At 36.1% G+C, this 72,089-nt stretch overlaps 1 protein-coding gene and 1 pseudogene across 3 annotated transcripts; both read left to right on the top strand.

Moving 5' to 3' along the window:
* The first annotated feature begins 15,617 nt into the window (after nucleotides 1-15,617).
* Nucleotides 15,618-29,802, top strand: LOC138711614 (acireductone dioxygenase-like; annotated as a pseudogene).
* A 1,206-nt stretch (nucleotides 29,803-31,008) lies between these two features.
* LOC138713123 (uncharacterized) lies at nucleotides 31,009-47,067 on the top strand. Of its 3 annotated transcripts, XM_069844914.1 has the most exons (4): nucleotides 31,494-34,517; nucleotides 35,363-35,635; nucleotides 35,940-36,002; nucleotides 40,240-47,067. In XM_069844914.1, exons 1-4 carry the CDS (start codon nucleotides 34,464-34,466, stop codon nucleotides 40,645-40,647), a joined length of 798 nt encoding a protein of 265 aa, XP_069701015.1. In that variant the 5' UTR covers nucleotides 31,494-34,463; the 3' UTR covers nucleotides 40,648-47,067. The 3 variants fall into 3 exon arrangements, 2 of the variants coding, with proteins under 2 accessions (XP_069701015.1, XP_069701024.1); XM_069844923.1 differs by lacking the exon at nucleotides 35,940-36,002; XR_011335792.1 differs by lacking the exons at nucleotides 31,494-34,517; nucleotides 35,940-36,002; nucleotides 40,240-47,067 and adding an exon at nucleotides 31,009-31,487 and having other exon boundaries at nucleotides 35,363-35,499.
* The last annotated feature ends 25,022 nt before the right edge of the window (nucleotides 47,068-72,089 follow it).

Here is a 72,089-nt window from a genome sequence, read left to right as displayed (position 1 = left end):
CTTCATCAAGTCAGACTTTGTAAAGTAAAGCTTATAAAATAAGCACGACTTATAATAAGTACGACTTATTTGGACCGAAATCTGCAATTGAGACGAGATTTAAGTTCGACTTATATATAAGTATGACTTATCTCGACTATGAATACCGGCCTTAGAGCACTATCATACCACCTAAAATGAAACATTACGGTTCCTCTTGAGCAGGAATTTTCTTAACTTGATGAAATCGTGTAAATTCTCTAACTTCTCACTTACTGAATGACATAATTTTCTTAACTTTATCAAATCGTGTAAATTCTGTGACTCCTCATTCACTTGCACACATTTAGTAACCACTTTCATTAACCGCTATTAGAATAATTTGATTTTCTAATAATTTTATGTTAATATCGAACTGGTTCAAAAGATGGACTTTTATGGATATTATTGTGTGGACATTTTGTCACAAGGAAATTGGACATATTTTTAGTACATTTTTGTCTCTGGACCTGTATTTAGTGTGGACATTTTTGTCACTGGACCTAATAATGACTGGACATTAATGTAATGGACATTCTACGATGGACATTATGACCTGCAAGCAACAAATACAATACACAACCTTCATAAAGTTTTAGGATCTTCCAGGATTCAGTCAGATGTGATACTAAATTCTGTACAGATAACGATATTCCTCATTCCATTATGACTTTTATTTCCGCACAGTCAGTAATGTTAACACAAACTGCAGCAAATCACAGTAAATCATCAGAATTTTTCAAAGAATTGTGCGATGTTCTAGAGTCATTGGATATTCCTCTCTGGAAACTAAATAACACAAAACTGACGGTAATTGTGCAATGCAACACCGGACAATCAATTCTTAGTAATTCACATATCATCTTCATCATCCATAACACAGACTGGTTGTTCATGGTACAGCGTGCTGTACTTGTACAAGAGCACAGCAACTCGGTTACCCAATCATTCACAGAATAGAAGTGATAACCACAATAAACCTGAGGCTACAGTGTAAAAGAGAGAGAGAGAGAGAGAAAACAGACAATGACTTATGAAGAAATTATAATCTGCAATGCTGTGAATGCAACACAGAATGAGACAGCAAATTGAAATACAGTGTAATTTTATGTCATTTTCTATTTAGTATGTGTTTGTAAAATATATGTTTTATCTGAGAATACTGGCAACTTACATTAGCCAACTATAAAATATCGGCAGGCGCCATTTGCTAAATCTACGTTGTTTTCCATGGCGTTATATAGAATTCGGTCTTTTTTAACATTTGAAAGTTACACGTAATAAGTTACAATTTTTTTTTTTTTTTTTGCTTCATTGGCTTCTGTTAGATGTATATAGCGACAAACACGTGGTTTTAGTTTGCAGCCATAAATACGTTCATTATAAAAATAGTTCGAAACTTACCGGTATATTCTAACGCATTGTTCTAGGTTCCCCCTCCTATTTTTTTTACAAATGTAACAATCAAGAGGTCCAGGATACAACAATACGAAAAATTACCACTTTCCTAGTAATTCGTCCTGGACCGCTCGCATATTGTATTGGTAACTATGATAAGCGAGGGAGAGCGCTAAAACAATGCATTACAACAGGATACAAATAAGGAAATAGGCCTAAGTAAGAAACTAATTTTATGTTGAAAGTAGGGCCTAGTCTATTTTTGGCTGCAAACTAAAACCACGTGTTTATAAGTATATAAACAGCTCACAAAAGTTAATGAAAGAAAGAAATGTGCCTTCTTTGATGTAGCTTAGGATTTTTTTTTATTATTTTTTTTTTGAGGAACCAAAGCAGAAATATTTATTCAGAGACAGTTTCCCATTTACCCATTGGCGCAGCCACGGAGAGGGGCGGAGGATTAATGAAGCTTGTTTTTCAATTTATGGCTATTATTCATGGTATTATACAACCAGTGATAAAGGATGCAATTTATAGGTTAAATCATTTCGCATGAATGATTGGAAATTATGAACTATTGAACAGTTCCTGGCTTTTGTTGTATGTATTAGCAATATCCTGTCATGGAAATCAAACAGGCCTAAGGAAGATTCATTCACAGTATAGGCTGTAAACGGCCGTGACTTAAGCAGTTTCATGATCTTGCAAGCATGTCTCTCATTTTAGCACCCTTTCCTCTGTCTCTGATTAAAATCTTGGCTGTGCCACTGCCTTTAACGTTACAATGCAAGTAATTGCTAAATATTATTTCGTACACTTCAATCTTATAATCCACGAAATATTTTGTCTGAAAACGGCAACAATCGTTCATATTAAGATCGACCAAATACTTACTTGGAAGGTTAGGAAGACACGAAGTACAGTAACTATTAAAACAAAACGGTTTAACAAATTATTTCTACGATCTCACAACAATCCACGTATTATTGGAAAATACAGGCGACTAATAAAATGTCACACACTAATTCTATTTGAGAACGACTAACATATGCTTCTAATTCACTAAAATTGCCACGTACACAGAAAACTTAGATACAATGCTGCCAACGCTAATAATGTAAAGGAATTTCTATAAAGATAAAATGGAAGAAAACTAGTTGAATAAACTCCAGAACATGGATTGCACCCTTTCCCTCTTACTTCAAAATTCCAACCTTGTGCACACAAAATAAATTACTGGCACTGAAAAGTGCCTTTTCATAAATATAATGATACGCATTCGACAAACGCAGACAAATGTGCTCTTTTTAGTATTTTTAAGACATAATTTGGTAGGTGCAATCCATGTTCTAAAATTTTCGTTAAGTGGACTGAAACGCGATTATTTTTCATTAGTCAAAAGTGTATGGCATTAAAAAGTTACAGGAGACGCTATTAGTGATAATATTTTAGATCTATTATTCACTGGCCTTATATTGGCAATGCACATCGGCTTTTTTTCTTCCACGAGATGGCGAACTCAACACCACATCGTTTTTGTACTAGATGGCAGGACACTTCCTTCAATCAGAGACATCTGCTGCCAAAGTGGCTAGATACTCCAGATTCACAAAAATATCGGTTTTCTACCGGTCTCTAAGAGATAATAGGATAAAAACAAAAAACTAAAAAACGAAATAAAAAAATAATAGGACAAAAATAAAATATTAAAAAAGGAAATAAAATAATTCAAGAGAAAATAATAAAAAAACTAAATACAGTAATAAAAACCAAACTGAAATAATAAAGACCGACAGAAAATAGTAGAAACCCAAATAAAATGAAGATCGTAATTAAAGACTAAATGTAATATTAAAAAAGATAATATAATACAAACGTAATATAATAATAAATTACGAAATTGAAATAATAAGGAAAGAAATACAATGATGAAAAAACGAAAGAAAATAATAAAAAAAAACCTAATAAAATAATGAACCAAAATTTAAAAACAAAATTAAATATTAAAAAAAGAAATGAAATAATGAAACGAAATAAAATGATAAAAATCGGAAAAAAATAATACAACACGAAATTAAATATAACTGGAAAGATATAATAAAAAACTATTACAAAAGGTTGTATAAAAGCTTATATTCTTACAGTCTTACTAATAAATCGTGTATAGTTTTTATACGAGACTTATGCAGAGTTGAGACAGAAAACGTTACTAATAAACCGTGAATAAGCTATGGACGTATAAACAGGCTGTAACTATACAATGGGAATTGCTTTGCAGTAGTTATATACACGAAACTCCTTGTTTAAGCATTGTATATAGAGAAAAAAATGGCAGCCCCTCTAACAGCTGTTCGTATCGACTGTCATTTTATGATGATGTTTACCTTGTAACCACAGAAGAACAAACCAAAGATCATAGAATTATTAGAATAATATTGCTGTAGCTTGTACTCTTTGACCAAATTGTAGTGTGGTAATCGATTAGAGCCAATTATACTATCGATATTTAACACGCCACACTAGAGCGCTCTACCGGATGCAGTAGAGAACCTCAGATATTCTATTACCTTTCGTAACGAAGTAATGACGAAACTATGACGTAGCTGTGTAACAGTTATACTGTTATACACGACGTATGTAGTGATTATTAGTAAGGAATTTACACACGACTTATAAACGAGGTACTCACTGTATAAATATAAGATAGTTAAACGTCTGTATATAGTTTTTATTAGTAAGACCGTTAAAGAAAAGGGAGATTAAAATATTTTGTCTGATAAAATCCTTCTGCATAACAAATGGATTACAATATAGAAATAATATTAATGGAATTCCATTGCATCCTTATTTTACAAAAATTGAATAGCCGCCCTGAACAAGGTTGTAACCAGCAAATGCGAAATTCTTCAAAAATGAGGAAAGGCACATAGTACTGTATATACTTTTAATTTTTCAGAGCAAGGCTGACAATCAGACATGTGTGCTGATTTTAATAAGAGCACAAGCATTACACATAGCGCATCATTAACAACTTATTCACGAAGAAGTCAACTTATGAGAAATTAAATATGTTATGGTTTATTTAACAACGCTTGCAACTGCAGAGATTACATCAGCAATGTCGGTATGCAGGAATTTTTATTCCGCAGGAGTTCCTTTACATGCCAGTAAATCTACTGACATGAGCCTGTCGCATTTAGACACACTTAAATGTCATCGACCTCAGCCGGGATCGAACCCGCAACCTCGAGCATAGAAGGCCAGCGCTATATCAACTGCACTACCGAAGGCGACATGAGAAATGAGGGTTAAATCCTTCTTCTAGACTGCTATTCAATCAAAGACATTGTATGATTCATTATTTCAACTTGAAATCGTCAATCCTGACAGAACACACTGGGTTCATATACAGCGTGGACTTCATTTCGCCACAATCATTATCTTGAGTTTTTTCCAGATCATCTTACTCTGTTACAAATTTCGATCTTTCATAATCTTGTCATAAAACCTTTACACACTCCATGTCACAATTTTGTCTCACAATTAACATTGGCTAGCTCTAATTATTTCAACGCCGCTTGATAGGAATTTCTCTTTTGATCATTTTATCATATTCATAAAAGAAAATATTCATTCGCACAGATGTCTTTCTTCCTGACAGAGAGAGAATAAACTCTTTTACAATACAAAAATCCTGAAAATTCAGGCATTTTCATTCATTAAACAAATGCGTACCAATCCACAGATAAAGCAACAATGAATTTAGGTTATAATTGACCAATATTTAAGCATATTTAACCTTGGATTAGAACCGTGACTTAGTAAAATAACGGTACAGTCTAGTTCGAAACGGTCTATACAACCATAAAAAATCTAATTCGGATTGTTCAAAATGGTATTTGAAAATTCATGTCATGTAACGTGAAATTACCTGAAATCTTAAAGTAATTATGTGTTTTAATGTACAGTTTTCTCCTCTTTAGATTAAACATATGTGAAACGGATCGTCTTCATTTGCATTATGTTTGATCTTTCGGTAAGCCCGTTAGGCATTATAAAATGTGCCAACATTGTTGATTTTCTGTTAACTTCTTATTGCACCCCTGTCGTCCGCCAAGCACTACACAGGGCAAGCAATCACAAACCTGACAGCTGCAATTCTTCATATTCACCAGTTTTGATACCTGGTGAGTTCATCAGCATTAATTCAGGGCTGGGCACCGGGAGCGAATCCAAACTCTAAACGGGGTCGCTTATTACTCATCTGTCACGGCATGAACACTGCACGGTGTTCAGCGGGGAAGAAGGAGGTTGAAGAGGAGCCATATGGCTCCGTGAGAGAGTAGAATTCGCTCTTGGTGCCCAGCTTTGGATTAACTGAAAGAAGAGTTGTTGTAAGCACTGATGAAATCAGCTACAGTTTACAATGACTCGAAGGAAGTTGGATGTCATTGACAAGCTCTTATATGAATTAAAAATTATGTCCACTTCAATAAATTTAATAGATTTTAACACACCGACTTTTTATGCAGAATAGTTCTTAAAAGAAAATTTAGTTAATAAAAACTACCACTAGGAGGAGCATAAATAAACTTCAACAATAGTTTGTTAATAAATAATTGGAATGTCTACATATCACTAGTCGAGAATTTCAATTTGCTCTATGTACCGTGTAATAATAATAATAATAATAATAATAATAATAATAATAATAATAATAATAATAATAATCTATACTAATAATAAATCTGTAGCCGAAATTTTTCTGGTAATTTTCGATTTTCCAAAAATAATTGGTCCTAACATATATAATCAACCACCCTGAAACCGAAAATCGCTTTTTTGAAATTTTTGTTTGTATGTCTGTCTGGATGTTTGTTACCTTTTCACGCGATAATGGCTGAACCGATTTATATGAATATTGGAATATAAATTAAGTTCGTTGTAACTTAGATTTTAGGCTATATGGCATTCAAAATACTTTATTTAAAAGAGGGGGTTATAAGGAGGACTGAATTAAATAAATCGAAATATCTCGCTTATTACTGATTTTTGTGAAAAATGTTACATAACAAAAGTTTCTTTAAAAATGATTTCCGATAAGTTTTATTCTTTACAAAATTTTGATAGGACTGATATTTAATGAGATAGATGAGTTTTAAAATTAAAATAACGCCATCTAAGACAGTGCAATGAATTAAGAACAAATGACCTCGTCTGTAAGGGGCTTGGACAACAACAATCGAAACAGGGGCCTTGGACATCAACAATCGAAAGCTATTAAACATAGCCTACAGAGAATGTTTCTGTGTTTGTATGAAGTAATATCAGAAGCTAAATTAACCGATTTGTATAATTAATTATTATTTCACCATTGGAAAGTGTAGTTTCTCTAGATGGACATAATGCTATAATGTTATTACAGTAACGTCTGAGTAAATCGAGGACAGGTAAGATTAAAATAGCTTCTTATGTACAGAAAATTTAATAGGCTATTTTGTACATTCGTTTTCTGTTTTTCTTAAAATAATATTTATGTACACTCATTTTAATCTCAGAGAATTAATGAACAACAAGAGTGTATTGATTTAGTATGCAGTAATAGTACGTTAGCTTTGCAATCCATTATTTTATAATACATAAATAATACATAAAATATATATGCAATAAATGCAATGCAAAAAAATTTGGTAATGAGCGAAGCAGATTATCTTGCGCTGTTGTAAAAGTTGTTCCCTGGATCAAACGTCCTATTTTAATTATGTAATTACTTTATATTTATTTCTAACAGGTGCAGCGGAGCGCACGGGTATGGCTAGTAATAATAATAATAATAGTCTAAATGCTCGTATTATGTCTAATATATTAAATGCCTTACTCCAAGAAGAACCAGGCAACAACTGCGACAAAATCAGCAAAATGCAGTCGACTGTCTTTTAGTGAAAGAATTATGATACAAGAAAATTAAAATCCATTATTGAAATGCAAACACTATTATATATCTGCAAATTAGAAAAATAACTACAAAATAATTAATATAGTGGAACTATAACTATTATGACATGAAATCTACAGACTACGTCTAATTTTGTTTGATCACACTTAGTCCATGTATTAGGTTTAGAATTATATTTGTATATTAAAGAAAATCCTCACAGTAGCTTGAAATACGACTTCAGCACTGATATTTATACTTACTCTGCAAGGAAACGTGGAGAGTTACAAGACTGGAAAGAAGTGCGCAGGGGAATGCTGAAGCTGCCAAGGCACGAAACTGACGAATCCAGAAAACTAGAACCAGAATTCACTGCATCACACACACACAGCTTTTACGGGAACTTGTACACAAGCAATTTACATGTAGCTACGCTATACTTAAACTGAACAATTTACAAGTGAACTGAGGTGTGTTACTAATTACATTTGATAGAGATACAGTATATTTCATGTACAAATCCAGACTGTTTCCTCTTCTGTGTTACTGAAAGCGTGCAACGGTCTCCCGACAAATTACTGATAGCATTGGTTGATCGTTGATTGAAAGAATATGAATCTCAGAGAAAAAATAAAGTAAGTGTGCTATCTTTAATGAACACAAAAAAACCTTTAAATATGATCTGAAATGAGAAAACTACCAAATTTTGAATGATTAGGCTACGTCTAGACCTAATCATGAAACTGAGGAAATGAGGCAGATTTGTGGCGTTTGACTGAGCACTCAACAGACCTGGTTTGTAACACGTCACTGTGGTAAAGAGATATGGTAGCTATACGAAATGTAAGTAAGAAGGATAATAAAGTTTGCCTTGGAACTATTGTTTCAGTAAGGGAATCCATAGGATTGTTGCAGGGTACATAACTTACCAATATCAACCTCACTTACTATGAAACAATAAGATGCGTTACAAATAATGGATAGCAAAGAAGCTAGCAAATACTTCAGAAGGCAAGCCCACAATGCAGGAAACATCTACGGGATTCCAAAGCACAGCCCCCAACGCAAGGTCACGTGGTTGCTCAAGCAGGCTTTGGAGCATGATCAATAAATAAGCCATTAAGTCTGTGAAGCAACTGAATTCCTGTCTGGGATGAACAGTGAAACTTGTCACGGAGGAAGACAGAAACAGAAATAAATGTGAAGGAAAGAAGAAAATAAGTGCTAACGGATGTTGATGTAGACTGTGAGTTACGACTATGTATCAGTGGATGTGCAGTGACGATGCGTTTCATTTTCATTCGGGATTCCACGAATTATTTGGCTGAAAATGGACAATCGTTAATGTTAAGATCAATGTTACTTACTTGGAAGGTTAAGATAAACACAGTAGCCTACTAAAACAACACAATTTCACAACTTATTTCTGCGATCTGACAATCCGTGTATAATTAGAAAACACTAACGACTAATAAATGCCACAATTATATGAATTGAAACGCTATTCTATTTCAAAATGGATGATAAATGTAGGCCTATATTAATATTAATTGCTAGCACAAACACCATACAAAGAAGTTAATGTTTACGCATAACCTATGACGCAAGCAACGGTTCAAGGATAATTTAGTTACAACAATGCCGCCAACTCTAGTGATGTGCGTAAAAGACTTTCGAGAAAGATAAAATGAAAAACTAGAAAAGCGGAAAGACATACACGTGATGATTTTTAATAATAAAAGGTAAATTACAAAAAAGTTACAGAATACGACACTATCTGTATTTTATATTTATTATTATCTCACCTTAAACTAGCAATATACATCTCGCCATAAATTGGCAATATACATCGATTCTTCTTTCCACGAGATGGCGAACAAGTTCACAACCGATACTATCGTCAAATCAATGTTAAATTACATTAAAATATTTCACTACTGTCATTAAGTCAATTTTTTCCTTAATTAATTGAAATGAAAAATAAAAGAGTTATTTGAAATAAACACAAATTGTGGTGGATTATGTTACAACCCGAAAGCTAACAGGTAGGCGCCATAAGGAACAATGTCGCAAGTCTACTCTAGCAATTTTGTCGCTAAGCCTGGTGACTTTTAACTTTTTCGGCGGCAAGTTCTTTCATCTTCTATATTACTTAAATAGGGACTTAGCGTCTTTTGAATGACCCTCCAGAGACAAAAACAAAACTTTCTCTTATTGACAGTAAGGAATCTAGCGATTGGCGATTTTTCATATACTTTAGTTGGCGACACTGATTAATACATGTCCAATGTAGTGTGGTTAGTTCTACCACAGTCTAATAGATACAGTCACGCAACTCATACGTATAAAATATGCCAACATTTGACAGCTGGCGCGACAGTAGCCCTCTAGCGGCAGGCAAGTTAAAAGTGTGCACACGACTTATGATAATACATCAGAAAACAGGTTTTGCGTAGTTTATTTTATATTTTTATGCTATACAATAAGTGTATATGGTTCTTATTAATTCTACTTTAGAATCCTGGAAGAATTTCACACGCAGCTAATCTACAAGTTTCAGAAGCTGGGAATAAAAGTAATTCTTTCTGCTCCTTACAACTGAATCATGGCTCTGATCACGTATCATGGTTTGAAATAATATAATTGTTCGTGCGTGGTCGGTTAATTCATTCATTCCTAAATATATTTATGAATCATTGGAACTTTGTATTTCCTGTGAGAAGAGTAAAAATTAGTAGCTTCAGAATTGTAGGGCATATCTCGTAGGGTACATCGCGTGGTGAACTCCTCTCCCTATTTCCTGAGAAATTAACGATTTTGCATACCGCAAATTGGGGTAAACTTGAAAATAAAGAAAAGGGGAGGATTTAAACATTAATATGAAGTTCATTATTTTTCCATTTCTTTAGAACCTGTATTTCCTTTATTATTTTGAGTCACAAATAGCGCTGATGTTATGGTTTAAATTTTTATGGCAAGTTTACCGCATTTTACATTACATTTCCAGTTTTCACACATAATGCCTAAGTTTAACTTATCCTACCTATATAATACGTAATTTACATGCACTTACTGTTAATATGACGTAGGTGAGAACAAATAAATGAACACACAATTTTGTTAAAAAAAATTGTAACTTCAATTAACTCAGAAAATGTAGGCCTAATTTTATTTTCAGAGCAGAAGTGATGTAAGTCAAAAATGGGTAATTAGGGGTTAAAGTAAACATACTGTAAAATACAGCGCAAAGTGGCAGTTAATATTGAATGTATTTAAACTATTAATAGTCGGTGAATAGAACGAAGGATATATTAATTGCTACTTTGCGCTGTATTTTACAGAATTCTTACTTTAAACCTCATTACCTGCTTTTGACTTACACCACTTCTGCACTGAACGGCTCAAATAATCACTGGGAATGTAAAATCAACTCCAATAACAGTCATGCAAATTATTACAGAAAAGATTGCTTTTTATATTATTTCTTGAGAACTTAATACGTCTGCCACATGAATCTGCACTAACACATCAGAAATTTATCGACACAGTCTGGATTTATTCAGGAAGTGAATATTTTGCAAAAGGATTACTATACTCCATGAATTCTTGCAAAATTAATACCATGATACCTACTTGAATGTTATACAACATTCAACTTTTTAAAAATATAAAGAAAAAAAACACGAATACAAAAATTATGGAATTACTTGCATTAAAAACTGTAGATATATTATCCAAAATCGGACTGGTTACACATTTACACATATGATCTCTGCAAAAAAATAATATACTGTAACAGGTATTTACTTTGTTTTTATTTAAACTGTTCTTCCTGACATACAAATAGGTAACCGATAACTAATAAATGTTTTATAGAACACAATACGTAGGCTATCTACAACGTGGATTATTGGTTATGACTGAGTTATGATTTTCTCTTGGTCTTTAGGGAATCTGAAGAACGACAAATTCAGAGATTTAAACTTGTTGTTACTGCAATTTTCGTCATTGCACACATTGCCTTTATTCCGACGCATGATTAAAACGTTATTATAACATCTCGCATCCCTTTAAATCACGTTCTGGCTGTATCAACCCTATGACCAGTGCCTTGCCTGCCGCTTGAGCGCTAGTGTCGCGAATGTTGGCAAAAAAAGTGTTGAAGTTGCGCGACTGTATGTATAAGACTGTGGTTCTACACAGCCGTGTAATTTAATTTGGGGATTGCAATTATTTATTGTAATTCACAATTCTATAGATGAAAATCAGTAATTGATATCTACAAGTTTATGAAAAGAAAAGGTCATGTTATAGTTTCTACTAGTTTTAGTTTTCTTTCGGATGATATGCTTTACATGTAATCGTAAACATAACGGGTTTACTTCATTATACGATATCGTTATTGTTTTTATGAGAATTTATGTTGGCTAGATTGGAGAATGGAGTGATGTGATATTCCACTGCCATCGTGATCTAGACCAGGCCGTAATGCAGGTTGTGTGACGTCACTCGATGAGTCGGGCTTTTCTATTTGAGTATACGGAGCTGAGTGAAATATATTACTTTAATACGTGTCGGCGCTCAATTTTATTTAGTGTAATGTGTGTATAAGATACGTTCACTTCTTATTGCATAATATGTTGCAGAAATAATTACAAAACTGTGTTATTTTAATATGAACGGAGTTTTACATGGTAACATAACCTGGTTGCATCAACATTTTAAGTTTGGAATGGAAGCTATTTAGAGATTTAATAAAGAAGAATTATTTTTATTGTGATTTTAATTTAGCACATCTACCTTCCTTACTTGTAGGTACAAAATTTACCACAGTCCCTCCAATGAAAATAGTGTATGTACAGTTGTGTGTTAATCTGGTAGGTTAGATCAATATAATTCATTACAACCCAGCATAGTAGGGAACAAATAAATAATACAATTAAATTTTTATCCAATGTAATATGTGCATAAGTTCCATTTATGTGTTGCATAATGTGGCAGGAACAATAAATAAAACTGTGTTATTTTTAGAGAATTTACCATGTTAACATAACCTATCTGCGTCAACATTTTAGGCGTAAGTTGAGAACGAAAACGGTTTTGAGATTTAATAAAGAAGAATATATTTTTAGGATAAACTTCAGAACACGGTTACCGTCCTTACTTATAGGTAGAAAATTCACCACAGTCCCTCCTATGAAATGTACATACGTTATATTACTTAGTAGCGCTGAGGTATAGTTCCGGTAATTTCTGAACTGAAAACAGTTGAATTTATTTTTTGTGGAGATGCATTTGATCCTATAAGCAAGGCATATTAAAATCCTGAACGAACCGAACTAATTTGTATATGCAAGATGTATGAATACGAAGGGAACTACCTCAGCGCTAGTTTAGCCCTAGTAACATATTAAACTAATCAGACTTCAGACTGGAGTACCGTATGAAACGAATAAATACAATTGAAGTGTAGACAAATTGCATTTATGAGTTATACGTAGCGTTATGCTTAATTATAATGCATAATTGCGAATATGGAAATAAGGCAAGTACTGATAGAATAAACATAACCTATAACTTCAACACATTAAAATATGCGTGCGATGCAACTGAAAATTGTTGAAACGTGCATAAATGAATGTGCAAGAATTTCGTAATGAAGCATGAGTGCTTTATTTCAACCAATTACAATTCCAGATACTGTAACAGTAATGGAAACTATAGGGTATAATTTTTTTCTAATATACTATATGTATCTGGAATAACTCTTCTCGGGTTCTCAGCCAGGTGAGTTCGTCCCTGAAGAAGATGGCAGAGCTAGCCGTCGAAAGCTTGGAAGCTAATCTCCAACTCACCTGGCTGAGAACCCGAGAAGAGTTATTCTACATCAAACGCCGGGAAAGCCTCAAGTCATATATGTATCTCGTTTTTAGTTCAAATTGTGTATATTATCAAACGTCGTATTATTTACTCGTATAATGTAGGTTATTCACAAATAAAAAGGGCGCAATAATTTAAATTTAATAAGACAAATACGGTAAACTAAAAATAATGGATTAGACAAGAGTAACATCGGTAACGCTGCACTTAGGCCTAATCACAACTTACTTTACATGCCAGTCAATGTTTCACTTTCACGTATATATTATTACACATATTTAGCCTACTGTTTATAAGACCAAAATTTCACTTAACCACATAAGGGCGCAATATTTAATCGAAATAAAGGCAGGTATTACACATACGAACTTTGCCTGCAACAACGAAATTTTCACACCAAAAATAATATTATACCTTAAATTGCAAGTAAATTGTGTCTCAAGCGTCTCACAATCACTGTTTAAAATTTTACTGACGCAATTACACTGCATTTCAGAGAAATATATGTTATTCTTCATGCACTGCAACTAATTCATATGGTTGAAAGACCGCCTTTCGCGATCAGCTGTTAAGCGAGTCACGTGGTCTGTCTTACGGCCTGTATTAGATCACGATGGCAGTGGATATTCACTTGTTGACGTAAGTTTTTGGATGGTAGTGGTAAGTTTGGTAGATATGTGGATTTTTTTTTCGTGGTTGGTATTCATGAGGTTTGAATGGCGTACCGGTTAAGGATGTGTTTGGATCGGAGCAACGATTTGGATGGTGAGTAGATGATTTTATTTATTGTTCAATTCCTGAAATGGTGTTTCTAAATATGTGTTATTTGTGAGAGTTTTTGAGTTTGGTTAATTGTTGTGGAATGGAGTCTGTTGCTGAGGGGTTTGATTTCTAATGAGTATATCTGTCCCAAATGTCATAGGGGAATGGTTGAGCGTTGTGTTTCTGAGCGCCGAACCAAGGACCGTTTTATGTGGTACTGTCGAAAGGATAATGTTTGGCGGTCCATAAGAAAGGGTTCTTGGTTCAGCAAGAGTAAGCTGTCTCTTTTGAATATAATGTGTTTGACTTTTATGAGAGCATGGAAGCAACGGATAGATTTTGTAGTGAATGAATTGTGTGTGAATGCGAAAACTGTGATTAGTTTTGTATGTCCCTGATAATGAGGATGTGTGAGTTTTGTTATATTTAGGAGTCATTTTTATTTTGTTTTTGTTCTAATTAATTTTTGTTTTCAACCATATTGTTTTGAAGAGATTATTTTTTATTTCGCTAGGGAGAGCGTTTTATTTTTTTTTTATAATGATGAGTTTTTGTAGAAATATGTTTTTATAATTTTGTTGGTTTTTGTATATATATATATATATATATATATATATATATATATATATATATATATATATATATATATATATATATATATGTGTGTGTGTGTATCTGTTCGTTGTTTTTTTTAATGTTTTTCTTTGGGGTTGAAATTTGTGAGAGCACTGCGGTAGGAAGTTTTTTTTGGAAATGTTTGAAGGTTAGTTTATTTAAATTCGAATATTTTATTATGTTGTTGTGTTGTATTTGTATTCTTTTTCTTAAAGCTGTGGTGTGTGAGAAGGTTAGTGGGCTCTTTGAGGTTATATTTTATTGTTATGAGATGTTCCAGTATGTGATATAGTGTATTGTTTTTGTGATACCTATCGTATTTTGGATCAGAGCGGTTGGGTTATGTTCCAGAATGGGATATCGTGTATTGTTTTGGTGATATCGTATTTTGGATAAGAGTGGTTGGGTTATATTCCATAATGGGATATCGTGAATTGTTTTGTCGATATCGTATTTTGGATAATAGCGGATGGGTTATATTGTAGAATGGAATATCGTTAATTTTTTTTAATTTTTTAGATAGTTTTATTGGTTTGCTGATATCGTATTTTGGATAAGAGCGGATGGGCTGTGTTGCAATATGGGATATCGTGAATTGTTTTGGTGATATCGTATTTTGGATAAGAGCGGTTGGGTTATATTGTAGAATGCGATATCATCAATTTGTTTTTTAAATTCTTTTAGATAGTTTTATTTATTTATTGTTTTGGTTTACGTCGGCCATATTGTGACGTTACTGCGTTGTGACGTCACTGCCGCCATATTGTGACGTCATAGTTTGTGCAACTTGACGAAAATTAAGCGATATCGTATACTACATGAATCCCGCTTATTTAAAACTATTATTTTTATTTCTCAAACTTATGTCTCTTTTAGAATGTTGGAGTTCACTGAGTGTAGTCCAACAGTAAGTGAAATTGTATATAGAGCCAGTTTGTCTAACCCAGTATGGCAGAGCTAGGAATACCCCAGAGCTATTTACAGAATAAAATAATTACAGTGGTATTATTAAACAATTCTATGAATACTAGATAATTTTATTAAGTTTTATTGTATATTGTGTAATTTACCTTTGCTGTAAATGTACAGAAATTCTTGCCGTTTCAGAATCAGCACTAACAAAAATGGTTCGTGCATGGTACATGGATTCTTCGCAAGAGGACCAAAGATTGGAACATCATCGAGAGCCTCCGTGCTATGTAGATCTTGATAAATTATATAAATTAACAGGTGTTGAATATTTTAAAGTAAGTATCGCTATGACTATAATATTACTATACTATGCTTATTATAGTGAAGCAGTTAACCGTTTTCGTCTAAATTTAAACAAAACACAAAATATATTGTTGTCATTAAGGTATAGGCCTACTACCATTGACGACACTCGAACAAAAGTAAGATTATTAGGGATTACAATGCGCACCAAATTGACATGGGAGCCCTATATAATTTCGTTATGTGTTGCACTCCCAAGAGTCATTTGTTTATTAAGACATAAGGTGTACATCGATTCTTAGGATAAAAATACACACATTCTTTCCTTAATGTCTTTCAAACTTTGGTGACATGATTCTTGGGAGTAATCTAAGCAATTTATATAATCCAAACTTGAAAATCTAATTTGGGGGCCGAAATAATTTTTTTTTTAATTAATAAAATTTTGGACAGACCTAACTCCATTAGAAATTGACCTAGGGTAAAGCTTCTTTCGCCAAAATAATACCCTATTTGGAGGATTTAGTGAAGAATTGTTTTTAGAACATGGGAGGAGTGATAGTAGGAGGAAGGAGAATAAAATACATAAGATTTGCTGATATGGCGTTGTTAGCAGAAGAGGAAATGATACTAAAGGATATGTTACTGGAGCTAAATGACAGCTGTGAGCAGTGTGGGATGAAGGTAAATGCAAATAAAACGAACAACATGGTCATAGGAAGAAAAATACAGAAGATAAACTTGCGAATTCTAAATGAGGCAGTAGAGCAAGTGGACAGCTTCAAATACTTGGGGTGTACTATAAGCAATAACATGAGCTGCTGCCAGGAAGTCAAAAGGAGGATAGCAATGGCCAAGGAAGCTTTTAATAGAAAAAGTAGCATCTTCTGTCCACACCTTTGGAAAAAGAACTAAGGAAGAGAGTAGTGAAGTGCTTTATATGGAGTGTGGAATTGTATTGGGCGGAAACATGGACATTACGACGAAGTGAAGAGAAGCGAATAGAAGCATTTGAAATGTGGATATGGAGAAGAATGGAGCGTGTGAAATGGACAGACAGAATAAGAAATATAGCTATGTTGGAAAGAGTGGGTGAAGAAAGACTGATGCTGAAACTGATCAAGAAGAGGAAAAGAAATTGGTTGGGTTACTGGCTGAGAAGAAGCTGCCTACTGAAGGATGCATTAGAAGGAATGGTGAATGGGAGAAGAGTTCGGGGTAGAAGAAGATATCAGATGATAGACGACATTAAGAGATATGGATCATATGAGGAAACAAAGAGGAAGGCAGAAAATAGGAAAGATTGGAGAAAGCTGGGTTTGCTGTGAAAGACCTGCCCTTGGGCAGAACACTAGATGAATGAATATAAAGAATGTTTCATACCAAAATTATTTTTCTTGAACCATTCAAAAGATATGCCACATTATATAAGCCGTTTAGAAAAAGAAATATAAGTATATTTGTATATTTTTGGGATAAAATAATTATAATCAGTTGAGATGTTTATTAATTATTATATTTCTGTGCCTCCATGGCAAAATGTGATATGTTATTTCTTGCAGCTTTTCAGGCACGAGCATTTAAAGTTTGAATGACAGTATAAAATCATAATAATCATCTTTTATTGCAACGGGTTAGAGAGAAAAATATCAGAGATATTCATGTGATCATTTGCTACAATAAATAAACCTTCAGGATGCATAACATATTGGAAAATCTCTTTTTCGTAAAAAATTGGTACTTCGCCTTTTGCCTTGGAACCACAGAATTGTTTGGAATCTTACTGTTTTATCTTTTGTTTTTCTTTAATTAGCTGAATTCTGATGACCCACTGACAGATGAAAAACTGGAGAAAATAAAACTTGAGAGGAATTACACTTTTGAAGACCAGATAACATTCTCAAAGGAATGTTTGCCAAATTATGAAGAGAAGGTATGTACTGCTTGATGATACTCAGAAGATTTGTAATAAACATTCGTGTTATTTTATGGTATCTTCTGATCAGAGTGCTGCTTTGGAATTAAATCGCTCGCTTGAACTCAGTCGAGTGTCGCATCTCACTCGTGGGTAATCGGTCATGATACGCTCGTAATAAATAGAAGCACAGTACAAGGTCATCTCACCGACATGTCTTATCTTGTATGGAAGGCGACAGATAAGATACACATATGTTTTGCTCACACGGTAAAAATAAGGCTTTATTTTCTGCGTTTATGACAAACGTCTAATGGAACAGTCTAATGGAATGTGCCAAAACAGGATCATGAAGTTATAAATAAAATAGTATGAAAAACTTCGATATACAGTTATTATTGCTAATTAATAATTATTCAGTATTTGATATTTGATTTACCACATATATATAATATGATAGATCCATACATAGTGTTCCACCTATATACTGCGACAATGTAGAAACATTTTACAAAATATTATTGATATAGCAGTAGATTAATAAAAATATTAGTGCAGAGATAATGTCACCGAAAACATAATCATGCGGGACAACTGTTACAGATGCAAAGATTGATACTCTATTTATAGAGATTATTATTATTATTATAATTATTACTAGAAAACTTGATACAGTTCTTGCATTATCATGATTGTGTTCTCCATTTATAATAATTACATTTACATCCAATAACATCTATCAGATGTGGCAAAAACAAAATCACTCCTGTGTGGGGAAAAAAAAACAACATTTACCTACAACATTTATATTACATTTTAAAGCAAGTTTTTTAGTTGTACTATGGAGAGGTTAGTTAAACACTGCAAAGTTTTGAAATGATAAACATCTATGATGTTACTACACAGTTCATCACTGTAACAAGAACGAATGTCTAATGCCCGGCTTATATCGTTCGAGGATTTATCGCTCACGACAATTTTACCCATCATGCATTTTCGCTACCTATTGGATTATGCTGTGAACTACTTGGCGCTCGAGCGAAAACGTCCGATGCAGACCTCTGGTTCTGATAGATCCGTTGCCTGAATTGTTCAATTTCTGTAGACATTTTTGCCTTGAATTATAGATCATTTTCCATTACCCAGGATGCACAGCAAATGCCACAAATTTTGATGCTGAAATAGCTTTCTCAAGGGCTGAACACAGGATAGATCCATACACTTTGACTTGCTTTGGCTGATTCTGCGCCCTATATACAGGGTGAGTCAGTAGGAAACGTACATGGATTGAGGGTTGACAATATTGGTGATTCTGAACGAAAAAGTCTATATGAACATATGTCCTGTTCTTAACGGTTTCGGAGAAAACTAATGGAAACGATGAGGAATGGAAAAAGTGCAGGTGGGGTAAATTAAAACATTGTTACCTTATGCTCTGTTTAATTGCGTACTTTTCTTACAGAACATGTTCAAAAAGTCCACCGTCAACTTCAATGCACTTTGCAGCTCTTGTATACAGCTGCTTTGTTGCTGATCTGAGCTGATTCGGACATTCCTTTACTTGAGCACAAGCATGTAAAATGCGAGCGAGAAGTTTCCACTTTGCGCTTGTAGACTCGCTGTTAAGCCAACCCCAAACACAGTAATCCAGTGGAGTAAAGTCGGGTGACTTCGGTGGCCAAGAAATGGCTTCACTATAACCGATCCAATGCCCAGGATATTTGCATTGATCCTGTTACAACCTAATGTCATTTTGTTTGCATCTGCATGTGAGTGCTGATGAAGAACGTAAGACTGACGCTCGTGATTTTCAAATACTGTTAAGAACAGGGCATATGTTCATTTAAACTTTTTTGTTCAGAATCATCTCTCACACCATGTACCTTTCCTCCTGACTCACCGTCTATACTGTTTTCACTGTAAGAAAAATCCTACTGTAAACACAAGCACTTGGCTGTCATACCCGTGATTGGCTCACAGTCGAAACTCTCACACGACGCAGGAAAATATAGTCCGTATTTGGAAACTATCATCTTGTATTATTTGAAAATAAAAAATTGAATTCTAGTTGTTAAATACAATGAAACATATAACTTCACTCATATGTAAAATGCTATGTAAAAGAAAAGCTACTTTTATATTTTGTTATGTACTATGAACGCGGATGAATACCAACAGTAATACCGAGGTAGTCTGTTCTTGTAACAAGCTAGCGTCACTTGAGCTCATCGTTGTTCACGTAAGCATGTGGTACTGAAGTATGGCTTCTGCATCCTGGGTGTGTGTGGTTACTAAACATAAGAGTAGAAACCCTCTCAAAAGCGAAGAAAAACAAATAGTCTTAAATGTATATAATAACTTATGTGCGTTTTAATTACAGTAATTATAAAGTAAATGTTTCCTAAGCAAACGAATGCATAGTAGTGAGGTTAGGTCTACTGGACGAGTAACGGGAAATGTTTAACATGAAACAGAATGTACAACAGTAGGCGGGAACATGTACTGAGAATCTATGGCGCCAAACAGTGGCCAATGAAGCCTCACTTCAGTCACGTGCTATTGTTTATACTAGGATTTTTGTTACAGCGAAAGGATTATATGTGATGATTGTCCAAGTCTTCTGACAGTGGCCTAGGTGGTACTCATGAATCAAGTGCTATGAAATGGCATTACTGTATATCATTTAACAAACCTTATCCTCCTCCTCATCCTTCTTCTTCTTCTTCTTCTTCTTCTTCTTCTTCTTCTTCTTCTTTCAATGATCCTTCTATTGGGGTCATGTCAGGAACTTGGCATCCCAGTAGAGGTGTGATCTTGTTTTCCTTCTGCTTTTTTGTGTCAAGCTTTCTGCACGTTAAGAAATGTTGCTCGTTCATTGGGTCCAGGATATAGCATCCTGGTGAGTTCATATTGATTTGGTGCAGAAGTTCTGTAAGCAGTCATGACCTGTTGTCAAACGGAATAATGCAACTGCTTCTTTTCGTGGTTTCTTTCTATTTAATTTGAATTTTTCATGGATGTTTTCCCATTTTTCCTCTTTTATGATTTCCTTTGGTGATTCTCTCATACTACTATTTTTCATTATATTTTTTTAGCCCAAATTTGCTGAATTTTGTAGTTTTGTAATTGATTTTAGTTTCTGTTTTTGCAAAAAAAAAAATCTGCTTGATCATTGCCATAAAGTTATTATTTTATCCAATTTTGTTAACCGATGTACTACTATTCTTATTATTTTTATTGTTGCTGAATGAGGTATTTTGTGGTATGTGATGGCTTCTATTATAGCTTTGGAATCTATCAGTATAACTGCTTTTCTAAATTTCTTGGCTCTTGTGATCAGTTGTGTAACAGCAGTTAGAATAATTGCAAATTATTCTCCTTCAAAGGCAGTTTTTTCTTTCGACTGGTATGTAAAAAGTACCAAAATTTGTTGGAACTCTGTAAAATCTGATCATTTTTAGGAAACACTTCACCCATCTCCACTTGTGGTCAGTAATTAAAATGTACAGGGTGGGTTAAAAGTCGCTTTCCCCAAACACTTCCTTACATTTAATTACATTCAATTTACATTTGACTACACATTCCTTTACAGAATTGGTCAAAATGGAGGCCCTGTTTCTCAATACACAATTCACAATGTTTAGACACTTATTTACAGATGGCAGAACATAACTCACGATTTTTATCGATTTTCACGATTGAGTGTTTGATCATCTGTTGTAACTGATGCAAATTCTGTGGTTTCTGAGCAGAAACAATTTTTCAGGATACTTCTCAGCAGAGTGCTGCATTGGAGTTAAATCACTCGCTTGAACTCGGTCGAGTGTCGCACCCTCGAGTGAGATATGATCGGTCGTGATACACTCGTAACAAATAGAAGCACAGTACAAGGTCATCTCACCGACATGTCTTATCTTGTATGGAAGGCGACAGATAAGATACACATATGTTTTGCTCACACGGTAAAAATAAGACTTTATTTTCTACGTTTATGACAAACGTTTAATGGAACAGTCAATGGAACGTACCAAAACAGGAACATGAAGTTATAAATAAAGTAGTATAAAAAAACTTCGATATACAGTAATTATTGCTAATTAATAATTATTCAATATTTGATTTACCACTTATATAATACGATAGGTCCATGCACAGTGTTCCACCTATGTATTGCGACAATGTAGAAACGTTTTATAAAATATTATTGATATAGCAGTAGATTAATAACAATATTAGTACAGAGATAACGTCACAGAAAATATAATAAAACGAATAATCATGCTGCACAACTGTTACAGACCTAATTATTAGAGATTATTATTATTAGTTCTTACATTATTGTGATTGTGTTCTCCGTTTATAATAATTACATTTACATCCAATAACATCTATCAGATGTGGCAAAAACAAAATCACTCCTGTGTGGAAGAAAAAAAAAAACATTTACCTACAACATTTATATTACATTTTAAAGCAAGTTTTGTAGTTGTACTATGGAGAGGTTAGTTAAACACTGCAAAGTTTTGAAATGATAAACATCTATGATGTTACTACACAGTTCATCACTGTAACAAGAACGAATGTCTAACGCTCGGCTTATATTGTTCGAGGACTACCTATCGGATTATGCTATGAATACTTGACGCTCGAGCGAAAACATCCGATGCAGACCTCTGCACCTCAGGTTGCATCATCTGAGTAGTCATTTTGTTGTGCCATGACGGCCAATCCATTCATGGAATTGCTGGTTCAAGAAGTCCCTCACTCGTACACCAAAATGATGTCCTCCATCCTGTTTTCATATCAACTGCATATTGTCAAAACAAGGACTGTTTTCAAGTCATGACATCGGAAAACAGTTGACGCACGAACATGGTTGCCAACACATCACTTATTACACCAGCTATTCGTTTGTTCAAGTTATGACATCTGTATGAAATCTAAGAACGAATATTGGGGAAAGTGACTTTTAATCCACCTTGTATATAAACTGTAAAAACTGGAAATTGATGCTGAAAATGCTTGTATCGTGTTTAATATCTTGAGCAGGATTATAAAATTTTCAAAGCTTTCATCATCATCATCATCTGACAATGATTTAATCAAGTGTTATAGCTGTTGAATCCATCTTTTTTGTGAACGTCTCTGTGTTCCCTCTCAAGCATGATAATTTAAGTTTCTCCAGGGCAATCTATCAGTACTCATTCAGTACTCATTCTAATGACATGCTCATACCACTTCCTATATATATATATATATATATATATATATATATATCTGAATCTTTGTATAAAACTTTCATATACAGGGTGTATAAAAAAGGATGTCGCAAACTTACATAGTTCACAGTTTATGATAATAGAACCAAAAAAAAGTCCCAGTAAACAAGCCGTTTGCGAGAAAATTACGAATGTGTGGTTACAATCTGCTACTGACATCATTGTTTGTAACATCGTATGAGAGCCACTAGCGTTGCTCAGTCAGTTAAGACGCTTGCGTGCCAGTCTGAAGTTGCGCTCGGTAGGGTTCGACCCCTGCTTGGGCTGATTACGTGGTTGGGTTTTTTTTTCCGAGGTTTTTTTCCAAACCGTAAGGTGAATGCCAGGTAATCTATGGCGAATCCTCGGCCTCATCTCGCCAAATATCATCTCGCTGTCATCAATCTCACCGACGCTAAATAACCTAGTAGTTGATACAGCGTCGTTAAATAACCAACTAACCTAAACATCGTACGAGTTACTTCTTGCTCACTAGAAGCGGTCCTATGCTCTTTGTTTACAAAACTGAATATTTCCGAGAGGTGGAGTTGTAATCGAACCATTCATGCAGAACGTATAGGACGGATACAAGTACGCAGTCTCAAAAGGTACCAGTCACGTCAGTTTTCTGAATGCCAGTTGTGCTGTACTGTAGCTACAATGAAACCTTACAGTAACAGAGAATATACAGATATACATTTCATGTATGGTAGGACTAACGGCAATGCATGGGAGGCTGCATGCTTGTACCAAGAAACACACTAGGACGATGTTTACGAGGCTCGTTTGCTGACCCATGTTTACTGGGACTTTTTTGCTTCTATTATCGTGTACTTTGAAACGTATAAGTTTGTGCTATTCGTTTTCATACACCCTGTATACTGATATTTTTTAATAACACCGCTAAATTGATAGTAAAACTGAAATCTTGATTTTTAAAAAATTTTCCTTAAAAATAAAACTACTTTCTTCCCTCTTGTTTAAAAAATCCCTTGTGCAGATGCTTTTATTTCCCTATTTTGACTATGCTGACATTTTACTGACTGACCTTTCCAGTGACAACAAAACAACACTTCAACGTGCTCATAATTTGTGTGTATGTTTTGTTAGCAATGTTCGCAAATATGATCGTATTACCCCATCTCTGGAACCAATAGATTGTCTTAACCTAGATAAGAAAAGAAATTTACATTCACTTCTCCTTCTCTTCGAAATCTTGAACTCTTCATTTCTTCATACCTGTCGTCACATTTCATTTACTGTCATCCTCTGAGGAGTTTAGTGCTGAGAGGAATGTGGTTCCGACTACCCTAGCACGGTACTGGAGTGGGAGGGAACAGTGACAGCGGCAGTCTGGAAGGAAGTACAATCATACTGAAACATTTCACTCGTATATAGAGTACCTAACACGTGCACACAGTCACACACTACTACAAACTGAAGACTGCATATTTTTGGACGATTAATACTTCCCACTCAGCTCGGCTTGGCTGTAGCAACAAAAGAATCTACCTGCAACCCCCCGCACCGATGGAAAGAATACCTCAGGTCCAGCGCTAAACTCATCGGAGGAAGACGGTACCTTTCTTCCCACCATAATCTGAACACACACTCTCACTATGAAACAATACCATCCCATCGCACCTCCTCATACTCATCCTCTTTCACAGTAGCCCTGCCAAGACTCTGGAATTCCCTACCTGCTAGCATCAGGGACTGTCGAATTAAAATTGAATTCAAACGCAAACTTACTAGGCACTTGATCAGTAATTGAGACTCGTTCAGACATGGTTTCTTGTAAATAGTTCTCTTAATCTATCACAAAATATTTCAATATCCGGTAATTTCATCACTATACAATTTTGTTATTCTAGGTTTAATTTTTAATTCAGTAAATACAAAAAAATACTTGGTCACACGTTAAAAAGTGCAGCTTTCCGTACAATGACACACAGATTAATTACCAGTGAACAATGACAACTACACTGAAGAACTAAACACAATAAAATATATAGCACAAGACACTGGATATAACCCTAACATAATAGACACACTAATAAAAAAGGCAAAACAAAAACAGAACAAACCAACCCAAACACCACGTGAGAATAAATACATAACATTAACATATCACAATACCAATACTCACAAAATTGCAACTTCATTCAGAAAACTAAAATACAAGATATCATACAAAACAAATAATACAACACAGAAATACCTAAATAATCACATTAAACATTCAAATAAATATAATTCAACTGGCGTTTACAAACTAAAATGCAATAGTTGTCCACATTTTTACATAGGACAGACAGGAAGATCCTTTCACACAAGATATAATGAACATATTAAAGCTATAACCAAACCCTATATCACATCAAATTACGCAGAACACATTATCAACAATAATCATGACTACAATAATAAAGAAACAGATATGGAAATTTTACACATCACACCAAAAAGTTCACAGTTAAACATCTTAGACCAATACTAAATATATAAACCTACAATAACATACCCACAACATATACTTAACACACAATTACAGTTCAATACCCACACATTATTCGATGTCATGATATGTCATAACACACAAACAACCAGCCCCCTCCATAAGAGCAACACAACTAACAAATGCACATCGCAGAATTCAAGATCACCAGTAGTTCAGGAGACACTGATGAAGATGCAACGTCACGTCGAAACTGGCCACCTGTCGAAGGTATATACCTTTTTTAAAAATGTTAACACTTTTTAACGTGTGACTAAGCAATTTTACGTTTTTAACAAATAAAGTGTTAACGTGAACTAGAATCAATGACAAAAAATAACTTTTTTCTTTATTCTTAACTTATAATAAATTGTCTAACTTTCATTAATCAGGTAATCTTTTCGTACTTTGATTTCTACTGTAATTGTAAATGTAATATTAATTGTAATTTTATTCTTCATATTATAGTTGTAATCCACTGGTAGAGAGGCGGAGGAGGCTGACGATCTTATCTCTACCAGGTTAAATAAATACTAAATATGTAGGCTATGTAAGTGGTGGATGTTTTTACACTTTTGTTTTAATAACTACTCTTTTAATCTTTGCTTATTTCATTTTATTTGCAGCTTCGCACCTTCTTTACTGAGCACTTGCACACAGGTGAAGAAATCAGACTTGTCCTTGAAGGATCTGGCTACTTCGACGTGAGAGATGGCAAAGACGAACGGTTGCGTTTTGAAGTAATTCCAGGGGATATTATAATCATGTAATACCTTCAGGAATATATCGTTTCACATTGGATTCAAAGGTTAGTTAAATGTGACTTTTAAAATTTTAATCTTTTCTCTTTGCGCTAAAGAAATATCACAGTCTAATATATACAGTCACGAAGCTTGGGATGATTTTTTGCATTTCTCGCTATAGTTGCTAGTCGCTTGGAGTGCTGTGAGTACTAGCAACCTTTTATGTTTATACAGCCAGTGCTGACATACTGTGCAGAAATTTTAATTACTTCACCTTTCATAAACGACATAGAATATGTTCAAAACCAAGCTCTCAGACTCATTACTGGTGGAATCAAAACAACTCCGATAGATTCTATGAGATTCCTCACTAATATTAACAGCATCAAATTGACAATAGAAGAAAAAGCACTGATTCAATATGAAAAACTTATCAGATTATCAGGAAACAATTGGCATTCATACAGTCCTCTCTGTAGATTAAAAACTAAAAAAAGTTTCATATCCATGGTTCAAGAATTAAAACAGAAAATCAACATCCCGAATTTAAAAGAAAACTTACAAATTAAACCAAACCCTTTAACTCTATTAAATGTTGTTGTTGTTTTCTAATGTCAGGCATTTGACAATAAAGTCATTTGACCTCTTGCACTCCAATATTTTTCAAAGATATTATCATGGCCAGCCACTGATGCACAGATTTTGAGGTGTTCCGAATCCATTTCTTGGTTTGAGTTGCACAATGGGCAGTTAGGGGACTGATATATTCCAATTCTATGCAGGTGTTTGGCCAAACAATCATGGCCTGTTGCCAATCTAAATGCAGCTACAGACGATTTTCGTGCTAAATCGGGAATTAACTGTGGATTTTGATGCAGAGAGTTCTGTTTTTTCCCTTGAGATTGTGTTACCAGATTTTGTTTGTTGAAGTCTAAGTATGTAGATTTAATAAATCTTTTCACAGATTAATACGTAGATTTAGTAACAGGTCTGTAAGTAGCAGTGCTGCCCTTCTTTGCTAAAGCATCCGAATTCTCATTTCCCAGGATTCCACAATGGGATGGTATCCATTGGAATACAATTCTTTTATTGAGTCATATTAATTGAGAGAGTATTTTAGTTATTTCTGCTGTTTGAGATGAAGGTGTGTGTCTAGAGACTATTGATAGAATAGCTGCTTTGGAGTCTGACAATATAACTGCATTCTTAAATTTATTGATGTGGCATAGAAGATTCCTGAGACTTTCACTTATTGCAGTGATTTCACCATCAAAACTTGTTGTTCCATATCCAAGAGATCTATAAAGCGAGAAGAGACAGCACATAACACCTGCACTGGCACCTTGTTCTCTGGAGATCAAGGATCCGTTGGTGTATAAATGAAGCCAGTTTTGTGGAGGGTACCTAATATTAATTGTCTCTAAAGACAATTGTTTCAGAATATGACTTTTACAAGTGAGGTTACGTGTGTGCGATACTTAAGAATGAAATGAATGGAGTCCACGGGCGAGACTCGTTAACCGAACCACCTTGGGGAAACGTATCTGTATTTCCTTACCTGCCTTCGACATGTAGCCTAGGGGGTGGGAGTGCCATCAGTCACCAACAGAAGTAATTTCACTTATCGCGTGTAATTCCGTGGGCCACAAAATTATGTTTGTAACAGATTTACCAGCGAATGATCGTCAGGTTTGAATTTCTCAGAATTTAACAAATAAGTTATATCTTTCTTGGTTCGTTAGGAGGAAGTTTGACTACAATTGCAACTGCATCTACAGTTTCGTCTAGGGAAATAAAAACTTTGTCTGCCACAGTTTTCTGTAGGCAAACCCAACAATCTCCAGTCGTCCCTCTTTTTCACGTTTCTCTTTGTCTCTGCATATCTTAATGTTATCGTAATTATATCAACCTGCTTTATTGTTATATTTATATTACTATGGTCTTACTAATAAAAACTCTATATACAGACGTTTAACTGTCTTATACAATGAGTACCTCGTTTATAAGTCGTGTGTAAATTTCTTACTAATAATCACTACATTTGTCGTGTATAACAGTATAACTGTTACACAACTACGTCATAGTTTCGTCATTACTTCATTACGAAAGGTAACAGAATATCTGAGGTTCTCTACTGCATCCGGTAGAGCGCTCTAGTGTGCCGTGTTAAGTATCGATAGTACAACTGTCTCTGATCGATTACCACACTATATTTTGGTCAAAGAGTACCAACTAGAGCTGTGCTACACGTCTTGGGATTCTGTGAACAGGGATTGCTCTTGAGGAACTCTAGACATCATCTTGTAAGATCCAAAATTGCTGCCGCATTAAGAAATAAGGGCTGGATAGTAGAAGAAGAAATCTCCTGTCTAGCTGAAAATGGGTCAACGAGACGAGTAGATATTTTAGCGTACAATGCTGATACTAAACAGGGCATCATTGTGGACCCCACGATACGTTTTGAAGCAGAATGTCATCAGTCAGCCGAGGTCCACCTTGAGAAGAAGTCGATCTATGAGCCTACAGTCAACTATTTCAAGCTGAAATATGCCTTAATTCACGTTGAGGTATTCGGCTTGCTCATAGGTGCTCGAGGGGACTATACCAGCTTTTTTAGAAGAATTTCGACGGCAGTTTGCTCTGCCAATATCTCTGAGGGATGACATTGTGATAATTGTGTTAAAAAATCCTGCCAAATCCTAATTAATCACATGGTGCCACATTAATAGCAATTGTAATTTTTCACGCCCTTTTCTTTGTTTCCCTTCTTTAAAATTTAATATCTATGTTTACATATGTATAATAATTTTTTTGAGGATATCCTGTACTGAGTCCAGAATGTTGAATGTAGGCAGAGTAGCAAGACGATGTGGTATTGATTTCTTAATAGCAATTGCTGTACCACCACCTTCTCGTTCCAATCGATCAGAGCGATAAATGATATAATTACGTAGTCTAAATTTCATATGTGGCTTTAAATGGGATTCAGTGATACATGCCACATCAATACTATGTATATTTAACAATTGCTTGAATTCGTACAATTGATTGCTTATGGCATTGGCATTAAAGTTTAACAGAACCAGATCTTTGAGTAATGATACGGATTTAAGGGCCATATTCAGCTTCTTGCTTTATAGTGTAAAGTGCAAAGCCTTCTATTATTATCAAAATTTTTGATATAGGCTCACTTGCAGGTTTTAGGCGCTGTAAAGTGTGCTGGAATATATTAAGAATTTTCTTAATATTTAGGCATCGCATTAAGGTTATAATATTTGAGTGATTCTGTCAGTGATTCTGAACCAGAAGAAGAATTAAATGTGTTTTGATATGCATGAAAATACATGGGATCTGGTTTTGGTAATGTAGGAAAGTCAAACGACTGCCACACAGGGGGCGTACTCTCCTTAATTGTATTTTGTTTGTTTCTAATCTTTAGCTGTAGAACAGCTCGTTTTGCAACTTGTATTGGACACTGTCCATAGCTCGCTGTATGGTTTCCATTACAGTTAGCACATTTTGGCAGAGTTGAAGGACCCTTAAATGGACAGTCTGCAAACAAATGACTATTGCTACATTTAACGCATTTGATTTGTAAATTACATCTCTTAGAAGTGTGGTTAAATCCCTGACATCTGTGGCACTGAATCACGTGTGGTTTTGGTTTGTATGTTTCTATTTTTATTATGTGATGATCTATATCTTTCAATTGAAAAATTGTCCTTGAATGTTCGTTATTTGGTAAGGTAACTATCCAGACTGGTATTGGACGTCTTTGTGTACTTCCATCTTCTATCAAGATAGGGACAGATAATTGTCGAACATGTTCAATCGCATATGACAATTTTTCTAGTTCTGTTTTCAATGTTTCTGCTTCGACGAAGGTGGGAAGTCGTTTAATAACTACTTGAAGCAATTTGTTTTCTCTAGGCTCATGAGAATAAAATTGTATATTTCTAGCTATAAGAGTTGAATACAACTTATCATAGTCAGACCTGTTGGCAGTGTAATATCTTATACCTTCGTGCGTATAACTAATTTTCCTTGGATTTGTGAGCAATGATTGTAATTTATTATTTTGGGCAAAGAAGTTTCCATCTGGTAATTTACTCACCGTTATCGGTGGCATTCTTGGCTGTTTTGTGTGTTGAGGCTTATCTCTTGGTATTGTTTCTTGATTAATAAGTTGTGAAGGTCCTGTGTCAACACTATCAACTGTAGTTTCCAGAGGGGAAAACCGATTGTTAAGAGTTACAGAAGGATGTACCATATCTTCAAGTTTTGAATAGAAGATTCTGAAATGCTAAATATAGCAGGATTTGGTTTCATCTTGTTAGGTTGATCTTGCTCTTTCGTATCATTACGAATTCGTGAATAAGTCTTCAGATTCGTAGGAAGCTGAAATTTAACACTCTGACGAGGCGGCATTAATTGTGTTTTGTAAATCGTTCATAATATTTTGAATGTGTGGCCCTTCAGCCATGTAAAAGTTTACACTGAACACAATAACTTAATTAAAATTAAAAGAAAAAAAAACAAACAGCAATTCCTTAACACTGAACAAAATAAGATATTTAAACTTTATTTTGTTTCTATATTCCTTAAATATTAAATTAAAATAATAACCTAGACAAAATGTGCTCGTTGTTTACTTTTCACAGCCTTAAAGAATTTGCTTAAAATCAATTGTTATTCTTGTGGATCTGGAGTATTTTGCCACTCTGATAGCAGATGTCTCTGATTCAAGGAACTGTCCTGCCATCTATTACAAGAACATTGAACGATGTGGTGTGTGAGTTCGCCATCTCGGCTTTTTTTAGCCGATGCGCGGCTATTTATTAGTCAATGTGCATTGCCAATATAAGGCCACACAATAATAGATATAACATATTATCACTAATAGCGTCTCCTGTAACATTTTAATGCCTTGCACTTTTGATTAATGAAAAATAATCGCGTTTCAGTCTTTCCACTTATCTAGTTTTCCTTCATTTCATCTTTATCGAAATTACTTTACATTATTAGGGTTGGCAGCATTGTGTCAAAGTTTCGTGTGTAAGTGGCAATTGTAGCGAAGACGAAGTTTATGTTATTCGTTCTCGAATAGAATAATGTTATATTTTCTTTGTGACGTTTTATTAGTCCCTTGTGTTTTCCAATAATACGTGGATCGTTGTGATATCATAGAAATAATTAGTTAAACCGTTTTGTTTTATTAGTTACTGTATTTTGTGTCTTCCTAACCTTCCAGGTAAATATTTGGTCGAGCTTAATATTAACGATTGTTGCTGTTTTCAGAGAAAATATTTCTTGGATTATAAGATTGAAGTGTACGAAATAATATTTACCAATTACTAGCATTGTAACGTTAAAGGCAGTGGCACAGCCAGAATTTTAGAGGAGAGGGTGCTAAAATGAGAAACATGCTTCCAAGAACACGACACTGTTTAAATCATGGCCGTTTACAGCCTATATTGTGAATCAATCTTCCTCAGGCCTATTTGATTGCCATGAGAGGATATTGCTAATACACACAACAAATCGAAGAACTGTTCAATAGTTCATAATTTCCAATCATTCTTGCGAAATTGTTCAACCTATAAATTGCATTTCTTTTTATCGCTGGTTGTATAATACCGTGAATATTACCCATAAATTGAAAAACAAAAGCTTCATAAGCCAAACCACCCCTCTCCGTGGCTGCGCCAGTGGGAAAACGCAAAAAAAGTTACTCAATAAATATTTCTGCGTTGATTTCACCAAAAAAAAAAAAAAACTTAAGCTAGGCCTACACCAAAGGAGGCACATTTTTTTTTTCTTTCATTAACTTAAGTGAGATGTTTATATAGTGATTAAATACGTGGTTTCATTTTTTGCAGCCACAAATAGGCTACTTTCAACATAAAATTCGTTTCATACATAGGCCAGTTTCCCTATTTATATCCTATTGTAATGCACTGTTTTAGCCGCCCTCTTTTCTTGTTATAGTTACTAATATAATATGCGAGGGGTCCAGGACGAATTACTAGGAAAGTGGTCATTTTTCGTATTGTATCCTGGACCTCTCGAGTGTTACATTTGTAAGAAATAGGAGGGGGGAAAGCTAAACAGTGCATTAGAATATATAAAGGTAATTTGCTAGGAGACGTCGTTGCATATAGACCACTTTTACACTAAACTTAACCTTAGTGTATACAACGTACAGTAAAACATTAACCTAACCGATTAAGGAAAAGGTTAGGATAGGTTAGTTTAGGGTTTTAGTATATCTTGCGAAAACAAATTTTAGGTTTAGTGTAAAAGTGGTCTATATGCAACGACGTCTCCTAGCAAATTACCAATATAAGTTACAGGTAAGTGTCAACTATTTTTATGGTGAAAATATTTGTGGCTGCAAATTAAAACCACGTGTTTGTCACTATATACGTCACACAGAAGCCAACGGAGGAAAGAAAAATTGTAACTTATTAGGTGTAACTTTCAAATGTTAAAAAAGACCGAATTCTATATAACGCCATGGGAAACAACGTAGATGTAGCACATGGCGCCTACCGATATTTTATAGTTGGCTATCGTAAATAAATAAATACATACATACAATGTAAGTTGCCAATAATCTCAGGTAAAACATATATTTTACTAACACATACTAAGTAGAAAATAACATAAAATCACACTGTATTTAAATTTGCCGTCTCATTCTGCATTGCATTCGCAGCACTGCAGAATATAATTTCTTAAGTCTTTTCTCTCTCTCTCTCTCTTTTGCACTGTAGCCTCAGGTTTATTGTGGTTATCACTTCTATTCTATGAATGATTGTGTAGCCTAATGGCTGTGCTCTTGTACAAGTACAGCATGCTGTATCATGAACAACCGGTCTATGTTATGGATGATGAAGATGATATCTGAATTACTAAGAATTGATTGTCCGCTGTTGCATTGCACAATTACCGTCAGTTTTCTGTTATTTAATTTCCAGAGAGGAATATCCAATGAATCTAGAACATCGCACAAATCTTTGAAAAATTCTGATGAGTTACTGTGACTTGTTACAGTTTGTGTTAACATTACTGACTGTGCTGATGATTTCTTTTTAACTTCATTCTCGATAGCAAGTTTGCTATTTGCTGCTAGGATGAGGAGTGTGGAAATAAAAGTCAGCATGCAATGGAGAATATCGTTATCTGTACAGAATTTACAGAGTCTTGGAAAATCCTAAAACTTTATTAAGGTTGTCTGCATTCCATTTGTAAAATAAGGAACAGGTGATTGATTTGTGCAGCTTTCTCTCTCTAAAGCCTTGGGACCAGTGGCGGCTGATTGACTGAGGCAAGTGAGGCCGGGCCTCAGTCACTTGGCTTAACTGAAATCAAATTTTGTGTTTTTATACAATGTATTAGTTATTTGAATGAAGCATATATCACTGTAGAAACATTTGAAAACTTTCATGTATATAGACCTGTTTTGCAGTAAAATGAGTTCCTGAGGCCAGGATCGCTCGTGCCAGGTCTGGCTTGTGATGTAAGACCTGTTTTGCAGTAAAATTTGTTCCTGAGGCCAGAATCGTTCGTGCTGGGTCTGGCTTAATGCATTTCATGTCCTTTCGCGGGCTTTGAGTTTACGCTTAAAATGTTGTAGCTGGGGCACAATTCGTTTGGCCTGGTCAGGTTTCACTCCTCACATCCACATTCACTGGCCTCAAGGGTAGAGTGGGGTGGGAATAGCAGTGGTGACTTGTCTTCCTAACTATGCTATAAATAACAAAATTCCAGCTCTTTGGCAGGTAGAGACCCACTCGATTCTCTCCCCTTATGTCTCAGTTTATGACATAAGCGAGGGTGTTCTACTATTGTACTTCGTAGTACAGTAATGAATCTGGGCCAATGTTGTTATGTATTTTGGGAAAATATAAACGGAAACAAAATGAGAGAATAATGCTGGTGCAGTTAATTCATTGTTAGAGTGTCCTTTTTCCAGAAAAAATAATACTGAAAGAAAGGAAGTTTTAAATAAGGAGAGAGACTACTGAGATACCTACGACATCGCTGATAATTTTTCTGACACATAATCTTAAAACGCGAGTCTCTATTGCATCCTGGTATGGGCAACATAAATGGTTATGTGGTAATGTGATGCAAAATAAACTTCTCTTGGCCTTGTTTGTTGCTGTCAAAGGAAAAAATGAAAAGAAAAGAAAGAAAGGGGAATTTCAACACATAATATGGGATGCTTCATCACACTGAAACAATCACTGAAACTCAGGGCATAACAGCTTATTTGGTGAGTGAAATTATTATTTTTCATTGATTAGTAATAAGAATAGAATAATAATAATAATAATAATAATAATAATAATACAGTAATAATGATATTAATAATATAATAACAATAATAATTAATATCATAAACAAACATTTCCTATCGGTGGCACTTAAACTAGTTGCATCTGGCCTCAATGAGGATTTCGATCACCGGCCGCTACTGCTTGGGACTCTTCAAGGATTCAAGCTTACTGTCTGGTCTTGAATTGCTCTTCCATGAAAAATATATTCCATCCTACCTTTGCTGTAAATAAGGATGGCAATTGAACTACAAAATAAAATAAAATTCAATTATATTAAAGTTAAGTAAAACAAAAATTGAAATTAATATCAAAAGTCGCAAAAATGGCAAAGAATGAACTACCAAAATTGAAAAAATTAACCTAAAACGAAACAAGTCCAAAAATGACGAAATTGATCTTAAAAACTGTGAGTCTTACAACCAGAAATCAATCATTAGGATTTATGTACTTATCAACGAAGTCTGCAAATTCTTAGATTAAAAGTAAAATGTTACCAACGTCAGCCCGTGCTGATTATGGTATTGTTCTAACACTGCTGACAGTGCAACATGTGTAAATGAGCAACTGTTGTTTTCCGCGGTCATGAACTTGTAAATTTGTTGCAACTGTCTTCATATCAAGACAAACTTGGCATGTAGAGAGTTGCAATTTACTGAATTGCAAGCAAAAGAAAATCAGTAACAAATGTTAAAGTAACCTAGAAGTGATTTATTTAAAAGTGGAAAGTATCTTGTGAATAGTATTTGTAGGTTTCACTGTTTTCTTGCTTTCTGGTGTGCAGGATGGCAAAACCGAATCCTATTCCAGACCTCAAGCAGCGAGTGAAGACCCTGGAGGGACAGGTTCGTCTGCTGCTTCCTCTCATAGAGGAGGTGAGGGTCCTCAAGGAGAGGTTGGACTCGCGGTCCCTGCATGGCCTGGAGGCAAGGAAGGGAGAGAAAAAGTAGGGAGCAGCAACAACATTGAGGAGCTGAAGGAGAAATTGAAGCTGAGAGAGAGGGAATTAAGAGAAACACAGGCTGAACTGGAAAAACTGAAAGAAGAATCGGAAAGGGTAAGAGTTCCGCTGTTGCCAAATTTACAGTTACTACTGAACAACTTATATTAGGTCACAGTTAAGGCTTTATTCCACAGAACTATTTGCTCATACCAGGCATTCACAAAATGTGTGACGAGGGAAATTGAAAAATATTTAAGACAAATTTGTAGCCATGTACAAAATGCGAAAGATAGAATTAGAAATGTCGTGTTGTTTAGTACAATACATTCAGTAGTTGGTTGTGAGTTATTCTGTTTCTCATCGCACTGTCACCTTACTGATTCGACTAAGTCTTAACCTGATTCCTTCGTGGTTAAAGGAGAAAGTAGAACTGAGGCAGAAATATGAAGGAGAGCGCAAGTTGCGGCTGCAGCAGGAGGAAGTAAGTGATGAGCAGTTACCATGGTTACAGACACAGTAATTGGACAGTTGAGACTACATTAAAGGTTGGACCAGTAAGCACGAAAAACTTTAAAATAGGCAGACATGCAGACACCAAGGCGTGTTCAAATAGGCACTTTATTGAATGATAAATATGAGTACTCCATTATATATCATAATGTAGTGACAGTCTCCCATTGACTGTTTTGTAGAGTATGATATTTTTTAGTGAACAGACATTTCTACGTAATTATGCTCGTTTGGAAGAAGTGTGAAGTTATTGGTATAATGTTTGTTGCAGGTACTGTAATAAAAACGCTAAGGGTCGCTTGAACAATGTTCCATATGTTGATAATTGATGCAAATGGGCCGGTGGAGGTTTCCTGTCCACTGTTGGAGATTTGCTGCACTTTGGGAATGCAATGCTGTACAGCTACCAGTGGAGAAATGACTTAGTAAGTGAAGCCATCCAACAACTAGTAAATGAACAGCAGAGAGGTTTTCAAACTTGGATTGGTAATCTCTTTGTTTATGTTGTTCAATGGTTGAGGTGAGTGACATCATTAGCAGACAATGCTTTAGATTATTTCTGTGGATAATTTTGGGTAATGTTGCCATACTTAGACAGCCTCAGTCCTAGTAGATAGGGAAGTTTATCTTGGAGAAAATGCTTATACAGGGTGATTCAGAAAAAGCGTGCAACAATTAAACAGAAACTAGGGAATGCTGTATAGAACATTCTGACATAGGAACTTGGGGCCTGCAAAGTCCCAAAAAACGAGATATGAACTTAAACCTATCATTGTCACTGTTTTCCATATCATTTACATTTATTTACACTTACTTAAATGACTTTCAGAGAACCCGCAGGTTCACTGCTGCCCTCACATAAGCCCGCCATTGGTCCCTGTCCTGAGCAAGATTAATCCGTTCTCTACCATCATATCCCACCTCCCTCAAATCCATTTTAATATTATCTTCCCATCTACGTCTCGGCCTCCCCAAAGGTCTTTTTCCCTTCAGTCTCCCAACTAACACTTTATATGCATTTCTGGGTTCGCCCATACGTGCTACATGCCCTGCCCATCTCAAACGTCTGGATTTAATGTTCCTAATTATGTCAGGTGAAGAATACAATGCGTGCAGTTCTGTGTTCTGTAACTTTCTCCATTTTCCTGTAACTTCATCCCTCTTAGCCACAAATATTTTCCTAAGCACCTTATTCTCAAATACCCTTAACCTATGTTCCTCTCTCAAAGTGAGAGTCCAAGTTTCACAACCATAAAGAACAACCAGTAATATAACTGTTTTATAAATTCTAACTTTCAAATTTTTTGAGAGCAGACTAGATGACAAAAGCTTCTCAACCGAATAATAACAGGCATTTCCCATATTTATTCTGTGTTTACTTTCCTCTCGAGTGTCATTTATATTATTTGTTACTGTTGCTCCAAGGTATTCGAATTTTTCCATTTTTCCAATGGATAAATTTCCAATTTTTATATTTCCATTTCGTACAATATTCTCGTCACGAGACATAATCATATACTTTGTCTTTTCGGGATTTACTTCCAAACCTATCTCTTTACTTGCTTCAAGTGAAATTTTCATGTCTTCGCTAATATGTTTTCGCGGGATATCAGCCGAGTTAAGATTTTGGAATGCTCCAAGCTTTCGACTGCTATCTCTGCAGCCATCTTCAGGGAAGTGATGTCCGAACAGAAAGTCGAAAGGTTATATAGATGTGGCTGTCTCAGGTGAAACGGGATTGGTTGGCGGATCGGCCAATCCGGGGCCGGGAATTGTCATCGCTCGTAAGCTCCGCCCCTCCCGGGATTGCTGCGTGAAGTTTGGCGGGCGGCGAGCCCTGTAAGAAGAACCACCACGCTGCTGAAATCTTCCTCGCTGCCTGCCGAGGTTATAAAAGTTCTACTACCACACTCGGCCACACCACCTCGGATTTACGGGCTCCCCAAGATCCACAAACAAGGGCTACCATTACGACCCATTGTTAGCACCATCGGGTCGCCCACATACCACCTGGCCAAGCATCTAACCAACATGCTCCAACCCCTGATTGGAACGTGTGAACATCATGTGAAAAACTCTACAGAATTTGTTAGAATTATGGAGAACATCACAGTGGTCCCATCAGATCTACTAGTGAGCTTCGATGTAATTTCACTCTTCACAAAGGTTCCGATAAAAGAGGCTCTTGAACTGGTAGCGGAACAATTCCCGGATGATATTCTGCAACTCTTCCGACTGGCCTTGACTACTACTTACTTCACGTACAACAGTGAGTTCTACGAACAAACCAACGGCGTGGCAATGGGCTCCCCGCTGTCACCTGCTATTGCTAACTTTTACATGCAGCACTTCGAACACCAGGCCCTAGACTCAGCCACACACAAGCCGAGCCACTTCTTCCGCTACGTAGACGACACCTTCGTGGTCTGGCCGCACGGACAAGACAAGCTACAAGAGTTCCTACAACATCTCAACAGCATCCACGCGAATATCCAGTTCACCATGGAGGTGGAGTCAGAGGGCTCACTGCCGTTCCTGGATATCCACATACACAGGAAAGCAGATGGTACTCTCGGACATGGCGTGTATAGAAAGCCGACGCACACAGATCTGTACCTGAATGCACTCAGCCTCCACCACCCTTCGCAGAAGAAGTCCGTCCTGACTAGTCTACTACATCGCGCCATAGTCATTTCCGATATCAACAACTTGCCTGCAGAAATGGACCATCTTCGTAGAACACTACAACAAAACAACTACAGCCGGAGAGACATCAGCAAAGCCCTCAAACAAGTTACCACGAGATGTAACACAATAGACTTAGACAGCAAGCAAGAACCGACAAAGAAAGCTTTCATTCCATTCTGCGGGAGCGTGTCACACAAAATAAGCAGAATCCTCCAGAAAGTTAATATCAAAACCATCCATAAACCACAGAGCAAAATCCGGAGTCATCTACGTCAGGTTAAAGACAGTCAGGGCTTAAGGACTCCAGGGATTTACAAGATTCCATGCGAGTGTGGCGAAGTATACATAGGGCAGACTGGCCGCACAGTAGAAGACAGAATCAAAGAACATAAGAGGAACCTGAGGCTGTATTACCCGGAAAAATCTGCAGTGGCGCAACACAGCATAGAAAAGGAGCATAAAATACTGTTTGACCACACCAAGGTCATTAACAAATCAAGCCACTACTGGGATCGTACAATCAAGGAGGCCATAGAGATCAAGCTGGAGAAAAACAACTTTAACAGAGACAGTGGACTCCAGCTCAGTCAGGCATGGACACCGGCCTTAGACCAACTCAGGGCCTCTTACAATCAAGGTCATGAAGATCACGGACCGAGGACGGCAACCGATTCCAACCGGCGGAACAGGGCTCGCCGCCCGCCAAACTTCACTCAGCAATCCCGGGAGGGGCGGAGCTTATGAGCGATGACAATTCCCGGCCCCGGATTGGCCGATCCGCCAACCAATCCCGTTTCACCTGAGACAGCCACATCTATATAACCTTTCGACTTTCTGTTCGGACATCACTTCCCTGAAGATGGCTGCAGAGATAGCAGTCGAAAGCTTGGAGCATTCCAAAATCTTAACTCGGCTGATATCCCGCGAAAACATATTAGCGAACCAACGCCGAGAAAGCCTCAAATCATACATTTTCATGTCTTCTCTAATAGTTTGTGGATTTTCTCCTAACATATTCACGTCATCCACATAGACAAGCAGCTGATGTAACCCGTTCAATTCCAAACCCTCTCTGTTATTTCGGACTTTCCTAATGGCATATTCTAGCGCGAAGTTGAAAAGTAAAGGTGATAGTGCAATATCTCAAAGAATAAATCTTGAAATTAATGACATTATTTACGATTCTTCCTCTATACTGTAAGTTCGAATTAGAGTGTTGTTGAATGGATTTTTCACAGCAACATGAACCTTAAAAATGCAGTTATCTCAAGACCTTAAATTTTCAGTTGTTTCCCTTTTGAAGTGGCTCGTCCTTATCTCCTTAATTGATTTCGCAGATCCAAGTTCTCTATATCAAAATGTTTTGTAGAGCATGCTCTATTTCCTGTTCAATTTTGCACGTTTTTTCTGAATCGCCCTGTATAGTCTTAGTCCCGAGTTGAATCCTCGCCTATCTGTTAGTCACGTTCATTCTCCACGCGAATATTAGATATTTTGATTTTCTGTGTCTGTTTTCCTAGGACAACAAACTGTACCCACCCGGTTACCTGCGATTCAAGACGTTGAGGGAAATGTGGACCGTGCAGCCAAAAACCACAATGAAGTGGGGACGCAGTGACGGGTACGGCATGGTCTGGGTTGTGGTGCCGGCCGTTCAGGAGCACGGAGGCGGAGATACCCAGAGATTTGCAGTGGGGCACACTGGTGGTGCAGTTGGTGCGTCCAGTGTCTTGTTGATGGTGCCTGTTACTCCATCTGAGTCATCTTCTAAAACTCTCACAGAAGGGCCTCTGTCAGACAGTGCAGCAGAGATCTGTATTCCTTCAGGCGTGACGGTTGCTGTTATAGTGAACATACAGGACGTAGGACTGCAGCACTTGGCCCTTGATGTTGCAGCCATTTTCTGTGAAGCATTGAAGCCATCTTGAAACACTGCTACTCATTGTGGTTGCATTGCCTTCAGTTCGTAACTGCTGTTTGCTTGCAGTTGACTTCTCAACTCCTGGACTGCAGTTACCATTCATTTTATATTTGACGGATGTGAAGCTTTGCTTCAAAATGTATTTTACGACATATAAGGAACATAGCTTAGTATGGAATATTTAAGCGACAGAAAACAAATATGCGTGGTATTGGATTCTAGTGTGAGACCAAGCAGGGTTGATTCCTGACAGAAATTAATGTTACTAGATCTTCCAGGTAATATCAAAATTGGAAATTTATCCTTTGAAGAGGTGGAAAAATTCAAATATCTTGGAGCAACAGTAACAAATATAAATGACACTCGGGAGGAAATTGAACACAGAATAAATATGGGAAATGCCTGTTATTATTCAGTTGAGAAGCTTTTGTCATCCAGTCTGCTGTCAAAAAATCTGAAAGTTAGAATTTATAAAACAGTTATATTACCAGTTGTTCTGTATGGTTGTGAAACTTGGACTCCCACTTTGAGAGAGGAACATAGGTTAAGGGTGTTTGAGAATAAGGTGCTTAGGAAAATATTTGGGGCTAAGAGGGATGAAGTTACAGGAGAATGGAGAAAGTTACACAACACAGAACTGCACGCATTGTATTCTTCACCTGACATAATTAGGAACATTAAATCCAGACGTTTGAGATGGGCAGGGCATGTAGCACTTATGGGCGAATCCAGAAATGCATATAGGGTGTTAGTTGAGAGGCTGGAGGGAAAAAGACCTTTGGGGAGGCCGAGACGTAGATTGGAAGATAATATTAAAATTGGATTTGAGGGAGGTGGGATATGATGATAGAGAACGGATTAATCTTGCTCAGGATAGGGACCAATGGCGGGCTTATGTGAGGGCGGCAATGAACCTCCGGGTTCCTTAAAAGCCAGTAAGTAAACCACAGGATGCAAGTTGAAATCATTTTCAACAGTTACTGTGATGTACCAAAGTATATAATGGAGTTTCAGAGCAGTAATTCTGTGGTACGATACACGAGGGTAGGTCAACAAAGGGGAACATAGTAAGTAGAACTTAAAAATGAGAAGAATTCAATCTGGCATCGAGACGAATCCGGGTGTGGCTTAGTGGATAAAGCACCAGCACGTAAAGCTACAAATCAGGTTCGAGTCCCAGTGTGGGAGAGAATTTTTCTCCACTCTACTGATTCTTCACCATATGGAAACACAGAATTACTTCACTGAAATGCCATATGAGCCGATCAGAGCAGAAGTGGTGTAAGTCAAAATTGGGTAATGAGGTGTAAAGTAAAAATTCTGTAAAATACAGCACAAAGTAGCAATTAATATGTCCTTCGTGCTGTCCATTGACTACTACTTTCTTCTTCTCAAGGCACTACAACTTCAAAATTGAATGTCTTGGCCTTCTCAACAATTTTTTTTCCATTCTTTTAACATGGCCAAACCAACTTAATTGCTATGTATGCAGACGATACAGCTATTTATGCAACCCATCGCAACATTAACATAGCCTCAAATCACCTTCAGGTAACCTTAAACATCATATGCCCTTGGCTTGAAAATTGGCGCATCGCACTGAACTACAATAAATGCAAAGCAATGATATTTACTTTGTGTCGTCCTGCTAATCCTCCATGCATAAATCTTTCAACCAACGTGTTACCGTGGAAACCAAAGGATGAAGCTGTAAAATATCTTGGAGTGCACTTTGATCACCGTCTATCATGGAAACATCACATCAACAACAAACTTAAATTGGCCTGCTCAAGACTCGCTAAATTATATCCGCTCCTCAACAAGAAATCATCTCTAAAGCTACAAAATCGCATGCTACTTTACACATCTCTATTACGACCTCTACTGCTTTATGCCTGTCCTGTCTGGGGAGGAGCTGCAATAAGTGAAATTAAACACATCCAGTCCTTTCAAAATAAAGTCCTACGAATTTCACTCAATTCTCCTTGGTTTGTCCGTAACAGCCAACTACACAGAGAAACTGGTATTGACACAGTCAAACAGTTTATTCATTCACAAGCTAAGGAGTTCTATAACAACCTAGAAAATGTTCCAGGTGCCGTCCACTACTCTCTCGGAAGGAAGTCCACATTTCCCACCAGAATCAAGACCCGACTTCCAATGGACCTCATATTATAATCAAAATTTATCATCACACCAACCATAATTAACAATTATTTTTGTTCATTGAGGAGCCCAATCTAGGCTGCCCTCAATTCAGTGTCATGTATTGTATTTATATTTTATTTAGAAATGATCTTATAGCGCTAAATGCACTGATCGATCAATAAATTATTTAAAAAATAAACCAACTTAACCTCATAGCCCTGATGAAGTTTATTATATTTTGATTGTATATTAACTCATTTAGTTCTTTGTTAGTTTTTATTCTCCAATTGCCATTTCTATCCTTGGAGGTCCAAAGATTCTTCTTAAAATCCTCCTTTCAAAAATTAACAATTTTTGTTTGATTGATTCTTTCAATACCCAAGTTTCACAGGCGTAGGTGACAGCTGGTCTTATTATAGTCCAATATAATCTTAATATTTGGCTTCTTTTGTTATTAGTTTGCTTTTAAATAAAAGCTTTCGTTGGCAAAATAGGCTCTGTTACCATTTGTAATTCGTATCCACTGACTACTAATAGTTTAAATAAATTGAATATTAATTGCTACTTTGCGCTGTATTTTACAGAATGTGTACTTTAACCCTCATTACCCATTTTTGACTTACACCACTTCTGCTCTGAACAACGGTTCATGTACTTCGGTACATCATAGTAATATGATAAAGAGTAATCACTTTGTGATTCAAGATGGCGCCATATTCCGTTGGACCCCGGCCATTCAGTCACTCGTAATGACTGCACCTCTGTACTTGTGGTTGGACATTGTATCTACTGTCACACATATTGCAACACGGTACATGAGGTTAGGCCAAAAGATGGGAACACAGTAGGTAGAACTTAAACTGAGAAGGATTCCATCCAGCATCGGAACTTGAATCCAATGTGGCTTAGTGCCAGCACATAAAACTGGAAACCTGGGTTGAGTCCCGGCACCGGAGAGAATTTTTCTCCGTTCTACCAATTCTTAACCATTTTCAACAGTGGTTTGAAACATTTTACCGTTTTAAAACAGCTTTATTTGAATTTTAAACTCGCGCTGAATATTTAACAACAGCTGACCATTTCATACTACAAAAATGCCTACCATCTTAGCGATATAGAAGTTATTGGTCTGTTTACTGGTGTAAGAGGAACCATCACCACTCCTCTCCTTTCTTTCTCCAAATACTTTCAAATACAAACCACCATCATTAAAGATGTGGATGTTGAGTCATTGAAGCTATCAGTTTGTATCCTGCGACATCATCTTTATTCCACATCCTGAGTTACTTTTCTAGTACCATTTTCTTCATTCCTTTAGCACATTAAATTTTATATTGATCACTATATTCTAAAATTCCTGATTTGTTATCATGTTTTATTCGATTGTAATCTTATTTCCATTATTGTAGTCCACACCTGTGGAGTAACGGTCAGCGCGTCTGGCCACGAAACCAGGCGTCCCGGGTTCGGATCCCGGTTGGGGCAAGTTACTTGGTTGAGGTTTTTTCCGGGGTTTTCCCTCAATCCAATATGAGCAAATGCTGGGTAACTTTCGGTGCTGGACCCCGAATCATTTCACCAGCATTATCACCTTCATTTCATTCAGACGCTAAATAACCTAGATGTTGATACAGCATCGTAAAATAACCCAATAAAATAAATAAATAAAATCCATTATTGTCATATGGCAACCTCCCAAGTTGGGGAATACATAAATTTTAGTTCAGTAATAATCATCATCCAAACAAGTATAAGGCCCAAGGCCCTTTACGATCACAGTGTTTTCCGAGAACAGAGAAAACAGGTGAATGGCTCTTCACCAGATCTTCATAACAGCATCTTGGAAAGGGTCGGCAGTTCACAGTAAACAAGTCATCGTCATGGCAACCAGCTTTGTTTACTGAAGGCGAAAAGGAAAGTCTCCTCCGAACCTTCAGCATTTAAATCTCTCACTGCCTGATCTGCTGGCCACGTGACCTGTCTGGTGAGGAGTTCTTCTGAAGTACCCCAGAAAGAGGTTAACTGGGCAGATTAAGCCAAGCAAGACAGATTAAAAAGTAGAGCAACATACGGTTTAGTAAGGAATGCATTTTATTTTAATTTATTGATAAAATATATTTATTTTATTAAAGCACAAAAAAAGGGGTGAAGGTGGCCCTCACAGACTTCACTTGAATAGCCGCCACTGCAATAAGTGCGTCTTACATGTTGTAAAATACGGTCTTTCATTGTAGATTTTATAGTAAAGGACAAAAACTGAGTGTTCCTCATTCATTATTTCTCCACGGTGAAGGTGAGTGGATGCCAGTTTAGCTGTTTACGCACAGAGTTTGTACAGTCAGGTATAAAGACAACTCAAGCACCAGGCACAATTCAGAGAGTATAAACAACATGGCGGACGTCATTATAGAAAAATGTGTATTTATATTTTGTTAAAAGGAATTATGAAATATTTTAATAATTCACCTAGAAACATGATGAAACTATTTTTCACTATGTAATAGAAGGGACATTTCTTGTTAATCCAGGGTTATGTTAAGAGTCTTTACGCAGTGATTTTTTATTGTGGTCATTAGTTCATATCATTCATCATAGATGCTGTCTTCCAGTAATACATATCCATGTTATGTAACATTTTCTTATTAACATGTTAAGATTTCGAAGTTTCATCAGTATTTTTCAGATTCTTTTGCTTTTCTTTGCTGGGGTCGGCCTCAGTAGCATAATTAGTATAGCGCTGGCCTTCTATGCTCGAGATTGCAGGTTCGATCCCGACCCAGGTCGATGGCATTTAAGTGTGTTTAAATGCGACAGGCTCATGTCAGTAGATTTACTGGCATGTAAAAGAACTCCTGCGAGACAAAATTCTGACACACCGGTGACGCTGATATATCCTCTGCAGTTGCTAGCATCGGTAAATAACCATAATTTAAATTTAAATTTCTTTGCTGGGCTGATGACCTAGGAACAGATAATCTGGAAGCAAAGATAATTTAAAAAATCCTGCTTTTACTGTAGGTATTTGCAAGGATCATGTTTCCAATTAGAAGTGAATTCAGTTTGTGGTCCCCTCCGAAGCACTTCCACAACACATATTGTCATTCTTTCCTTTAAAGACGTAAATGTGTCCAGAAGTAGATCAGGAAGTAAGACTAAATTTTTTTATTGTTTTTTTAATTAATTATTTAGCTAAAATCATGCATGGTTAATCTGCAAAACAAGTAATTCCCACACGAATAATTGGGAGCATGCTGTAACATTTAAATTCTTTTTGTTTCTTTTCATATGAAAATTTGACGAGTTTGTGAATAATCATATCAGCTTCACACTCCATTGATTAACGTGCTTATTATAAGTTTAGTACAAAGAAACAACTAACTAATTCCCATTAAGTGATCCACATGCTCGACATTTATGTCAGATTATATTTGAATTCATAATAAATGTGAATTTTTAATGGATATATTAAAGAATTTTGTTGTATTTTCGATATCGACTGTCCATTGTTCACTGCCTACTTCATTTTGTTGTTATTGCTTAGCAATTCTGGAACAGCTGACTGACGTGCTATTCATTTGTTTTTATATGAGGTTTCTGTTACCTTTCAGATCTCGTTTCTCTTCATATACAAATATTACTACATTCATTACACACCATTGCTCAATCTCTTCCTTTTTCAAAATATATTTAAACTTTTTCTGTTTCTTTTCATATGAAAACTTGAGCTTTTTTTGTGAATAAACATATCAGTTGTACACTCCATTGTCTCATCATAAGTTTAGTAGAAAAAAGTACAACTAATTAATAAATTCATTACTTATTAAAATGATACATATGCTTGTTGAAGATTTTTACAACACAGTTTGTGTCAAATTATATTTTAATTCACAATAAATGTGGGTTTTTAAGGGATATATTGAATTCAGTTGTATTTATGTTTTTGACTGTCCTTTGTTCACTGCCTGTTTTATTTTGTTATAGCTTAGCAATTCTTGAACAGTTGACTGATTTGCAGAAACTCTATTCTTTTTTTCTTTTTTTTTTTTAATGTGAGATTTCTGTAACTTTCAGATGTTTCTCTGAAATATATTTAAATTATATTTTTATCTTTCCATATGAAAACTTGAGTTTGTTTGTGAATAATATTATTACCTTTATACCCCATTTAACTGCTTATCACAAGTTTTGTACAAAGAAATGTAATTAGTTTCTATTAAAGAGCTCCACAGTTTATGTAATATTGTATTTTAATTCACAATAAATATGGATTTTTAATGGATATATTAAATTTTGTTGCATTTACGTTATCGACTGTCCATTGTTCACTGCCTGCTTCATTTTGTTGTTATTGCTTAGCAATTCTGGAACAGCTGACGTGCAAGAACTCACAATTAATTTTTTTTATACTAGATTTCTGGAATTTTCAGATCTTGATTCTGTTGATGTATAAATATGACTACATAATAAATTACATGAACTGCTTATTTGTGAATAACTCTTTACCCATGTGATTCATTGCTGACTGGACATACAGACTGACTAAACTGGTACATAACTATATCATCACAACAGTTCATCTCATCTGGTTTCCACTTGCCTTTGCCAAAATATACCTCATAGGATATTATAAAGAGGAACGTGTTTTATTGAATTCTGATTTTGTTGTAAAGAGACGTAAACCAATATGAAGTAATGTCAAACTCTGTTTTTCCCACAAGTGATATAATGTTTTCGATGCATTTTAAATAATAAAGTAATTGAAAAAATAAGAGGAACATTTCATTATTTTCAAAATAGACAAATACAATCTGAAACTTAGCATCATGTGAGACTATCTGCAGAGAAATTATTTGTATTTCCTTTGGAGAATATTACAAGCGTTTCCTGGAAATTGTTAACTTCATCGACACTGTTTTGAGAGGTAGTACTATAAATAAGCACTACTCTTGTCAAACTCTCGGCTCTTCCTGAAAAATCTATGTTTCATATTAGTGACTTACCTAGCCTAAAGATGGGGGCACTTACACCACATGATTTAGTTCCAGTCATTTTAAGAAGTGCTGTTGGTGTGGTTGGGGGAAGGTTTGGACATGTGTCAGAACGGTTTGTGGTGTATTTTGTTCATTCATTGTGTATATAATCACTCAAAAAGTACTGAAAATATTTTAATGAAACTACATGCATGTATAGTTCTCCCATACTCTGAAATCTTTGATGAGAATGTATAATTTATTTAAAAACGATAATATTGATCCAATTCTTTTTGAAAAAAATTTAGTATCAGATATGAAGTACTGTATGTTGTAGCTCAAAGCAAGAATTACATTGTTGGCTCGGGTAGCTTACTTGGTATAGTGCTGGCTTTCTGTGCTCGAGATTGCGTGTTCGATCCCGACCCGATCGATGGCATTTAAGTGTGCTTAACCCTCTATGGCCCAACGTGACTTCAAAGTAACAATCCCTTTTTATTCAATTTTTATACATTTCTGATCAAGTACCACTGTATCCCAATGTGTCTTTGGAGCCACAGTATGGCAGCTAAGAATCCATGCCTTGTTTGTATAAGTAGTGTAATTTGTTCTCACCAGATAGCATAGGAAAGCTAGCGTTTGCTCACAGAGGGAAGGTTGTGAAATCGACGAACTTTATGTTTATTTTTTGTGATATTTATTTGTGAATTTAAGTGGTAAAAAATATTCACAGTATTCGTAAGTATTAAATTTAACACTTATACAATGTAAAATTCAGTTAATCGATTTTATCTTGCATTATTTCATAAATATACGTTTGTGTCTTTCATGCAACATTGGGCTACTACGTTTGAGGATATGCACGTGCAGCATGGTAGTGCAAATATAGAATGATCAGTCGAAATCCTCTTTTTATTTCTATTTATACTGTATTCAGAGCCTTCATATAATTTTATAATTTTAAACAATAATTATATTATATTGTCTTTTATGATCATTTCGTGATTACTGAAACAAAATTAATAACAGTACCTGTAAAATTTTACAATATTGGTATTTTATAGTTGTAACATATTTACTTTCAGCCTTATTTTGCGTAATTTTCTTATCACTGTAGTGTATCTATATAATACAGCACCGTCAATATTTCTCTTACACAGTCTATTCAGGGATGAACCCAAAGAGGTTTTATGGACATAACAAGAGAAGCGAAACTAAAGTGAAAACTGTAGGAGGTTACGCATCTGATGATCCTGATTTAGCATCTGATAGTGAAGATGTGGAAGTGCATCAGAACCTTAGGACCCAAGAAAATATAATTATTCCAGAAAGCGATACAGATGAGAATGGGGAAGTTGCCGGTAACCACCACCAAGTTTTGGATGATGCTAGTGATGATGGAACGATAATGCCCAAGTAGGAAATTATTCAGAAAGATGTGGTGGCACAGTTGATTTTACTTGGAAAGTGAAACAAAATTAGGCAATTACAACCAGTTCAACCATGGAAAGAGAGACTTCCTGATGGAACCAACTGCCCTGATGAGCCTATACATTATTTCAGAAAGCCATTGGATGAGAATATATTGAACAATGTGGTGAATGAAAGTAACCTTTATGCAGCAAGTCCTGATCCTACAAACCAAATACAATTTTCTCTAGAAGAGATTGAGCAGTTCATTGGTTGCTGCTTTTATATGTCAATATATGCAATATATGGCTTGCCAGGTTCCAGAATGTATTGGAAAGAAGGTACTGAAGTTCCAGCAGTCGCTGATACAATGCCGCGCAATAGATGGGAGGAAATAAAGTCTAATCTTCACTTCAATAATAATGAAAATGTAGAAAGGAGTAATGACAAATTATACAAAATAAGACCATTTCTAGATTCCTTAGTGAAGAATCTCAACTCCATTCCTATGAATGAAAATCTTTGTGTTGATGAGTAAATGATAGCGTTCAAGGGAAGACATAGGCTGAAACAATACATGAAGAACAAACCAAAAAGTGGGACTACAAAGCTTTTGTATTGTGTGATTCATTCGGTATGTATGTATGTATGTATGTATTTATTTACACTGCAAGTGGGCAAGCACCCGGTGGCAGTGGTATATACAATATTAACAATACACAGTTAAAATGATAAGCAATACACAATAAAATTTACAATAGCCTACATAATAAAATTTACAACACATATACAATTTTATACACAATACAATAAGAATACACAATACAATTTAACACAATAATAATTAAACATAAAATAAAACACCTAATTTTACAACACAACCTACATAATTATGTATAGGTCCTACATAATTTTCAATAGTCTTTCACTTTACTCTCATCTCATTCCCTGTAGTGGCACTATGACGCATTTCACTGACACTTTAGCACACATTTCACTGACACTATAGAACACATTTCATTGACGCTATAAATTATCACTGATCGGAACTGTTCACTGCACTGTAAAACCATAACTTCACTGACTCACCTCGCTTCACTGATACAATAGTTCAAATAAGTCAAATAATTGCATTCTTATGCATACTTATAAACAGAACTACATTTAAACTAAACATTTCTAGTGTAAGGCCCTCTTACACGCTATTTTTAAATAATTTACAATTCAAACCAAGGAAGTAAACTCGTCAGGCTAGATAAATACATGCCACCTTAAAAAATTAAGTGTTGAATGTCACCTTAATTTTAATTTTCACTTTATACACAACTCTTTAAATTATTCTTGAATCTCCTTAAGGAAGGACAGCCCTCAAAGACCGCTGCAGGTAGGTCATTCCAATCATTTATAGTTCTATTTAAAAATGAGAATTTACCTACATCCGTTTTCTGTTTCCTACATTTGATTTTAAAATCATGATCGTTCCTACCATAGTACGTTGGCTTTTCTAACCCAGCCGTTATGTCTACCCATGCTTTCTGACCTAGATGTGCTCTATACAATGATGTTATTCTAGTTTTCCTACGTCTGTTTTCCAAAGTTTCCCATTTAAGTTCTTTTATCGTATCGTTCCCATCTTCTCTTTTACCTTTAACAAATTTAGCTGCCCTATACTGGATTCTTTCTAAGGAATTTATCTGATATATTCTATAGGGATCCCAACACGTAGTTCCGTATTCCATTAACGGTCGCACTAATGTTAGATATGCTATTTCCCTCGATTTGGGGCTAGCCTTTCTCAAGATTCTCATAATAAAGTGAAGTGCCCTCCATGCTTTGCCTGTAACATTATCAACATGCTCTCCCCAAGAAAGTTTGGAGTTTAAATACACTCCTAGGTATTTACAACATTGTTCTTGCGGAATTACAACACCACTGAATTCGTAATTTAGACTAGTTTCCTCTCGGGTTTTACAAAATGTTATAGATTTACTTTTAGAACCATTTATTTTCATCCTATGCTTTAACGCCCAGTTGTAAATGTTATTCAAGTCTGTTTGAATAGCATCTACATCTGAATTATTTCTAATCTTTCTATAGATAATGCAGTCGTCTGCAAATAGCCTCACATTTGATGTAATATCCTGGCATAGGTCATTTACGTAAATTATAAAGAGTAATGGACCCAGAACGCTGCCCTGTGGCACCCCTGAACTTATATTTCCAATTTCCGATATTTCATGACCTACTCTAACTCTCTGGATTCTACCTTTTAAGAATTCTTGGATCCATAGCACCACTCTTTTATCTATTCCTAGCCTACTTAACTTATCTATTAATATGTCATGTGGCACCAAATCAAATGCTTTCGAAAAGTCAATCACAACTGCATCGATTCTTCCGCCTCTATCTACCTCTTCAGCTAGATCCTGAACCAGCGACGTAATTTGACTATCACATGAGAAGCCTTCCCTAAAACCATGCTGGCGGTATAATGCATAATTTCTAACTTTATAGTGGTGCAGTGGAGCATGATCCTAATTTACCAGATTTGGTAACAGAGGAAATGTTATACTTCGCCTCACTCAAATAGTGCCACGAAATCATCTTCATAAAGTCTATTTTGACAACTGGTTTACCAGTATTCAGTTGCAAGTGGAACTAGTGAAGATTGGTATTCTGTCCTTGGTACTGTAAGACCAAATAGATTTTGTGGCTGCAAGTTTTCCTCTGATAAGGATATGAAGTAGCAGGGAAGAGAAACTGTAGAAGAAATGACGAAGATTAATGGTATCAGTCTCATGACAACGAAGTGGTAAGACAACAAAGTAGTTCATTTGCTGAGCACTTTTGTTGGGGTGTATCTTACTACTACAGTCCAGAGATGGGACAGGAAAAGAAAAACAATAATCGATGTTCAGTGCCCCTCTCTTGTAATATATTACAACAAATTATGGGTGGTGTCGACTTTATGGATTCACTTATAGTCCTGTATCGGACAGCCATTCGGTCCAAGAAATGGTACCATCGCATTGTCTTCCACTTGTTGGATCTGACAGTGGTACAAGCATGGTTACTTTACAGAAGAGGCTGTAGATCCTGCAATGTAAACACGAAGGACCAGATCAGTCTACGTGACTTCAAAATTTCAGTTGCAGCTTGCCTATGTCAGGAGAAGAAAGGAAAGACTAAGAAACGAGGAAGATCAAATTTCTCCTCATTGCAGGCCGAAATTGATGTAAAGAAAAAAAGAGGACCCAGTGCAACTTTGCCGGATAAAGTAGTGAGAACGGATGAAGTAGCACATTGGACACATTTCTCTGAAAAGAGGGGACGCTGCAAAAAGCTGAAGTGTAGTGGAACTCCAAAAGTTATGTGTTCCAAGTGCGAAGTCCACCTGTGCTTCACACCAACCAGAAAATGTTTCTTGGAATTCCATACCACATAGACGCACTTGTCAGAATGCTGAAAAGAACTTTTACGTGTTTGCAAATCAATCCAGATTTTCTTTTAAATCTATATCACTTTTCTTCTAACCTGTACTGTAATATTTACCACATTATTATTGTAAATTCACTTGTATACAAACAAAAAAATGAATAAACATTTTTTGGGAATACGAGTACGAAATGATAACCTTATAGCCCACTGTGTCCTCAAAGTCACAAACCGATTTTGAAAAATACAAAATTGAAAATTTCCAAAAAATCTCATTTTATTCTTAACTAAGCCCATATAAAAAAAAATTTTTTGCTCAAAGAATAATAATTCGGGCCATAGAGGGTTAAAAGCGAGAGGCTCATGTCAGTAGCTTTACTGGCATGTAAAAGAACTCCTGCGGGACAAAATTCTGGCACACCGGTGACGCTGATATAACCTCGGCAGTTGCGAGCATCGTTAAATAAACCATACAGTAAAAGCAGGATGTTTAATTATCTGTTGGGAGGAACAAGTCACTAATATCACAAGGAAAGGCTGGAAAGCACTATATTTCTCTATGGGCATTCTTAAGAAATCTAACTGAAGGTGAAAAGAATTAGCGTACAAAACTCTTGTTCGCCCAATTATGGAATATGGAGCAGTAGGTTGGGATCCGTACAGACAAAACCAAATCGATTCAATAGAAAAGGTCCAACGCAGGGCTGCAATTTTATTGTAGTGTTAATAAATACATCCATACATTAAAACTCTAGCTATGACATTACCATCAAACACTGGGGCCACATTTGTCACAGAACACTGGATATTTATACATTTTGATAGAAAAAACTCAAAATATTCTGCCGACATACCTGGAAAAATATTAACTCTTCAAGATTTTTAAAAGAACCTGGGGAGTAAAATTACTGGCTGAATTACTGTATAGAGATTCAATTTCAATATCTTCAAACATTTGCAATATTGTCCGTTGAATGATATGTCTATATTTCTCACAGAACACAATTATAGAGCAGTTAAGGAGTGGGTACAGCTTACAGAAGTAAAATCTTGGAAATATTCAAAATTTTTTTCCTCCATTATATACATCCTACAGGTCCCAGACAGAGCTAGCTGTAAAAATTGATTAAGCATCAAAAATATTAATGGATAGCAAATATTTTTTAACACTTTTCTCCTATTGATTGAAATATATGTAATAGTAATGTTGGAAGTACAAAGAATAAAAACAAAAGTTGTAGTATCAATATTTATTATACTGACATCCAAATGGAATTGACAAAACAACTCATGGTCGGAATATAAAACAATCAATTAGTTAATTTTTGCATATTTGAGAAACAAGAACAATGGACGTAGATTCTGGCTATTGTCTGGCTCTCTTCTCCAGATGTTGTTAATGTCTGATGTCTGATGACTCAGCACCTTGCTGCAGTGGTAGAAGTTACCTATGGCAAACATTTTGTCGGATTATGTATTATATGATTTTCTTGTGTTAAATTCTATCGTGCATGTTTCGACCTATTATGGGTCATCCTCAGAACTGGTCGTTGTTGGTCTTGGGGCCTCTTGTTTTTTTTCCTGTGAGGGCGCCAAAACCAACAAAGACCAGTTCTGAGGATGACCCATAATAGGTCGAAACATGTAAACCAGGTACGATAGAATTTAACACAAGAAAGTCATATAATACATATTCCGAAGTGATACACTGTTAAAAGCTGTGTAATCAAGATGTATACAAATTTTTTTGTGACTCAACACCTCGCTGTAGTGGAAAGAAATTGACTATGGCTGAAATCTAATAACTCACCACCTCACTGCAGTTGTGTAAGTTGACTATGGATGATGTCAGATGACTCAGCACCTCGCTGCAATCGCAGAAGTTGACTATCGCTGGAGTCAGATGACTCAGCACCTCGCTGCAGTCGCAGAAGTTGACTATCGCTGGAATCAGATGACTCAGCACCTCGCTGCAGTCGTAGAAGTTGACTATCGCTGGAGTCAGATGACTCAGCACCTCGCTGCAATCGCAGAAGTTGACTATCGCTGGAGTCAGATGACTCAGCACCTCGCTGCAGTCGCAGAAGTTGACTATCGCTGGAGTCAGATGACTCAGCACCTCGCTGCAGTCGCAGAAGTTGACTATCGCTGGAGTCAGATGACTCAGCACCTCGCTGCAGTCGCAGAAGTTGACTATCGCTGGAGTCAGATGACTCAGCACCTCGCTGCAGCCGCAGAAGTTGACTATCGCTGGAGTCAGATGACTCAGCACCTCGCTGCAGTCGAAGAAGTTGATTATCGCTGGAGTCAGATGACTCAGCACCTCGCTGCAGTCGCAGAAGTTGACTATTGCTGGAGTCAGATAACTCAACACCTCGCTGCAGTCGAAGAAGTTGACTATCGCTGGAGTCAGATGACTCAGCACCTCGCTGCAGTCGCAGAAGTTGACTATCGCTGGAGTCAGATAACTCAACACCTCGCTGCAGTCGAAGAAGTTGACTATCGCTGGAGTCTGATGATTCAGCACCTCGCTGCCATTTTATAAGTTGATTATGGCTTCAATCATAGGTTACTGATGACTGCTGAAGTCTTGTTTCGTAATGTTTATAAGCATTTTATTTCTTTTTCAGTGGATATAATGTAGAGGTATTTCATCTTCTACTTCATTTTATTTGTTTCAGTAACTTCCAGTTTTAGGAATTCTTTTTTCTTCATTGTTGATTGAATGCTTCTTGTTTCATTTCTTCTTGGTGAAATGTATCGTGATTTCTGGTTAGAAGCGTACAATTTTCTTGGTTTTAGATGTGTTTTCACAGTTGCATTACTTCTTTGTAAACAGTAATGTTGTTTTTATTGATGACAAAAGATGATGTGGTTTCTTCTTGGTTTTCATTTTCTTTCATTGAATATGTTATTGAACACAATGTTTTGGTTTATCTGGAGCTCTTCTGTATAGATGATGCAGTTTTTTTTTTAATTAGAGAGGAATATTTTCACTAATGGAAAATTTATTAATGTTTCCTGGATGTTATTAGTTGTAAACTCTTGATTACCTATTTTTTATTTATTTATTTGGAAGGATATTTGCTTGTCATATGAGAAGAAATGACATGTTGGGTTGGTGTTCTTTGTTGTAGTAGAAGTAAGATTTGTTTCAAGAATATATTGGCTTTCATTTTTCAGAAAAGATGTAATGAAGATTGCTCATTGATAGCAGATATTGAGATGATGTTTTTTTTAAAGAGTTTGACTTTTTTATTGAAGATCTTTTTCCCATTGGAGGATGGACGATTTTTTTTTTCGCGTGATAAGTGATGACAGCTTTCATGAAGATGATTTTTTTCTTTTTCAAATGATGATGATGTGATTTTTGGGATTGGAAATGATTTTTTTTAGATGGTGTTCTTTTCAGATGATTTTTTCTGAGATGGAATTTTTTTTCACATGGCGTTACGATTTTTTTAAATGGCTATGATTTTTTTTTCAGTTATTCTGAACAATTCCTTTTTTTAACAGTGGTCTTATGAATTGATTTCGTTTGTATAGAAATTGTTTAGTAAAGGGTTACATATTTTGTTTTTGAATTTTATGCCACTCTAACAATCCACTAATGCCCATGTATTTTGTTTTCGTAAATACATGGGAATTATTCATGGTTTTGAGGTACTTTTCCATTTTTAGTTCTCTTTTATTTTTACTTTTGGTGACTCTGTTCTACGGAAAGCATAGAGGTAGGGCTCCATGCTCTCTGTACCGTACGGAGCAAGATTGAGCAATACTTGTATCATCTCGCTCCGCTTATTCAGTTCCTGGATAGACAAACCAGGTAATCGTTGAAATGAAATTGGACGCCACATGGCAGATTCGTAGGTATTTTTTTGGTATAGTTCGTTTCCCTCCTGATCTCGGAGGGAACTGAACTCAGGCACATTGCAGTCAGTTGCCCTACCAACTGATATTAGTCAACTACAATTTGTACTTACTAGCTTCATTGTGTACAGTTTCATTTTTATCTGCTAAATAACCTTTATATTATGAATATGATTGTTTGCGATAAAATTCAGGATAAATGTAAGATAAGTGATGCCACATTCTTGCAATCACTGTTATTTTGGAATTTTGATACCGATTTATTATTAACATCAATGTAAGGAAATCTAATTTTGTAATATAGTTGCTCAGTGGCTTGTATTATTTGTTTTAAATTTCCTTAGCCTACTTCTGGTGACCATACAGGGCCAAGAGTACATTTTTACAGAAAGCACAGAGGAAGTAGGGCTCTATGCTTTGTGTACCGGTCAAAGGAAGATTGAACTATAATTGATCATCTTGTTCTGGTTATTCAGTTCCTGGGTAACTCGGTAACCCCTGAAACAAGCCTCGACGGATAGCAGCCATGCTGCATTTTGTGGCACTGATAGTTCCTCTCCTTATCTCAGAGGGAACTGAACTCAGCCACCTTCCAGTCAGTTGCCCTACCAACTGCTGTTAGTCAGGTCCGATTTGGACTCTGTAGTGTGCAGTTTGGACTGTGTAATATTTTATGTACTAGATATTCTTTATTTAGCATAATTAATATGACTCCTGAATGTAAACTTAGGATAGGTGATTGTCACATTTCTGCAATCACTGTTATTTTGGAATTTTGATAGGTCTGCCAGTTTATTTTTTACACGAATGCTTGCAAATATAAATTTTCGAAATATATGTACATTCGTTTTTATTACTTTTATAATCCTAGAGATGTTGATATCCATATCATTTTAATAATCTTTATTTCTCATATGTTTGGTGATTCTAGTAATAATAGTAATGTTTACAGAAAGCATAGAGGTAGGGCTCCATGATTTGTGTGTTATGTCGGTCGAGATTGAGGCATACTTTATCACCTTGTTGTGCATATGCCTATATAGAGTCCCCGGGGAGACTCATCCGAAACGAGGCTGGACGGTTAGCAGTTCTTATATAATTTGTGACAGTTGATGTCTCTCCTTATCCCAGAGGGAATTCAACTCTGTCACTTTTTAGTCAATTGTCCTGCTGGCCCTTATTATTCAGGTCCGATGTGGACTTTCTAGCTCTTTTGTGCACACTATGCACTATATAATATTCTCTATGCTACATATATTTATGTATTTTATACTCATAATTGTTTACGATGACAGTATAAATACCGGTAAATGCATCTTTCATTTCTGCTATCAGGGTTATTTTGTAAATTATGCTGTGGTATGTTGTTCTGTAAATTTATGTATTACTTCACAACTGATCTGAATTTGTTTCATTACGATTTAATTTCGTTATTTTCACTCTGTTGTGAGGTCAAGATTTTTAGTTTACATCCCTTCAAATAATTGAGACAGAAATCCTCTTTTATTCTGTGTTGCTGCCGGAGTTCTGTGCTTCCATTCGAAACTGTGAAGTGTGTTAAGTCAGTTGGACTTTCCATTCGGGTTACGACACCCATACCCCTATTGGGAGTCAATAAAATGTTCTGTTACTTTCTGGGCCTTATAAATGAATTTAGGAAAGCACATTCACTGAACTCCGGCAATGTAAAATAAATTAAAATTTGCACTGTTCGCAAAACGAATGCGATATTCTCCCCAAACCCACACAACCTAAACCCTTACTACCCCATCCACCCCAACCCACCCCATCCCACCCCTACCCGCCCCTGTACCCACCCCCCCTTAATCTCCATGAGGAGTTTTACCTCCATCCTCCACGGCGATCGTGCAGGTGGGAAGTGCGGCCGATGTTCCTCCCACCGCGCCGCCGGTGTATCATGAAAAGAAAGAAACTTTATGTTCAGACAAATTGTTCGCAGTCAACTAGCTAAGTGTAAGCTACTTCATAAAACTAAGTCCCATAACACGAGTCGCCAAATAACGCCAACTATGACCGTGCGGTGTTATCTTGAGGGAGCCTTTGAAATGTGCGGGCTGTATGGTGTATTTGAGCACATCGCACTTGTGGGCGTAGGGTTTTTTACTGACTTGTGTTCGACGTTTTATCAACTGCTATGATTATATGGCGTCGGAGTAAGATTAAGGTGATAATTCCGACGAAATGAGCCTAGACTTGCTGCATAATGGTCGCAACTTGTGCAAACAAATACAGTACATGGATTGTACATAACATGTTCGACGTTAAGTGGAGCTACCTGTGGCTCCATATTGACGTAGATGATAGCAGTCATTCTAGACTTGCTGTATAATGGTCGAACTTGTCCAACCAACCACTGTACATGGATTGTACATAACATGTTCGACGTTAAGTGGAGCTACCTGTGGCTCCATATTGACGTAGACGATAGCAGTCATTCTAGACTTGCTGTATAATGGTCGAACTTGTCCAACCAACCACTGTACATACATTGTACATAACATGTTCGACGTTAAGTGGAGCTACTTGTGGCTCCCAGAGTTCACTAGGTGCGACCAATTTCTGCTTGTCCACACATACACACCCGCACATTGTCACTGTTTTGGTACTTTGGAATCATGCCACAGTGTTAATCGCAGGATTAATTACCTTTCAGTCAATATTTTTCATTTAATTTAGTCGGTTAAGCGCGACAGGTCTGCTGTCTGTCGGAGAAACATCACAACTGGTTGATTGTACTCTCGTCCATTGAGAGGAAAGAACAATAAGAGGCAAACCTCTGAATAGTGGAAAAGCCTATCAAAAATAATTTTACTAGGCTCGTAAAACAGGAAGGTCTCCACTCAAGTATTGTATTTATAATGGTCATTGACTAGACTTGCAGCTAGAGCTGCGGTTCTTAATATCGCCCTCTATATTGAGCATATGCCTGATCGTATGAAGTGAGGTTGAAAAGCTAACATTTATGCCTTGTTTGCGTGCTTGTGTTTTCAGAGTAGTGGTTAAATAACATGCTAATGTTAACCTACTTCGACTTTAGCGTCTTGGTGAACATTTTGAACGCATATCTCTGTTTCCACTCACTTCTCTGAGGAATATGAACCACTATTGAAGGTACTATAACACTCACTTCTTGACCAGGTTTTTCAGACAGTGTGAAATCATAGCTTAAGGCATTGCGGTGGGAAGGAATATGGAACTAAGTCTGATTAAAATCAATTCTTGTGTTATTATTTTTTTCTTTACCGAGCATCTTTTACTACACGTATTCTCCCAGCACGTAGGCCTTATGAGGACAGATACTGTTGTAAACGAAACAGTGAAAAGATTATTCCAGTCCAGTAAAATCGGATAGCATTAGAAATGTGTACGTGAGAACAAAACTGTATATAATTTCAGTATTCCATAACTCAGACTTGTAGAATACCTTGAAAATTGTATCTTAATTAAAAAATAATCAGGGCTTTGTTATGTCGGGAACATGGCCGTGGGTTTTATGTGAATACTTCTGCCTTAAGTGGACATATCTAGACGAGATCTTTCGTTTGGTACGAAGATCAGCGTGCTACCGCATCGGAATCGCGAGATATACTGCCCTGAAATTATCGTCTATGCCCAAAATGGTCGTCAATCAATAGATGTCATCGGAAGCATATTTTAACTGCCAGTACAGATACGCCGTGTCAAATTCAGTATCTGAAGAGTGAAATTATTATTAAATCAATGCGTCTTCATTTGAATTCGCTTTATTGTGTGGAATGAAAGAGTGCACATCATCATCATGATCCTGAACTCCGTCGGTTTCACCCAAGTGTAAGCTGATCTTGTTGTCTCTGTGAACTTCGTATCGTCCTGTAGATGGGGGTGATACTGAACACTCTAATTTTAAGAGCCTGTTCCTACACAGCTTAATTACATTGAATTTTATCGTATTCTCCGGTATCAATTTGTGCCACCTAACTAAAGCTGAGCCATGTAGGACTGCAGGACGATATCAAGTTAACTATAGCCTATCGCGATGTTTGTCGAAGGTAAATAGTATGAAGGGTGGGGGGTGGTTGCGTACAGACATGCGACTCGGGCAACAGAACACATTTACGTTGTGTAGTGGACAGACTTCCAGAGCTATCTACATTACCTATCTTACTTAATGTATAATATTCATAATGGCTGAATCATCAAATATATCAATAGTAAACAAGGTGATGGAGAAATTAGGCACATAAAATTTCGCAGTAAGTGGGGTAAATATCATGTGAAATTTATGTAGCACAGAAATTAAAGGTACGAAACGTAAATTCGTAACACAACATTGTAACACGAAACAACATAAAGCACAGATGACAGTTTAACTGAGGAAGGGGGATAAGAATCGCGTGTAAGTTACAATTCAATGTGTACCACACAAAAAGAGATTTTGCACGTTTGATGAAAACGATGGTATGTGTCAATATACCAATAGCCTAAATAACGTTGAAAATACACACTTTAAAACTTTATGCGAAAATACGTGAAAAGGGAACTCCGTAGTCAATCAACTTTACTTAAATAATCTACTATATACCGAAATCCTATGATGATGTTACATCTCGCATACGACTAAGTGTAGGAGATAGTAAAATATAGGTTTCCATCTATGGAAGCACAGACGCCGCTGCAAGATTTGTTGCAATGTGTTACGGGCATTCTTTCACCAGACAAACCCAATAAAACTTTATTAACCTCTGAAATTCGTGAGAAAGTGGATCATTTAAATACAATCAAAGTTTTTCAAATGCCTATGACCGTCTTATGGCCAGACGAAATAAAAAATGGTAATGTAGTTATTTTCATCACGAATGCTACATGTTAAAAGCAGATAAGGAACTTCAGCTACTTTAGCCGAAAGTTATTCTAGCCCATGGGCTACATCGAATAGCCAAAGAAGTTTCCTCCTGCTACAGTGATGTGAACAGTTTCATATCGAATGTCAAATAAATATTTTTAAGGCACCAAGTCGGGTTACGAAATTCAGAGAAATGGTTCCTGGAATCCCTCTACCGCCGTAACCCGTTGTAATGAGATGGACAGAGCTGGATACTGCAGTCTAAATTGCTACACATTATAAAAGGATTGTAGACGTAATCAAAACGTAGGTAGTGTTCACTGCAACAAACTCCACAATCCAGTATTGACGACGTGACCTGAGCTCCAGTTTATTCGTCATGTGAGTGTACACCTTATTCTCTATTGTTTAGCGTACAGAGTCTGTACACTGACCTTCCCTGCTCTCTGTACTTGCTATGCTATAGTTTGAGTGCACGTAACTTAACGACAAACGTCCTAGATGTCTCAGCTTTACACCTAACATAGAGGCTATGTGTTCGAGGACGAATGGCAGCTAAAGCCGGAAGTTCGCTATGTTGCCATGGATTTTCTCTAACCCTTCCAGCCGCACTGTTCACCTGCATTTTATTCAGCCCCTATCAGAAATGAATGAGTACCAGGGACATTTCCTTGAGGATAAGAACGGCGGGTACGTACGACTGATATCCTTACTGTCATTAATGCCGATTGTATAGCTGGAGCCTTAACGTCCCGCGACCCTCTGGTCCGATTTGGCCTGTAATGGAATTGCGTTTACTGACTACTTTGTTCAGTTGTAACTTGTCACTGAGGAATTCATTTTGCCATTCAACATGCGTGACTACTCGCATATTTGGAAGTACCTTCTTCCAACGTAACTTCGGTTTGTTTATTTAATGCATAATTTGAGCAGTGAGTTAAATTGTTCTATAGCAAATTAATTTTAGAAAAGACTGTACTGTTCATCTGATACATTTAATACAATGAAGGACCTTGCCATGTGACATGCGTAATTGGTACGTGTTTGCATATTTGCTGGTTACGACTCGTGAATCACTTACAGCTGGATTCTGAAGTAGGCCCTACCGTAGTCATAATTTGTTTTCTTCGGCCATTAATAGCGGCCAACTGTGAGACATGTTCGCCTGTTTTTGATTCTGTTGCATTGGAATGATCTATGATTTGGTTCTTCCACTGCAGTGAGTTGCTCAGTTCTTGCAATATGAAGGCGATATTAGAACCTGTGGCGTTATTTGGCTTTTCTGCTTTACAATGTTTGACTCAGTAAGTCGATGGATGACACTTGTTTTCTTAATACTGATTACGCTGTATGTGAGTAATTGGCTATTAGTGATAGCATGTTTATAGTAGCGTTGTTTTAATCGCTTCATACTTTAGTGCTATTTTTGAAGTGCTATCTGCAATTTCCACGATGAGTCTGTGACCTCAAAATATGTGCAGCACTGTCAGAAATTTGACACAAGTACTTTCCTTGTGAGTATTCTTTCGTCGATTTACTGAGGAAGTATTTATTTTATATTCTTACTCGTATTATGAGACTGCATCACTTTTCTAAATCATAATACCTAAATGCAGGTGGTAAGTGTCCTTACCTGCTATGAGCCTTTACAAACTGCGATGTTTATTTAGCGTCTAAATGAGATGAAGGCGGTAATATAATGCCAGAATGTGAACCAAAAATTACTAGAAATTTTGTATGAAATGGCGAAAGAGATTTACTAAACTATGATTAGAACAAGAATTTAATTTTTGCTGTATAAATATTAATGATGATATAATGCACTGATTGTATACTATAAATATCAAAAACTATAACTACAATAACCTAACCTATCCTACACACTAGAACACTAAGAATAATGGTAATAGTAATGAAGCAGATTCTCGACTTACCTTAATTGTCTTGGCGACGAGCCCTACGAGGACCGCGGCCGTGCAAGTTTTGCCCTAATCCCCTCCGTCCCTGTGTCTACGCTCCGTCCCGTAATTTCTAAGGACCTTTTCATAGAATTCTAATTGCTCCTTGGTAGGATTAGATGCCAAATATCTTCTGTACAAAGCCTCGTGTTGCTCCTCTGTCATGCCTTGGTTGAAGTCGCGTCTGCCCGTACTGGACGCGCCAGCAGGCTGCGAGCGAGAGCCCCCCGGAGTCTGCTGGCTGGCGACTCTGCCCGTACTGGGCTTTGTAGCAGGCTGCGGGGCGCTCTCCCTCGGGGAGGAGCGCCTCGCTTCCTGCTGCCTTTGACGACTTGACCAGGGAGGAATTCTGTCTGTACGTTGTGGGGTGGACGGTCTGTCTGCCATTGCCGCCCGCATAGAGGGTGACGGCTTGTCTACCTCCCGAGGTATCTCATGAACCTCGGGAGGAAGCACAATCGTCACCCTCTTGCGCGGACGGTCGGCGCCCTGTTCTTCTCGTGTACCCTTTTTGAGAATAGGGCGGGGCGGCGGGGGTGGCGGTGGTGTGGGTGAAGATGGAGGTGGGGATGAGGGGGGTGACTGTAGTGTCACTGGTGGTGGGCGTGTTGGTGTGCAGGGGGGTGCGTAAAAGTATGGAAAATGTGTGCAATAACGGGAGTGTGCGTGTGGTGACTGTGAAGGCGGAGACGGCGGAGGAACACGATCAGGGGACGTGGAGGCATCACTTCTCTCCGGTAGACGGTTCCATAAGTAATAGCCCCCCAACCCCACAGTCCCAACGATACCCACGGTTCTTACCAAATCTGGCATACCCCACGAAATCCGCGATGGTGCTTGCACAACCGCAGGTCCTCCCCAGAACGCATTCTTGAGAGATTGGAGCTTGAGGGATCGGAATATTTTCGACATTTTGATAGTTCGAAATCGCAATCCCAAGTGTTTCCAGGGAAACGACCCCCACGTCCTGTCTGTTGAGCATTGTTGATGACGTCGCCACGACAATAGCCAAGCTGCGAGTGCGTTCAAATACCGATACAATAAAAGATGCGAACGTGTACACTTCTTCTTTTCTTGCATATTGTTATTTCCTTCTTTTATGCGAAGAGTTAAAAAATATGATGACCATTTTATAGCTAGACGAGTATTAAATACTGACATACAAATACATAGGAATTAAAATCTTGTTTAGAAATCAATCTGCCTTGGCATACGAAAACAGTGAGCCAGAGTTATATTTTTAATCGTTTTGATTTCATATGGTGATGTATTAATCAGATGCATCTTCTTGTTTGAATAGTTAATGTTAATTTGTCGCAAGATAAGGAGTTCTTATGCAGAGAAAAAGAAAATTTTGGTATATTCAGTTTCGTTATTAATGAAAGACGGACTTTTATTACGTAAAAATGGCTGAAAATAACGAATATATTGCCCTTACATGTACATAGAACTGTTCCAAACGCTTAAACAAAAGTAACTTTAAAAGTTAATAAATGTTGGACGATCTTAAACTTCAGAGTGTCAGTGCTTACAGAGCGACAAAATATAACTTCTGCAAATCTGGCTTTCATTTACAAGTTCCCTGTGAAGGAGGCTTGAGTAATTTTCAGAGAAAAATTGTTCCGCAACCGTGTATCGATCCCGCGACCCTTCGCTTAGCGCTCGAATGCTCTACCGAGTGAGCTATTCCAGGAACTATACACGACACCGTCACAATTTTTCAAAATGTGATTTCATTGATGGTTTCAATAATTATTTCTTTTTGAATATAAACTGTAGCTACTGGATAAATGCATCTACAACATATTATGTAATACATTAATATTTTTATTACGTTATATTTTTATGAAAGGCAATTTTGAGTAATATTGATGAGATAAAAAGGAATATATAAAATTTTTAAAATTATTCGTTCTTAAATGCATTCAGTGAACCTTTGTGCAGTAGGACTACTTCTTTGTATATTTCGTCCATTGAAAATTTAAGCATAACCAAAGTGGGGAATATTTTCATATCTTCCACTCACTTGTTTTAGTTATTTGATGCGGACAGTATGGCGGAAATAGCAATTGTCTTTCAGCGATCCTGTTAATTAAACTCTCAAATCATAGCCCAGTACTTTACATATAGCTGGTTCAAGCAGAAATACACAAATTGTTAGCTGATATTTGAGACGGTCAGGATGCCAGAACTTATCTTTTTCTGAAGTTTGTATGCATCCCGCAACACTCTCAAAGTATAGCCCAATGCTTTCTGTAAGTTATACTTCATGTTTGGGGAAATGAAACTGCGTAAAGTCACAAGTCGTGGTATACTGAATAATTTTATTGAATGGTCTGTGTGATACTATCCCACAGAATAATAATAATTTGTAAGCGTAACATGGGCAGTATTGTGGGAGGAAGTGTATTGGTGGTGTTAAGCATTATTTTCCCCTTCACACTTAGGCCATGAGGCAGTGATGTATAAGCGCCTGCACCGCGTGCTCTCAGCAACCCGCACAACATTTCCTTAAATCGATAATTGTACTTTATCTTGTTAGAAGTGAACCTTATTTGATTTATGTTGCTTGCGGTATTAGCACGTAATATAGGCGCTTTGACATAAGACCTTATCTGCAACTGGTTGTAAAAACTTTACACTAAATACCATATGAGGAAATTATTTTAGAATGTCACACAAAATTACATGAAGACAATGAAAACAAGTGACATAAAATAACTGGACATGAACATTAACCTAAATAAACAATTATAAGTACCAATTAATAAGATAATTATTATTATTATTGCTATTATTATTATTATTATTATTATCACTATTATTATTACTATTATTCTTAATATTATTATTACTATTAGTATTATTGTTATTATTATTACTACTATGATTATTAAAACTATTATTATTATTAACAATGTATAGAAATATTAGAATATGGCAATGTCTTTGCTAACATTATTTGCTTAATCCTTATATACAAATTGGTAGTAAGAATCAACTGCTTTCTCTAATATTTTATAGTATTAATTCTTGTAAATTAATTATTGTATTCTATGTTCTTTATTTTTTATTGACTCAAGTATTTAATTTGTACCATAGTTGTTCATTTTAATGTATTAATTGTACCACTGTGCTGGACTTTTATTGGCCAATGACTGTTGTCCAGCACATAAATATCAATAAATAAATAAATAAATTATTATTATTACTGTTACTATTATTATTACTATTAGTATTGCCATTATTATTATTATTATTATTATTATTATTATTATTATTATTATTATTATTATTATTATTATTATTATTAGACAAAATAAAAGTGCGAAAGAGTTATGGAAGAGTGTTATGTGGAATTAATATAGAAATATAAGCAGAGATTATTGAATGGAAATAAAGGAAATTATAATTTATATCCTTTATTTCACAAGACACTAGTTTTATTCAGAGGTACTGTTTTTCAGCAGCAGAGATTTAAAACTTTCAGACCTCGACTATTCCTGACGTCTTGTGCCAAAGAATTCCAGGACCGACTGTGGCTATTGTGAAGGAGGCAGAGCACAGGGATGTTGCATGGTTCACAGACACAGCAGTAACAGTGGTGGTGGTGGTGGTGGTGATGGTGGTGGTGGTGGTGGTATTTAACGCCGTTTTCAATTGTAAATGTTGTTTACCGTGGAAACTGAACGTGGGCTAGGTATTTTCGAATAGATCGGTAGCCACTAGCACTAATTACGTCACAGTCCTGGGCCTAGGACTTGTCGCTGTACTGAGAGACACGGTATGACTAAAACCACTTTTTTTTCGGTATCAGTATTACTGCATTCTACTTACTGACGTTTTTGTTTTGTTTTCCTTTCCCGGTTATCTAGACTCCACTCGCTATTCTTTTCCATCCACCATATTGCTACTCATCAGCCTCCATTTAACTCCTAACCTCCTGCCTCTATTGTTTTACTCTCCTCCCCAGCTGTCTGATCAGAGCAAATGCAACTTTTCGTTCTGCAAATGTATTTCACAATGTTACATTTGTTGGGATGAAATTTCTGCACATCTGATGGATTGGTTTTGGTTTTGTGCTTCATTCATTATCATAATACACTACTCTCTTAAATTGTCTGACAATGGGCATATTGGGAATTGAATCAATGCTATTCTCGGAGGACTCTATGAAATATTTCGTATAAAACATTTTTTTTTCTCGAAAAGGAATCAAAAACGATTAAAATTGTATTAAAATGACAAACCAGAAGTTCTCTAAGTTTTGTCAAAGAGTTGATGTGTGTGACATGTCATCTGTGACAAAAATAAACCATTTAATATTAAGACAGTATACAAGTCTCTGCCACAATCTGAAGTGTGTGATCTGTGCATTGAGATTCCATGGTAAAGGACACCAGATTACTCATCAAAAACAATATGTTCTTTATTCAGTGTGCAATACCTTTCAGAGAGTGCAATAGACCCATTTTGGATGTTCTAAGTCTTTCTTATTTAGTTTCAACGCTTTATGTTTTGTTGTCATGTCAAGATTTTCCCGAAGAACCATTTCAACAGTATCTCAACATTTTGATAAATCCATCTCGGAGAGTCATGGATGAATGCTTAAAACTAACAAATCTTCAGTTATGTATGTTTTGTCATTTGTTTCTGGATATTTTGCACTTCTTCTATCAGAATCTGCAAGCAGAGATTGTGTCGTTGTTTACTGCATTTGGCAGCATTGGTGGAAAGCTTGAAGGTATGGTACGTAATGTTTGAAATGATTTAACATAGCACAGTATTATGATATGTTAAATTTGGTTCACTGATATCGATGATTCTCTGACCAATGAACAGTATATGTTTTTAATGTTAATTATTTCTTTTCCGTTTCTTGAGAACTTAATTTTTATAATTTACTTTTGGTCACAATTAGAGGTGATTTCATAATTTAAATCTTTCATTTCACAGAAAATTTCTAAATAACTAAAACAATGGGAATAATTAACAACATTATGAAACCTTCCCTAGTACAAAGGCATACTAGAATTCGCCTATGCAAGACCTTGGCGAGACCTGTACTTTGTTACGGCAGTGAGGCATGGACATTGAGGAAGAAAGACGAAAGCAGAATAACGGCTAATGAAATGAAATTTATCAGATATACAGCAGGATATAGGCCTACGAAATGGAATCACAAACGCAATGAAGATGTAATGGAAGAATTACAACTAGAACCTGTAATTAATCACGTAAAACATTATCGGAACAACTGCATAAATCATCTGCATCGCATGCATAGAGATAGAATCCCAAAAGTCATGCTCCACTATCGTCCAAACGGGAAGAGATCTCTCGGTCGTCCAAAGACGCGCTAGATTGAAAATGCAACTGTGAGATCGTAACAGGCCATATGGCCTAATACTTGAAGGGAAGAAGAAGAAGAAGAAGAAGAAGAAATCTTTCTTTTTTTGTGGTCAAATAATCCCCACGGATCAAGTTTACCCCAGTTTACTACAATAATAAAAAACTATTTAATAACATTTTAATGTTGTTCTAATATTATTACAATCCAAATGCAGTAATAGCAACCCATGTAATAGAAATCACATCATAATATCTCAGTGTTTCACATTACTGGAGTGTAATATCAATAGTGATATATCAATATATGAGTCATTCCACGTCAGACCGGACACATTTTTGACCTCATATTTTTAGAATTGTTTGAATTTTTTTAATGCTTCCTAAGGGTAAAATTAAGTGACCCATATTTTTTTGTTGGCCCCAAATCTGATTATTTTGAGATATATACAGCATCAAAGTTATTGAAAAATTGCACACATTGACATGTATAAATATTCGTTTCTCCCATTACGCGTATCGTATGAAATCGAGGTTAGTCTCATTTGGAAGGTTAAATATATGGCTTTTAGCCTGTGTATATTCACTTTCCATTTTTATATATTCACAGTACTTTATGCCATAATAATTATATAAATCTTGATATTCATAATGTTCGGACACTTAGAATACCATTTTTAAGTTATCACCGTGTTCTCCATTTAATTATCCGTAAGTAAGCCAAATTTCGTAGTGGGAAAGCAATAAATGACTGAGTAAAAAAATACTAAACAAATACGCGCACAGAGCTCTGCTGCGCTAATCTTAATCCCTTGCAGAGCCGCCACACCGTTAAACTGCCTTCCTGTGATAAACTGTCAATTGCTGCCTATGTCTGTTATCACCACACTGGCGACTGCCCTCATCTTTGTCTACGTCTGCAGAAGCTTAGCTGTGATATGTAATAGTTAAACTAGGTCCAAGGCAGAATGAATTCTCTTCAGTTTGTTCCGAGATTTTCAAACGTTCCGGCATTAATAACACAGTACTATAGTATTACTGTGAGTGTGTATGACGTAGTTTCTGTTATTGGTTTTAGTTTGTGCAATTAGTGTGTAGGCTAACCACAATGAGTAATGTAACACAACGTAGACATTATCAGTGTTTTAATTCTTTCAAAATAAGCAACCGCAGTCGTAGGTTTAAGAAAGGGAAATTAAGGTGCGTGACTTCCAACATGCTTAAAAATTGAACATGAAACACATTAAGTTGTCATACATTCTTAGGATTTGTGAAAATTGTCGTAAGACTGGTCATACAGTAAAATTAGGGAACACTTTGTCTATGTGTGCTCATCATGAGATTGAGAATGTAAAGTTGTTAATTGATGGTGGAAACCTTGCGAAATTGATAGCCACTCTAGATCTGCCACTGAGAAATTACAAAGATCTGATTTCACAGATTATATGTAACCCTGCATCCCCTGATTGTTATTTCAGAAAGTGTAAAAATTGTGCAACAACAGCAGACTTAATTCAATGTACAGGAAGCATTTGAAACAGAAATGACAGATGTAGTCAATTACAAACAATGGGTAACTGTTGACCGAACTAATTTAGAAGTGTTGCACTCTTTAGTAGAAGAATTTTTAGATAAACTTTCGACCAAGTTAAGCGCTAGCTCTTCACGCAATCGTTTAGCAGCAAGCTGCGTTTCTGGCGGAAAAGAAAGAAGCTCTCCAGGGCGGTGAACGCTTTGTAATTTGTGACTTTTCCGAAAATCATGCCTGCGTGATTCAAGACTCAGTACAGGGTGTTCCTTGAAATAAAAATCAGGTCACGCTCCATACCTTTGTAATTTATTTTAAAGACAGAAGTAAATTAAAACATAAAAACTTTGTACCAATTTCAGAGTGTCTTAAACACGTAACAAATGCTGTCCACCTTTTCGAACGACAATTAATACGGTTTCTGAATAACTAAATAGGAAATATAAAAAGAGTTATTTATTTTTCTGATGGGGCTAGTGCCCAATACAAAAACCGAAAAAAAATTTGTAAATCTGTGTTTTCACGAAGAAGATTTTGGCGTAAGTGCTGAATGGCATTTTTTTTGGAACTTCACATGGGAAGGGCCCTCGTGATGGGATTGACGGCACCACTAAAAGACTAGCAACAACAGCAAGTTTTCAGTCACATCAGGACCCCATTACGACACCAAGAAAATTGTTTGAGTGGACTGAAAAGAATATTAGTGGAATTAATTTTCTATTTTTCACCAATGATGCACATAAAAATGAATGTGAGTTATTGCAGTGTCTCGATATGAGAGGGCAAAAGCAGTAAGTGGCAAGAGAACACTACATGCTTTCATACTGGTCTCAATATCTGAGGCACTAGTTAGAGATTATTTACGAAAGTAAACGTGTTTTTATCTGAGCTGCTTAAAAGTACGTTTCAGTTATCCAATCCGGTTGACTTGTTTTTGTGTATTTTACGTTAGTTTTGTGGAATTTTACGATAATAATTGTGCTCCAAAAGTGTTTAAATATTTCCTAAGTTGACTTTATGGTGTATAACATACTGACACTGTGTGTACACACGTATCCATACATACGACGCGGTCTTGCAGTGACGCTCCTACTCAACAGCGTGCGCCCGGCTGGGTAAGTTAATTTATTGCAAATTCATTTACGTATATCCCATTCTGAAATTTTGTACGCATATAGTGGAGAAACTAAGGAATGCAGTGATATTTTTTATGTTTCGAAAAAAGTGTCCGAACTTTAAAAAAAAGGCATTTTAAAAATATATTTTCGAGAAAAAAATACAACATAAACTTTTATGTAATTGAAGGCCAGATGTGCTAAAAGTATATGTTATTAGCTTTACTATGAGCCCAATTTGAATAACTTGCGTTAAATAGTAACGGAGATATTACCGTTTATATATAACGGTGCGCGCGCTATTACATAAATTTTGAATTTAAATACTTTTCGAAAGAATCAAGTTTTATGAAAATAAAACTATACGCATACTTTATTTTTGTTCTTTCAATCGAATAAAAAAGTTTGACAGAAATAAAAAACATCAAGGTTAAATTTCCTTTAAATTTGTCCGGTTTGACGTGGAATGACTCATATATGAATTGTTTTGAGCATTCTCTTTCCAAAAAAATTCATCTTTTAATTTCCCTTTAACTGCAGGTCCATTATCGAAGTAATGATGTTTTCCCATTACATATTGGTTATTACGTTTCTAGTTTCATTCTTTCATTACGAACATATGATTTGATTGTCACTCTGTAGAAGATATATCAGTAACTTATATTTGAACTTTTTTAAGATTTATCTTACCAAATAATCCACATTTAGTTTTCTTTTAACCGTACCTCCATTATCCGTCTTTATCTTTGAATAATATCTGTAGTTTTAATTTGGTAGAGTTAATGTGGAACTTCATTATGACTATTATATTCAAAGATATACT

Source organism: Periplaneta americana, chromosome 2 (assembly GCF_040183065.1).
Source record: "Periplaneta americana isolate PAMFEO1 chromosome 2, P.americana_PAMFEO1_priV1, whole genome shotgun sequence".
NCBI classification, from domain to species: domain Eukaryota; kingdom Metazoa; phylum Arthropoda; class Insecta; order Blattodea; family Blattidae; genus Periplaneta; species Periplaneta americana.
This window is presented reverse-complemented; position numbering and strand designations above follow the sequence as displayed.

What these genes read in the sequence shown, in the direction of transcription:
- LOC138713123 (XM_069844914.1), top strand. Translation starts at nt 34,464, where the DNA reads ATGCTTCATCACACTGAAACAATCACTGAAACTCAGGGCATAACAGCT. An exon ending in AGGGCATAACAGCTTATTTG is followed by an intron (nt 34,518 to 35,362) that starts GTGAGTGAAATT and finishes TCTGGTGTGCAG; the next exon opens with GATGGCAAAACCGAATCCTA. An exon ending in TGAAAGAAGAATCGGAAAGG is followed by an intron (nt 35,636 to 35,939) that starts GTAAGAGTTCCG and finishes TCGTGGTTAAAG; the next exon opens with GAGAAAGTAGAACTGAGGCA.